The following is a 72,089-nucleotide window of genomic DNA, read 5'->3' on the forward strand; positions in this document are numbered from 1 at the left end:
GGAGTAACACTGGGGAGATCTCTAGGAAACTAAAGGCAGCTTCCAAATCCTCTGGAGAGCGTACAGCAAATGATTGCCCCTGGCGGCGGAGAATTACGTGGAAAGGATGGCCCCATCTATAGGAAGAGCCCGCTCTTTTGGTAGCCTCCAGCAAGGGGCGTATCACCCTACGCATGTGTAGGGTCAGTCTGGAGACGTCCGGCAAGATGGTCACCTCAGCACCCTGGAAAGGAATGGCCCCCCGCGCAATGTCCTCTTTTTGTTTGTAAAAGTGCACCCTGCAGATGACATCTCGCGGGCGGTTACTTTCCCTGTTCCATGGGCCTGCTAAGCGATGCACCCTATCCATTTCAATGGCCGAGTCGCGTGGTCTGTCCATGAGCTTATTAAAGATATTGGTGACAGCATCATATAGCTCCTCGGGCGGCACAGATTCCAAGATGCCCCTCAGCTTAAGGCTGGGTTCACACGACCTATTTTCAGACGTAAACGAGGCGTATTATGCCTCGTTTTACGTCTGAAAATAGGGCTACAATACGTCGGCAAACATCTGCCCATTCATTTGAATGGGTTTGCCGACGTACTGTGCAGACGACCTGTTATTTACGCGTTGTCGTTTGACAGCTGTCAAACGACGACGCGTAAAAATACAGCCTCGTCAAAAGAAGTGCAGGACACTTCTTTGGACGTTTTTGGAGCTGTTTTCTCATAGACTCCAATGAAAACAGCTCCAAAAACGGACGTAAAAAACGCCGCGAAAAATGCGAGTTGGTCAAAAAACGTCTGAAAAGCAGGGTCTGTTTTCCCTTGAAAACAGCTCTGGATTTTCAGACGTTTTTGGTCACTACGTGTGCACATACCCTTAGGTTATTCCGCCTCCCCCTGTTCTCCACATCATCCAGGTGCAACGAGAAGTCCCTCATTTGGGTAGAATGAGCGTCCAAAGACTGAGAGAGGACCGAGATGTCCGTTGTGTGAACAGAGTTCTGGCGCTCCAATGCGACTACCCGTGCGGTTAATGATCGTAAATCTTGGGACACCACCCCTATGGCCCGGTCATGTTTCTCTTCCAGCCGGGAGTGGCGAGCATCTAAATCAGATTTTGTGGGCAATGCCCTCACCATTTCCCACAACTCTGCCAGGGTCCGTTCCATGGAAGGGGGGGGGGGCTGTAGATGAAACAGGGTGGGGGTCCCCCTGGACAGTAGATGGGGTGAGAGGGCCCCTCAATATGGCCGGTGTGCCCTGGCTTAGGAGTGGCCAGTCCTCTGGAGGAGAGTGCAGGGGGACAGTGGAGGAAAATGGCGCCTGATCCGCCGCGCCTTTGAATGCCCGGCGGCCATGTTCCTGCCCGGACACATGTGGATGCAGCGAGGGGAGCGTCTCTCCCCGGAGGAACCGACTGCCACGGCCCCTTCACCTGGACCTACCTCCGGGGACGGAGCAACAGGGGAGCGGTCCTGCAGTCCTCTGGAGGTTCCAGCCGGAGCCACGGTGCCAGGAGGAGAATCCCCACGCGACGTCGGAGACCGACTGCGACCTACAGCTGGGATGGAGGAGGGCCTCGGAGAAGTCCCGTCGCGGCCGGATCGGAGGAACCTGTCCATTGATGTGGGGCCGGAAGTGACCGACTGCGACTTGCGGTGTCGACCTTTGGTCATCCCGCCGCTGGAGCAGGTAAGTGAGCCCGTGGTAGTGTAACGAAGGTGATGTGGGTCCGGAGCTCCGGGTACACGCGTCCTCACACCGCCATCGCGAAGCCACGCCCCTTGCTGTAATTGTTTAATATATTTATTCTTCTGTAAATGTAGGTTTATTGAAATATGTAATTGTTTTGAAGTTTTTACAACAAACGATTGTACCTTTGTTGCATACGTTATTGTGGAAAGAAAAGCCAAATATAAAACATATTTGAAAGAAAAGTGTCACGTTCATTCCTCAAGCCTTTCTGCGTTAACCCCGCTTCCTTACTTTTGATTGACAGCTCCTTGCCTCCCCCCCAGTAGACACGAAATCCCACGCTTGCGCATCGATGTCCCATTCTGGTGCGTGCACACAACAGGACACCATAGCGGCACATGCGCAGTATCTAGATTTGGGGCATGCGCGAAGCAGGGAATGGTGTCGGACCATACATGACCGGCATTAGATCTCAGATGACATTTTTCAGCATTCAGGGCAGGCCAGTTGTTAGCGGTAGGCAGGCATAAGAACGAACGAGACTGCCAAATTGTTAAAATAAAATGCGCAGTTTGTGAGAACCGATAACGTTAATGAACTTGAGTTCGGAGGCTAGCAAGGGGCGAGTAGGTGCTCAATAGGTGAAATGCTGGTGACAGGTTCCCTTTAAGGCCCGTAGCACATCACATTTTGGCAACCCCGTTCTCCCAATAATTTTTGGTTTAAAAGATCCCATATTGGCAGAACAGACTCAAAACATTGCCTAAGAAACTGTTAGGGAATGTATCCCCCCCCCCCCCCCCCCCTCTCGTTCGGAGATCAGATCCTATTTCTGAACAGAACAGATGTACAGAAGAGCTGAACTTCGTAACACGCTTCCTAAACGAATCGACCAGAGCGGGGAAAAGTTTTTTGCAGAGGTTAGGCAATGGTTACATTTATTCCACTAACACTGGTCACACACATTAGAAAGAAAAAAAAAAAAAAGACCCCTTATTTTCATGTTAAAGGGGGTTGTCCACTACCAAACAACAGATGACCTATCCACCGAATAGGTCCTCAGTATATGATCTGTGAGGGTCCGACAACCGGAGTCTGTACAGATCAGCCGCTCGCTGTCCATGCCGGAAGCAGATGGCTCCGGTCACGGAATAGCGGCCAAGCTGCAGCGCTGCTTCTACTATTCAACCACTTCATGCATTGCATACTGTGCAATGACATCCAATGCCACCAGGACAGCTGAGTGGTGCAGGGTCCAGGTGTCAAACCCCCACAGATCATATACTGATGACCTATTCAGTGGATAGGTCATCAGTTGTCCGGTAGATGACAACCCCTTTAAGGCTCTGTGTACATCATGTTCTAAAGGAATTATCCCATGAATCTATTTCATTCCAAGAGTACAATATGTTGTTTTAGAGTTATTTGTCGTGACTCTGTCTCCTACTTCCTCTGGCAGCTAACAAAATAGTCCCATTTTTTTTCCCAAAACCAGCTGAACAATCCTAACAGGTATACTTCCAGGCTCTGCTCCTTCCCTGCCAAGTAGAAAGCAAATTCTTTTGTATAGCATGACTAAAAGGAATATAGGATATAATTTTAATAGACTATGGTCTTTCATGGAATTACACTATAGAGCTCTGCAATCTATATTTACATTGATGGATAGTGACCTGGGGCTGCACATGCGCTATGGATCCGAGCTGCAGAGATTTCCATCGGGGCATCAGCTTAGGAGTTCCACAGCATCTCCTTGGTGACGGCACATGTGCAGAGACGTTTGATAGCCTGAGGTGGTGTCCTTTTGACCCCTCGATAGATCTCACGCATACGCCGCTGACCATGTATACTATGGTCTGGATTCTTACCACATGATCTATGCATTGTTCTATTTATATCGGACATGAACCTTTTGTTAGTAACCCTTGAAAAGGCTATCTATGCTTAAAGAGGCTCTGTCACCAGATTTTGCAACCCCTATATGCTATTGCAGCAGATCGGCGCTGCAATGTAGATTACAGTAACGTTTTTATTTTTTTTTTAAAACGAGCATTTTTGGCTAAGTTATGACCATTTTTGTAGTTATGCAAATGAGGCTTGCAAAAGTCCAAGTGGGCGTGTATTATGTGCGTACATCGGGGCGTTTTAAATACTTTTACTAGCTGGGCGCTCTGAAGAGAAGTATCATCCACTTCTCTTCAGAATGCCCAGCTTCTGACAGTGCAGATCTGTGACGTCACTCACAGGTCCTGCATCGTGTCGGCCACAGTTGATTCTGCAGCAGCATCAGCGTTTGCAGGTAAGATCGACTTACCTGCAAACGCTGATGCTGCTGCAGAATCAACTGTAGCCTCTGGTGCCGACACGATGCAGGACCTGTGAGTGACGTCACAGATCTGCACTGTCAGAAGCTGGGCGTTCTGAAGAGAAGTGGATGATACTTCTCTTCAGAGCGCCCAGCTAGTAAATGTATTAAAAACGCCCCAATGTACGCACATAATACACGCCCACTTGGACTTTTACTTTTAAACACACCCACTTGGACTTTTGCGAGCCTCATTTGCATAACTACAAAAATGGTCATAACTTGGCCAAAAATCCTCGTTTTTTAAAAATAAAAACGTTACTGTAATCTACATTGCAGCGCCGATCTGCTGCAATAGCAGATCGGGGTTGCAAAATCTGGTGACAGAGCCTCTTTAACACACACAGGAGCGCTACCTTGGGCATACTGACCTAGTGTTACTAATGGGTAAGATACGCACTTCAGATACCTACTTAGGATTTACTTTCACTACAATGTGTGATTTTCATTACAATGTGTGATTTTCATTGCTCAAGATAGACAGTATAGTTTAGCAGCTGTGCACAGGCTGGAGAGAGAGGTGTACACACACACACACACACACACACACACACACACACACACACACACACACACACACACTTTATTCATAGCCATACGCTTTGTGCTCCACCTTTTTTTAGATTAGAGTAATTTTTTCTACAACTACATTGCAGTGATCACGCACTTGTTTTTGTAATGATTTAACACGCTCATATTGTGTAATCTATACCCCAATGTATGTATAAGAAATGTACGGTTATGAAATTTTAATATTAGTCTTTTTTGTAGCCCATTTACATCAATCTGTTGGTATCTCCTTTGTATTCCATGTCTAATTTTATGATGTTTAATAAAACTTTATATGGTCAACAATGAGTAGTGTAGGACTCCTTGCTCTTTTTGTATTTATACACACTTGTAAACAATTATTAGATGTGTAATACTATGTTTGGAAATACCTAGCCATTATCTTATTTGTCCCGTGAGATATGTGTTTAGAGTAGAACTAGGCAGAGACCTTACTGGGGTAAGTGACTGAGCATGCTCAACCAGCAGCACTCCGCTCATTAGGTGGAGACGAACACTGCTATACACTTTGAACACCAGGTGGCACTATACTATCGAAGTAAATGTAATAATTCTTCACTGGATCATTCTTTTTATTTATTTTTTTAGGAGTTTAAATACAAAAAAAACTGTTTATAATTTGGTGCTTCATTTAATTATACATACTATTTTTGGGGGATAACACCTTTAATGAGTTCAAACTGAACTAAAAAAACTGAATGTTTATATTTAACTTTTTAACTCCTAAACTTTACATAGCTTTTAGATAAATTCAGGTGAGATGAAGTGTTTGCTATACAGAAAGTTATACAACTTTAGGAACTTAGGCAACAACCCACCCCTTAAAAAAAAAAACCTTTAATAAAACAAAAGTGAAATTCCAGTGTTCCAAGTTAGCGTCTATTTAACAAAACGTATCCACGACAGGAGTGGAGAACAGAATGTGTGTAGAATATAGCAGATTTTGAGGTAAACTTGTTTTAACGGCCTCACATACAGATCTAGAAAATGATGGTCGTATTACAATATGATCATCAAAGAGGCTTTCCAGAGAAACAATTATTACTGGTCAATTAGTTGTCTTGGCTAACCAGTGAGCGAAGGGATCCTAAGTAATAAGTGAGAGCACTCAGAATAATTCTGTAACTCTCATGCATTGTTGTAAAGAGAGAATAAATGTGTACAGCCACCTCTACATCAAGAGTGGGGGCCCCCTTGGCCATAGGATCAGTAGAGTTGCCCGTCTGCTTGACCTAACCAATAACACTTTTAGAGCATGCCTTATTGACACATCACAATTTATTTTTTTTCTGGAAAATCTCTTTAATGGTTTAACAGAATTGCAACCAAACACAGGAGCCTTCTTCTGACATTTCATATTCTGTTCATGTAATGCAAATAAACGACAGTCTGTACAATTTATTAAATCTGGAAAACTTATGGTATGACAATGGAAATATTAAAAAGCAGAAAAAGGGAATACATTTTAACCAATCCAAATGTCAACCATGACAGCAGAGGATTGAGAAAGTACAACAAATGTTCAACAATAGCACGAACAGTTGACTTCTACTGCGTCGTAGCTGTAGGTGCTAAACCTCTCCCATCACTTTATGAAATGATTAGGTATATGTAATAAACCTCAACCTAATAATTGGAATAGTCTAACCTTCCAAATGCATTAAGCCATCTGAAAAAAAAAAAAAAAAAAAAAGAGGAAAAATACAAAGCAAAATACAATTTACACTTTAGCAAATGAGACATGAACAGAACTATAATTGAGGGGAAACCTGCGCTTTTCTCATGGAACGCAGAGCCTTCTCTCGTAAATGCTTCTCCAAATCGTCCAGATTTCCTTCTCCGTCACTTTCAGTCTCCTGGTGGGGGGGAAATGTATAGGATTTGTGTTTAGGGAGGTACACGCCCGGCATCAGTAGAATTTTTAATACGCTGCAGCAGAAAACAGAAAAGGAGGCAGAACAGTGATTGGTGACCAAAACTATTCAATGGGGCCCACTACACTACCCACCACCCAAGTTAACGCGTGCAAAGTAGAACGGATGCTTCTGTACAAAAACACAGGCTTGGAAAAGTGTCTTCTAAGCTAGATAAATGGATGCAGAAGGGGGGGGGGGGGGGGAATCTACACTGCTAGTACAGGGTTAAACAAGTACCTAACTCACCTTCTTAGCCTCAGTATCCACATCTGCTTCAGTGACCTCTGGAGAAGCAGCAGCGGCAGCCTTCTCTTTCTTATGTTTTTTGTGTTTCTTGTGCTTCTTTTCTTTTTTATGTTTCTTGTCCTTCTTCTTCTTCTTCTTCTTCCCTCCACCACCTTCCTGATCTGAAGTCTACATACCCCAAAAAAAAAAAGGGACCATTTGTCATAGCACATAAGGATTTCTGCACAGGACCTCCTCATTACTAAGACGTAGCAACGTTTTGCTTCCGTCTGTGGTTCATATCCTGTTTCTAGTCTTCATAAGTATTTGTGTAGGTGTCTCATCAAAGTTACAAATCAATGAAAATTGCCTATTCAAGGTATAGTGAATTTAAAACGCTATTTAACAGTACTAACTAGATAGCTCTGTAGAAGGAAACACCAAACAGCTGGTTACCTGAGCAGGAGATGGACTTGGTGTAGTGCTCTTGGCTTTTTTAGCTGGAGCTGGGGCAGGAGACCAGTTAGCAGACCGAGATCGGGACCTAGATGGTGAAACAGCTTGTTTTTTAGGAGCCGGCTCAGGGGATCCAGAAACGGATCTTGATGAAGAGCCTTTTCTAGGTGGTGGACTTGGAGACTCCCTTAAAAAGGAGGAAAAAAAAAAAAAGTATTAATATAGAAATAACCAGACAAAAAAACAAAACAACAAGTATGCAGGATACTTAAGGATCTTACTTTATCAGTTTCTTCGGTTCTGGTGTTCTGGATACTCGTCGAATAGGTCGTGTACTTGGAGAAGGAGACTGTTGCCTCCTAGGAGGAGAAGATGATGGTCCCCTCCTAAGTGCTGGAGGGCTCTCCGAGCCACGTGCAGCTCTTGGACGTGGAGAGGGTGATAAACGCTTCGGCTGCACAGGAGAGCGTACCTCCCTTCCAGATCTGCTTGGGGATGATACTTTTCTGTGCTTAGATGGTATAGATGGAGATTGCCTTTTTCCTCCAGGAGATCCTTTATGTTTTGGTGGAGGTGAACGTGATACTCTAGGTTTTGATGGAGGAGGTGACTGGGATATTCTGCGTTTTGAAGATTGCTGAGGTGGTGGTGAAGAAATTCTCCTCTTAGGAGGTGGAGAAGGAGAGTATCGTCTTTGAATTGGTGGTGAGTACCGTCTTTGTGGGGGAGACTGCCTGCGAGGAGAGGGAGACCTAAGTAAATTACAAGAGTAACTTATTCAGCTAAGCGCTTTAATAAGAATAATGTAAGATAATTTCAACATTTAACATGCAAAGGGGAACCAACGCTAGTGGAGATGAATGAATGTGTGTTTGCTTACACAAAAATCCACCCATGTGACTTGTCAGCTGTCAAAATAACGTGTATTGGAGGAGAAGATGCTTTCTCGCTGCCTGTTCAGTGACAGGATTTACAAATGTTGATATGGTCATTTACAGGGGTCCACTGCAGCACAATCATGCTGGGCCAAGTATATGATTGCATGTTTGGCGCACCGCTGAAACCAGAAGTAATGTCATTACAGCATTTTCCAGTTTCAGAGGGGCCTAGAAACAACCATTTATTTTTTTTAGAGGGAATAAAAGGAATTTAAGTTGTCTAACACTAATCGTTATGCAACTAATTTACTAGATAAGAATAATTACTACACAACACCTGCGCCTTTGTGGAGAAGGGGAACGTCGTCTCCTATGGGGTGGAGCAGGAGAAGGGCTTCGCCGACGTCTCAGTGGAAGTGGTGATGGGCTTCTCCTTCTTCGGCTGAGAAAAATAAAATAAAGTAAAATTCCAGTTCACATGCACCACAAAAGGAATGTTTACGATTTTAAAAAGTCTAAAGTTTAACTATTGAATGCTCCCTATGGTTTTATGCAGAACATACCACACAAACGATTAGTTACATGATACAGAAGCAAACCTTTGTTTCATCAGAGAAAGTATACATAACTAACTGCTTTAACTCCTTAACCACCGTATTTTGACGGCAGGTGCTTAGTCTACAGTGACGTCTTTTGGCGTCGCTGTAGAAGAGGCTGATGAGCGCTCCTGTGAGTGCTCATCCTCTAAGCAGGAGCTGTAACTAACAGCTCCTGATCTTAGAAAAGCCTGCTGAATACAGCTGGGGTCTGAAAACATTCAGACCCCAGCTGTTTAACCCTTTGATCGCTGCGATCCGTGACAAGATCAAAAGGGAACTTCCCTCTTTGATCGCGTCACTGGAAACCCGGTGACGTGATCAAAGAGCAGGGAATCCCTCTGCAGTCAGCCCTGGGGACCTAGAAAGTACCCCAGGGCTGTCTGTTCAGTTTGCCTGCTGTTAGGGCACACTATGAGCTGCCCTAACAGCAGCCTGTGTCATAGTGACACAGTATAATGTATTAGCATACAGGAGTATGCTAATACATAAGTAAAAAATTAATTTATAAATAAAAAAAGTTATCCCTTAATGGGATTTAAAAAAAAGTAACAAAGAAAAAAAAAAGAAAAAAGTCCAAATAAATATATTATTTTTTATAAAATATATTTTATTGCCCCTACACTAAATAAAAAACCTACTCATATTCGGTATCTAAACGACCATAATAACCTGAAATATTAATCTAACTGGTTACCGTATTTTTCGGACTATAAGACGCACTCAGGCTTTAGGCAACAGAGAATAGGAAAAAAATTATATGTTAAAAAAATAATTTATTCTGTTTCACCACATTCTGAGAGCCAAATTTTTTTTATATTTATTTAATCGATTGAGCGGTGAGAGGGCTTATTTTTCGCAGGACGAGCTGTAGTTTTATTGGCAAAATTTTTTGATCACTTTTTTATTTATTTAATATTTTAAGCACTAAGGTGACCAAAACTATTTTGATGCTTTAAAGGGAAATCTGTCGCAAATGAAACTTTTTTTTTTTTTTTAAGTAAGTTACTTATTTCTATTATATTTTTACGGTTTTTGCTGTATTTTTATTTTTTTTCCACATGGTGGAAAGTATTAAAAATTAAATAATTTTACATGTTTTCCTATGTTGGCCACTAGAGGGAGCACTTCCCAGAATTACAGCAAGGTGAATAAGGCAAAGCAACCCGACTCACACACAGCTACCGTAAATGTGGGAGTGAATCTCACCCCCCCCCCCCTCCTATAAGCCAGGAAAAGGTTTCTTGAAATTGCTAAGCAGTGTCTGTCTGCCATTTTGGGTGTGATTCTGCAGCTGGCAGAAGCTATAGGACACACCAAAAGGCTAAGGGTATGTTCACACGCTTACTAAACAAAGGGAAAACAGCTCCTGATTTTCAGCCATTTTTTAATCAAACTCGCGTTTTTGGTGTCGTTTTTTATGGCCGTTTTTGGAGCGGTTTTTCTATAGAGTCAATGTAAAACGGCTCCAAAAACGTCCCAAGAAGTGATATGCACTTCTTTTTGGCAGGCGTCTTTTTACGTGCCGTTTTTGAACAGAACAGAACGCCGTAATTCCCATTGAAACCAGAGGGCAGAGGTTTGTAGTTCAAATTGGAAGAAAATAAATACAGCAAAAATAATAAAAATAAGTAACGATACATACAGAGATGGAATACGGCACATACATCCCCATAGAGAATGCGAACGGGAGCAGTTCCATTCTCTGCAGCGTACACTGTCTGTGTGGGAACGGCACATGCGCCGCTCCCACAGACCAAAACTAAGCTAGTTAGCAGAGTGAAATCCGGCGCCATTTTCATGTGGACTGGAAGCCGCTGCCGGACAGTAAGATGAAGACTTCCAGCCGCGGCTTCCGGCCATATGTTCAAGGAAGCGAAGGCGCAAGGAATAGGAGCGGAGGCGGCAGCAGCAGGTAATTTATATTTGTGTATGTGATGTGTGTTATATGTTCGTGTTATACGGTCTGCTGAGCACTGTATCTAATCCTCCTACACTGTGCAGTCGCTCAGAAAATGGCGGCACAGTGTAGGAGGTTTGAAGATTCAAACAATAAGGGAGGGTGGATTGTGTGAGGACACTAGAGCAAGTGTGTCTACCCCAAATTTGCAGCATAAAGCAATGAGGTTGCTTTACCATATTGACCATGCTGCAATTTTGGGAACCGCTCCCTCTAGTGACCAGCACATGGAAATGTTATAAATTAGAATCGAATTTATAATATTTCCTGACTTGTGAAAAAATTCAAACAATGTGTAATCACTTAATTAATAATTGTTTAACTAAAAAAAAAATATATAATTTCTAGCGACGCATTCCCTTTAAGAGCAAACTACTGTCCAAAAATGAGGTTCACTGCAGCATCACATTGTAAATATTTGGAAACACACATGAAGAGCCTGTTTCCTATTAAGAACCGTTCACACAGAGTTTTTTGAAGGGTTTGATGCGGAAACCGCGCCGCAAAACGCACCGAAAAATTCCTCCCATTGATTTCAGTGGGAGGCAGAGGCGTTCCCGCGAGCGGGAAATAGAAGGTACATGCCTTATCTTCGGGCGTTTACGCCTTGGATCTCCCATTGACATCAATGGGAGGCAGAGAAAGCGTATTTCGCTGCGTTTTATGCCCGTGGCGCTTAATGGCCGCGAAAATCGGCGTGCAGGCAGAGGAAATTCTGCCTCAAAATTCCAAATGGAATTTTGAGGCAGATTTTCCTCCTGCAAAAAACTATGTGAACTCACCCTTAGGCCTCATTTACACGAGCGTATTATACGCGCGTGCGACGCGCGTGCTTTTCACGCGTGTCGTACGCACCTATATTAGTCAATGGGGCAGTTTAGACGATGCGTGAATTGCGCTCAGCGCGTGTGCGCAGAAAAAAACTCACGACATGTTCTATAATCGTGCGTTTTTCGCGCACTCACGCACCCATTGAAGTCAATGGGTGCGTGAAAACCACGCATGCCGCACGGAAGCACTTCCGTGCGAACTGCGTGATTCGCGCAAGAGCTGTCAAACTCCTGAATGTAAACAGAAAAGCACCACGTGCTTTTCTGTTTACAAACATCCAAACGGAGTGTCAAATTCGAGATGAGCGCACCGAACTTCACCGGGTTCGGCCAAACTCGTTTTGACCGAAACCGGTAAAAAATGTTCGGGTACGCGACGTCAGGAGACAGTCACTGTCCACGGTGCTGAAAGCGTTAAACTGGTTCAGCACCATGGACAGTGACTTCCGCTCCGAAAATCCATGAACCTGTAAAAAAAAAAAAGACGTTCTGACTTACCGATAACTCCGGTCCGACCTCCCGGGATGACAGTAAAGTCCAAGTGACAGCTGCAGCCAATCACAGGCCAAGCACAGGCTGCAGCCAATCACAGGCTGCAGCGGTCTCATGGACTGCGGCGTCATCCTGGGAGGTGGGGCCTGATGACAAGAGAGGGACGCGTCACCAAGGCAACGGCCGGGAGCCCGGACTGGGGGAAGCAGGAAGTTCTTGGTAAGTATGAAAGTCTTTTTTTATTCACAGGTTGGTGTATATTGTGTTCGGCATTCACTGTCGAGGGTGCTGAAAGAGTTACTGCCGATCAGTTAGCTCTTTCAGCACCTTGGACAGTGACGGGCGTCGACTAGCCTCATCTCTATGATGGCGGCTGCGCGAAAATCACGCAGCCGCGCATCATACACGGATGACACACGGAGCTGCCAAGTCCCTTTTGCGCGCGCAAAACGCACACGCTCGTGTAAATGAGGCCTTAGGCTATGTTCACACGGAGTATTTTGGGGGAGGAATATCTGCCTCAAAGTTCCAAACGGAATTTTGAGGCAGATATTCCTCCCCCAAAATACTCCGTGTGAACAGCAATTATCGCGCCGTTTTTCGCCCGCGGCCATTGAGCGCCACGGGCATAAAACACGCTTTCTCATGCCTCCCATTGAAGTCAATGGGAGGTCGGAGGCGGAAGCGCCCGAAGATAGGGCATGTCGCTTCTTTTTCCCGCGAGGCAGTTTTACTGCTCGCGGGAAAAAGACGCCGACGCCTCCCATTGAAATCAATGGGAGGCGTTCTCGGGCCGTTTCTGCCGAGTTTTGCGACGCGGTTTCCGCGTCAAAAAACTCGGCAAAAGACCCCGTGTGAACATAGCCTTAAAGTGAGCACCGTTTCCATTTAACCCCTTAATGACCAGCCTATTTTAAACCTTAATGACCAAGCCATTTTTTACGTTTTTCCGTCGTCGCATTCCAAGAGCTATAACTTTTTTATTTTTGCGTCGACATAGCCATATAAGGTCTTGCCTTTTGCGGGACAAGTTGTATTTTTTACTAGCACCATTTTGAGGTACATATTTATTGATGATGCGGGGGGTGGGGGGCGGGTTAGAAAAAATACGGAAATTTCGCCACCCTTTTTCGCTTCCTAAATCTACATCGTTTACCGTGTGGTATAAATAACACAATACCTTTATTCAGTGGGTTGTTGCGATTGCAACGATACCAAATTTGTATAGTTTTTGTATGTTTTACTACTTTTACACAGTGAAAACACTTGTATGAGGGCTTTTTTTTTTGCGGGACGACGTGTAGTTTTTATCGGTACCATTTTGGAGTAGATGTGACTTTTTGATCACATTTTTTTTTTTTTAATGCTGGATTCAAAGATTCTTATTTTATTTTTTACGACCTTCACCGTGTGGGTTAAATGATGTAATAAGTTTATAGTCGGGGTCGTTACGGACACGGCGATACCAAATATGTGTAACTTTTTTTACTTTATTTTGTTTGTTAATAATAAAGCAGTTTGTAAGGGGGAGAAGTGTGTTTTTCATTTTTTTTTCTTCACTTTTTTTTACTAGTCCCACTAGGGGACTTCACTATGCGATTATCCGATCGCATTTATAATACACTGCAATACTTCTGTATTGCAGTGTATTCTGCCAGTCCGTGTAAAACGGACAGGCATCTGCTAGGTCATAACCGAGGCATGATCTAGCAGGCATTCACTACAGGCAGACCTGGGGCCTTTATTAGGCCCCCGGCTGCCATCGGAGACACAGACACTCGGCGATTTTATCGCCGGGTGTCAGCGGGATGAGAGGGAGCTCCCTCCCGCTCTCCAAAACCACTTAGATGCGATGCACGCTATTCAGCACCGCATCTGAAGGGTTAAACGGGTGAGATCGATACTAATATCGATCTCACCCGGTCGAGCAGGGACGCCCCCAGCTACCTCCGGTAGCTGAGAGTAGGGAGATTTGACAGCTCCCTGCTCTGTTTACTTATTCCGATGCAGCGATGTAAAAAGTCTATTGCATCGGAATAAGGCCAGTTAGTGACCGACGTAAAAAAACACTATGGGCCGGTCACTAACGGGTTAAACAAGCATTCCACTTTATATTTTTATTTGTACATTGGTGTTTCAGTGGGGTGCGGTGTGCAAAAATACTTACCGATCCCTGCATCTTGTCGTTTTTAGAGTCCAGCGCCGCTCGTGTGATCTTCATTCTGACCTGGTCTGGAATTGCTGCTTTTCAGAAAACCGGAAGTAAGGCTCTCAATGCATTCCTATGGAGCCTCGTTCTGGCTCCCATAGGAATGCATTGAGAGCCTGAGTTTCGGTTTATTCAAAAGCACAGTGACTCCAGACAAGTCAGAATGATGATCACGTGAGCTGCGCTGGACCCGAAAAATACAAGATGCGGGGATCGGTAAGTATTTTTGCACACGGCACCCCACTGAAATACCAATGTAAAAATGGGGGGGGTGCAATAAAAAAAAAAAAAAAAAAAAGGAGTGCTTCTGTTTACCCAAGTAAATAGGACTGAGCTGCAGTACCAGGCACAGCCACAACCAAATGTGCAGCCCTGTATCTTGTTAAATGGTAAAGTGAGCGCTGTGGCCCCTTCATATGATCATTAGGAGTGCTAGGAGTTAGATAATAATGGTCTACCCAAAGGAAAGAGCAAAAATACCATTTAGAAAAGCTCCGTTAATAATGCCAAACAACAAGAAATCCCATAGGTAAAGACCTCAAAAAGTTAGGCGACATCAGCTAATTTGTAGGGGCATTAACGAATTAACATCTGAAACAAGTAAATCACTAGTATGTTATAGAAGATGGCTATGGGACAAGTACATCCCAGGTATGTGGAAAAGCTCAAAAGGAAGTGATTACAGGAGCACGAGAAAACTGTCAAAATGAAGACTAATCACCAGAAATTGACATTTATTACATTTAAATGAATAATGATCCAACTTCTTTAAATTCTTATTTAAAGAGGTACTCTGCTTTAGACATTTCTATCAGGGTATATGGATGTAAGAAGCGGCTTCTCCACTCAGAGACCTCTTCTATTAGGCAGAGTGGACAACAGTGGCAAATAACAGGGTCATGACCTAGGTTCAACTGATCGTTACACATATACATGAATTTCAATAGGTATCATTTCCGGCCGGAAAAAACTCAGCAATTCCGCAGTGTGGACGAGCCCTTACAATTGATATCAGAGCTTCGCACATGAATTTTGGCCACTTTAGCAGAGATGTTGCCGTATTACCCACAGTGCCAATGCTCAACAGAAGCAACAACCTTATTCAAAGATGACATAGGGCCTCCCTGACATGTGCCCCTCTTGCATGGTTTTTGAGAACAGGCAGCTTTTAGCAGATGTACAGAAATTAATTCAATCATGAAATGTTTTTAAAACTAAGTAACTAAACCACAAAGGACAGTGAGGGAATTGGTTACTAGGAAACGTGTGTCAGGGGGAAATAAAATAAAATAAACCACAACGAATTGACTAGGATAGTTTGACATTTGTCGCATGTGCACATTGTATGTCTTCAGACTGCATCCATCAATCTTCAAAAAGCCTGCACGCTCTAGACTTCGAGTAGGTTATAAGGAGGACGGCAAAACAGAGCAGCTAGCTTGGAAACCCTCGGGACGAAGGTTACCGTTACCAGGAACACAACCTTCCGGGCTAAAAGATCTCCAGTAGGGGCTCAAATTAAATGGATTGTAAAACCAAGTTGAGGTCTCATGGAGGAGTCCGGAATCTATATGGGGGAAACGTGAGCAACCCCCTGTAACATTGTTCGAACGTAAGATTTCGATGCCAATGGACGATTGAAGAGGAATGAAAGCACATGCACCTGTCCAATAAGGTAACTAAGGGCAAGACCCTGAACAGGGAAAAACAGTGACAAGCCTAGTCCGGCTCATCGAGAACGGTGGGATTCCCTATGCCTTGATGCCTCTGGGAAGCCTATGCAGAAGAGGCAGTGGAGGGAATAAGTACAAGATACTGAAGCAAACCCACCTGGATCAAATTTGGTCTAAAACCTCCTAGAGGAGACACCACTCCCCTGGGTCGACTGAGGAAGTCTACGGACAGATACATAACATCCAACGCCAAGGTATTCGAAAGTTTCTTTTCATGGCGATTCCACTGCTTGGAGACCAATTCCTCAAACTTGGAGTGAAAGGAAAAAACGGTTTGCGACCATTTAGGTCAGCGGAAGTAGATCACTTCTTGTGAAGGTGAACGCTCTGAGTCTGTCATCTGTAAGGTTTTGCAAACTGCCTAAATGAGACTGTCCACAGTAGAGGACAACTTAAAATAATGTTCCTCGTCCAATTCAGGTTGGGAATCTGAAAGCTCCCCATCTGACAGCGCCTCTTTCAAAAGGAGAGAAAACTGCAGATCAGACGCCTGGAGGGGAAACGGATGAGGTCAGAAAGACTGTTGGCTGTCATGCAGACCTGGCCCGCTTTTTGAAACATACCACATAAGGCAGACGTGGATGGAAAGTCCAGAGGGGACTGGTCAAAAAGGCAAACCAAAACGCCCATCATGGACTAGGTGATATCAATGAGATTACGGCCCTGGAAAACGAATGCGCCTACTCCAGTTCGGCCCATACTTCACTAGGCGAGGGCAACACTGGGGGTGGCAGAGTCAAAGAAGCTTGGCTACGGGGCCAGCATGTATTGCACAGAGAAGTAGGTTGACCACAGGAAAACTGTGCTGCATTTAGTTCAGGCATAAAAAAATAGTGATGGTCGCCTGGCAAGAGGACAGAGGGGCTGACATTGTAGAAATGGAGTCACAACACACTACCTTAATAAGGGGCGATGGTGACCAGAGGATTATTTAGATACTGCACAGCAAGATAATTACTCCACCTTAGAACCTAGGCATTTCTGACCAGTCATTACCCCCATTCCTGCTAGGATAATGGGCCCTACTACAGAAGAATTATGCTGAGGCTAGAAGAGGGATCCTGTAGAAAAGAAAAAGGGAGTATCTTGCGGTTTTAGGCCAATAAACAGCAACCCAGGAGGACATCCAGCGTCCCTACAGCTCATCTGCCCGACTGAGAAGACAGAGCCGGAGGAAGTAGTTACAACCCCCATGTGTCACGAATGGTCAGCAGCGGTCATGTGCCTCAAGAGGCCCAATCCAAGTTTAGACGCCAGGGCACACTAGCGCTTGACCGCTGCTAGGAGACACAGTCGCTGTAATAAAGCATCTCTCTACCAATGTCCCTGAAGCTAGACCCAGCCAGACATAGTAGGCTGTAAACGCTGCATAGCCACCAATACGGGGCCATACGATTGGCGAATCGATGCGAGCAGCGGGTGGCTGGGTTTTTGTAGAGGGACTTGACTTTTTCCTTACTTAGCCCCTTGTTCCAGGTCCATTTCTTGCTCTAGCCATTTTGGCGACCAGCAGGGGCAGCCCTTCAGTGAGCCAACCTCAGGTGAGTGGGGGACACTAGTGGGAAGAAGTAGAGGAAAAGTGCTCCTCCTGCTGGTGGGCTAAAGAGGAGCTTGTGCTCTTGTCCTCATTGGCAGGGGAACAACGAAGCAGTGGGGTTAATAACGTGCAGCAGCCAGGAAGGGAAACCAGGAAGACAGAGTCGCTCCCATTTGTCATCTATAGTGTAAAGTAAAAAAAAAAAAAGGAAAACTCTCAACCTGCTGAACCAGCAAGAGCATCTGCCCTCTACCGATACGGAGATAAGACTAAATTAGCTCAGCGTCCGTAGGTAGCGCCAGCACTTTTTTTTTTGGCAACAGCATATATTCATAGTCTGTGTCCCCCAATGATACCAAGAAAAAAATTTCATTAGGCAGTAATTAAGGTTGGCTTACATAAAACCCATTTCAATTGCTAAAGGAACTAAATTACAGCGTAAAGAAACAATGCAAAAAGTGTTATGGCCATATTTTACACTGGCATTAGAATAACCATACAAAATTCTAAATGATTACCTCTAGTAGTAGACTATTAGCAAAAGCCTAAACCAACCTTTTAAGTGGAGGTGATTGCCACCTTTTCAGAGTCTGCATCCTGAGAGCAAGGAGGAAACAAAGATTCAAGTTTTAAGCGAGTTTCCAGAGAAATTACAAAAAATGTGCATAATTCTGAACAGCAAGAAGGTTGTGGATTCTCTCACAAACTGCCACAGAGACCCTTCGAAGGGTAGTTGGCCTCTGGGTGTCAGAGGAATTAGCCTCATGAAAGCTTAACTGGCTGCTAACAGCTACTGCCTGATGCAGAAATGTAAGCTATGCAGCCTATTAGAAGCCATTATTTGTGCTCCATAAAGTAAAGCTACGTTTACACTGGAACTTCTCTGTTATTCAATTTTCAGTCACACAGAAAAATGTAGCGGAGACTCCAGCGACCACCCACTTTTATTTTAATTGTGTTTTTCTGATGGTTGATTCCATTAGCTGCCGTCAGCTATTTTAGAATAGAATCGATTTTTCTATTTTCGATCTTAAAAAATGGACGTTAGAAACTGAAATCTGATGCTAGTGTGGGCAGAGATGAACATCTAAAAGATTTAGGAGCACTGACATTATTTGCATTATTTGGCTGTAGGTAGTGAGAAAGAAAGGATTGTTGGCTGGGAGAAATGCAATACTACAATATTCACAGGAGCAAGTACTAACTGTGGAGAAGGTTCCTTGGGTCTTTTCCGTGAAAGGGATGGACTTCTTGATGTAGAATGTCTACGTCTTCTTCCGACTTCCCCATTCTTAACTCCTGAGCGCTTTGGCCGTTCATCTTCTGAAGAGGAGGATGATCCAGAATCTAGAATTCAATAGTAAAGTTATGTAACAATGGTTTTAACGGGATTTATTCAGTCTCTATGAGGCAAGACCAAAAATCCTAGAAAACACTAACTTCTACAACTAGGACTGATGGCTTATTTGATTGATCAATAGAGAGACAGACACACACACAGGGACAGACACTATCATCAACGTCAAATAATATTTACTCAAAAAAAAAATACCATAAAAGAAAACCTGCTTTAAACTGGAATGTCTGATGCAAAACTCCAATATTAATAAACATAATTACCTGAGGAGGATTGCTGATTTTGTCTTCTATACTGACGACGTTGCTGCACAGAATCGGACGTTCCCATTTTGCCTCCCTTATCATCATCTGCGAAATTACAGTGGGTCTTCAAAATTATATTATATATACACACACACTGCTGAGGGAAATGTGCATGCAACTAATGCTAGGAAAGAAGCGGTAGCATGACGACTAGATAACCCCTTTTCACGTGTGCCCTATTAGGCTCTGCCTATGGCACTCAAACTACATAGTCACTTATGCATTGAAAACAGATCTATCAGCTCAATACGCTGTCCATGTAAGGACTCCTTCACACACAGAATTTTTCTGGGACTATAAACTGCATCAAAAAACGCTAGCGTTATTAAAAATGTAACATGCATATATAGCGTTTTTTTATTTAGTATAATATTGTACATACTTTTCTGTTTTTAAAGTCCCATAGGGAAGCCTATGGGAAAAACACCATACCCCGAGCATGTTTGTAGAAACACACCAATGACCACAAAATGGACTAAAAAACGCTACAAAACCAAAACACAGTAGTACGTAGTGCATTTTATATTTTACTATAAAAACTTTAATGTAACATCTGGCCGCACTAAAAAAAAATGCATCAAGTGTATCGAAAAATGCAGCAAAATGCTGTGAATCCTGCCTGAGGTCAGCATATGAAAGCAACAGACTCCTAGTAGCCAAAACACAAACGGTTGGCCGTTTGGGAAATAAAAGCACTGAAAGAATTAAGCGACTCCAGTTAGACGTCCGCTGTATTCATTAGGGGATTGCGCCCCTGCCCTATCTTCAGTGACTACAGGCTGCTGGGTATAAACGTATACACGGCGGCCTGTCAATCACCGGCCTGAAAGGCAGGGAGAGCGCTCCGCTCATGAACGCAACAGACTCATAATTTTGAGTCCACTGTATTTTATCAAAACCGCACAAATTATTTTGTGCCATTTTTGTTACTAAGAGTACGGACCAGTAGCCATAATATGCTACTCTTACATAGGGCAGCATATTAAGCGGACAGAGATTTACTTTAATAAGAGTCTGTCATGAAATGTAAGGTCAACGGACGGCTGCCATTGCTAGTTAACAATAGGGCAAAGGAGTAGAAACATAGCTACACTTTGAAGATTGTAGGACTTGCATAAGGGTAAAGTTTTACTCCTCCGTGCGCTATAAGCCAATTAGCTTTGCTGAGCTCCAACCACTCCCCATCCCCAGTTGATTGACAGCTTTGATGGTCTACAACCAAAGCCCTGCAGCAATTGTGGAGGGGGAGGGGTTGGAGCTCTAGATGCCGGAAACTTCCTGGTTTGGCAGACATGAAAGCCTAATTGAATAAGGCACGCAGTAGAATCAACTTTTTTACCCTGATGCAAGCTCTGAGCTTAAGCACTGGCATGTTCCTACTCCTTTACCCTATTACTTACTAGCAGTGTCAGACGTTTGGTTAGAAACAAATCTCATGACTGACTTGCTTAAGTCCAACCCCCCCCAGTGTTTATAATTATATGATCAATCAAGGAGCTCCAAGCAAAGAGCTCTCCTGCTTAAAACAGAATATATTGTTAGAACAATTCAAACTAAAAATGCATTAAAGGCGTATTCCCAACTCACACATTTATGGCATATCCATAGGATATGCCATAAATGTGTAATAGATGCAGGTCCCTCAACCCACCAACTAATGCGGCAGGGGGCAGATGCATGGGTCTTTCAATTCAGTTCTATGGGAAACAGCCGAGCTAGCCCTACGTAAATTACTGGTGCACAATTTACAATATAGGTGCGATGGATGAAGTCATGTGGCCCTCTCAGCATTCAGGCAAGGGGGCATCAGTAATTGACATAAAACACATGCGCAAAAGTCTCATGACCTACCAGATTCTGATATTTCCCTTTTGCGTGGTTTCGAGGGAGGTGAAGGAGTTTTCCGTTTCTCTATAATTTTGTGTTTTGATGCTGCAACGAAATACACCAAAATCGAAATGTAAACGAAGATAGCAGAAAAGCTTTGTCTACAGCACACAGAAGGGTGAATTACTTTTTATATTAAGTATACCAAAATTTTCCAACTACCTGAAGCCCGAGCAGGTGAAACAGATCCTATAGCCTTTCTTGAACGCGATGACTGTTGTGGCGATGGAGAACGCCTTTTCTGTGGTGGGCTTGGAGGTGGAGACGGTCTATATCGTCTTCGTGGAGGACTGGCTGATGGAGGTGAGCGGCGTGGCTTGCGTGGTGGGCTGGAGGAAATTCTTTTGGGCTGCTTCTTAGGAGGAGGTGGTGGTGGTGGTGACCGAGATGAGGACGATGAGCTACTACTTCCAGATAAAGATGCTGAAGAACGTCTCCTACTGAGTGTTTTAGAATAAAAATATGGCAAATATTTAGGATAGATATATATACAGTGAAGGAAGTAAGTATTTGATCCCTTGCTGATTTTGTAAGTTTGCCCACTGTCAATGACATGAACAGTCTAGAATTTTTAGGCTAGGTTAATTTTACCAGTGAGAGATAGATTATATATATATATATAAAAAAAAGAAAATCAGTCAAAATTATATATATTTATTTGCATTGTGCACAGAGAAATAAGTATTTGATCCCTTTGGCAAACAAGACTTAATACTTGGTGGCAAAACCCTTGTTGGCAAGCACAACAGTCAGACGTTTTTTCTAGTTGATGATGAGGTTTGCACACATGTTAGATGGAATTTTGGCCCACTCCTCTTTGCAGATCATTTGTAAATCATTAAGATTTCGAGGCTGTCGCTTGGCAACTCGGATCTTCAGCTCCCTCCATAAGTTTTAGATGGGATTAAGGTCTGGAGACTGGCTAGGCCACTCCATGACCTTAATGTGCTTCTTTTTGAGCCACTCCTTTGTTGCCTTGGCTGTATGTTTCGGGTCATTGTCGTGCTGGAAGACCCAGCCACCAGCCATTTTTAATGTCCTGGTGGAGGGAAAGAGGTTGTCACTCAGGATTTGACGGTACATGGCTCCATCCATTCTCCCATTGATGCAGTGAAGTAGTCCTGTGCCCTTAGCAGAGAAACACCCCCAAAACATAATGTTTCCACCTCCATGCTTGACAGTGGGGACGGTGTTCTTTGGGTCATAGGCAGCATTTCTCTTCCTCCAAACACGGCGAGTAGAGTTAATGCCAAAGAGCTCAATTTTAGTCTCATCTGATCACAGCACCTTCTCCCAATCACTCTCAGAATCATCCAGATGTTAATTTGCAAACTTCAGACGGGCCTGTACATGTGCCTTCTTGAGCAGGGGGACCTTGCGGGATTTTAATCCATTACGGCGTAATGTGTTACCAATGGTTTTCTTGGTGACTGTGGTCCCGGCTGCCTTGAGATCATTAACAAGTTCCCCCCGTGTAGTTTTTGGCTGAGCTCTCACCTTCCTCAGGATCAAGGATACCCCACGAGGTGAGATTTTGCATGGAGCCCCAGATCGATGTCGATTGACAGTCATTTTGTATGTCTTCCATTTTCTTACTATTGCACCAACAGTCGTCTCCTTCTCACCCAGCGTCTTACTTATGGTTTTGTAGCCCATTCCAGCCTTGTGCAGGTCTATGATCTTGTCCCTGACATCCTTAGAAAGCTCTTTGGTCTTGCACATGTTGTAGAGGTTAGAGTCAGACTGATTAATTGAGTCTGTGGACAGGAGTCTTTTATACAGGTGACCATGTAAGACCGCTGTCTTTAATGCAGGCACCAAGTTGATTTGGAGCGTGTAACTGGTCTGGAGGAAGCTGAACTCTTAATGGTTGGTAGGGGATCAAATACTTATTTCTCTGTGCACAATGCAAATAAATATATATCATTTTTGACTGTGATTTTCGTGTTTTTTTTTTTAATATAATCTATCTCTCACTGGTAAAATTAACCTAGCCTAAAAATTCTAGACTGTTCATGACTTTGACAGTGGGCAAACTTACAAAATCAGCAAGGGATCAAATACTTATTTCCTTCACTGTATATATTTAAACTAAATTTATATAATGAGAACTCTTAGGCTGGGTTCACACGACCACATTAACGTCCGTAATGGACGGACGTATTTCGGCCGGAAGTCCCGGACCGAACTCAGTGCAGGGAGCCGGGCTCCTAGCATCATAGTTATGTACGATGCTAGGAGTCCCTGCCTCTCCGTGGAACTACTGTCCTGTACTGAAAACATGATTACAGTACAGGACAGTTGTCCTGCAGAGAGGCAGGGACTCCTAGGATCGTACATAACTATGATGCTAGGAGCCCGGCTCCCTGCACAGAGTTCGGTCCGGTACTTCCGGCCGAAATACGTCCGTCCATTACGGACGTTAATGTGGTCGTGTGAACCCAGCCTTAGGTTATCAAATACTTACCGTCTAACCGGACTTCTGCTTCTCTTGTGCCTAGGTGGGGGAGGCATTCGACGAGGCGGACTTCTCCTTCGAGGAGATAGTCTACGTCGGGGGCTAGGACGCCTTCTGGGGCTGTAGGACCTATTACATAATCATTGCATTAATATCCTCGATGAGATCAAAATTAAAAGGACCTTTTTGAAACTACTCAAACAAAAAAAAAAAAAGATAAAAATGTTAAGAGGTTATAATCTAAAAGGTCTAAAATCTACCTGGATCTTGAACGATGCCGTCTCCGTGGTCTAGAATGAGAAGGGGAACGTGATTTCGACTTTGATTTTGAACGTGAACGAGACCTGTGACGATGCCTCTCTTTCTCTTTTATTTTCCGCACAATTGGCTCTGGTGATGCATCCTTGGTATCTGGTGCAGAATCAGGTTTGGAGATCTTAACTATATCACTGGAAAAGAAGAAAACCCTCAATATAGATCTTTTGAAAACCATAGATCCCAAGTTTAACGATGCAAACAAAGAATGGTTTTCTTGGAAAAACTGCGTCCTGAACATAAGGTCGACAAGTACATGATGGATGATAGAAAGGCAGGGGGGCCAGATACATAAAAACTAATGCAGACAAAGGCCCCATGCACATGACCGTAGCTGTACGCACGGCCCGTGATTACTGCACGGACAGCCCGAGGATTGTCATCCGCAGGCCATCCGCAATCACGGACCGTGCACACATAAGATGTGCATTCAGTTTAATGAGCCCGGACCGCAAATGCGGCCTGTAAACATTTTTGTGCAATACACAGACCGTGGAAACAACCATCGTGTGCATTGGCCCATAGGATATAACGTGCTCTATACTATCCGCAATTGCAGCTCCGCAATTGGATAGTATGCGGACGCAAGTGCATGTGGCCAAATAGTCAGCACTGCCCATAGCATCCAGTCACTGAATTATCTTAACATTACGGATAAAATAAAAAACACACTTGAAATCAAGGATCACAAATTTTTGCTTATATTGCATTCATAGCAATTACCTAAAATAAGTCTGTTAAGAGGACTATCAGTAATAGGGATGAGCAGGGAAATTCAAGTACCCGCACATAAACCAAATCCTTTTTTTCTGATCCCGCCCTTGGGGACTGCTTTAGGAATTCCCAAGGTCTGTCCCCCAATGCAATGAACAAGAAAACAGGATTTTTTGAGTACTCACCGTAAAATCCTTTTCTCATCCAGTTCATTGGCAGACACAAACCGTGGGTGTATGCTGTTGCCGCTAGGAGGCTGGATACTAAAGAATTAAAATTGTAGCCCCTCCTACAGGATATGCCCAACCTACAGAAACTGAGCTAATACAGTCGGTTTATAAGCAGTATGAGAAGCAGAAACAAGGTAAACGGTAGTCAAGACGATAGATGAGCATCCCTCCTACTGACAACCTTGAAAACATTGAACAAACAAAAAAATCGGTGGTAACCGTGTCCCCAATGGACTGGACGAGAAATTTATTTTACGGCGAGTACTGTTTTCTCATTCGTTGCATTGGGGGACAGACTGTGGGAATTCCTAAACCAGTCCCCAAGGGCAGGAAGAGAAAAAAAAAAACCAAGGAAACGGTCACCAACTCCACTGATGCTTGCAAGACCTTGCGTCCATGAGAAGCATTTGCAGAAGCAAAAAAGTGTGCACCTGATAGAATTTGACAATAGTGTGCAAGGAAGACCACATAGCCATCTTGAAAAAAGGAATAGCAGAAGTCTGATTGCGCACAGCCCAGGAAGCCGCAAGCGCTCTGGTAGAGTAGACCATAATCCGAAAAGAGGTTTCCTTACCCCAGACCCAGTAAGCCTTGCGAATAGCCTCCCAAATCCATTGGGTGATAGTAGCCTTAACGGCCGCCAACCCCTTCCTGGAACCCTTCGGGAGGCTAAACAAGGAATCAGACTTCCGAAAAGGAAGCAGTGAGAGAAATGCAAGTCCGCAGAGCGCAGACAACATCCATGTTGTTGAGAGAACACTCCCTTTGGATGACAGGGAGACAGGCAAACAAAGAAAAACAATGTCCTCATTCAGGTCAAGGACTAAAGACCCTGGGTAAAAAAGGAAAGCACCGGACGGAGCCCCGGCTTATCCTGATGAAGAGTCAGTAATGGAAAGCGGTACAGCAAAGCTGCCAGTTTGGAGACCATCCAGATGGAAATTACAGCCAACAGGAAAACCACCTTCCATGAGAGAAGGTGAAGGGAGACTTTTTGCAAAGATTCAAATGGAGAGGATTTCAGAACCACCAAATCCAAGTTCAGACCCCACGAAGGAATCGAAGGATGATAAGGGTGAGCCGCGTAAGCAACCCCCCTGTAGAAAGGTCCTAATATCTGACTTAGGTCAATGGGCAACTGAACAGGACAGAAAGTGCCACCTAGCTCTTAAAGAGGCTCTGTCACCACATTATAAGTGCCCTATCTTGTACATTATGTGATCGGCGCTGTAATGTAGGTGACAGCAGTGTTTTTTTATTTAGAAAAACGATCATTTTTGACAGAGTTATGACCTATATTAGCTTTATGCTAATGAGTTTCTCAATGGACAACTGGGCGTGTTTTACTATATGACCAAGTGGGCGTTGTACAGAGGAGTGCATGACGCTGACCAATCGGCGTCATACACTTCTCTCCATTCATTTACACTGCAGATAGCGATATAGATATATCGCTATGTGCAGCCACATAAACACACTATAACGCTACTCATGTGTCATGACAATGAATATACATTACCTCCAGCCAGGACGTGACGTGTCTTCACTCTCCTGACCACTTCTGCTGCGTCTGTGTGATTTACAGCACAGCCCAGCGAGATCTCGCTGTGAATGACAGTTTACATCGTAATCTCGCGTGGACTACGCCTGCTGCGCTGTAAATCCCAGAGACGTTACAGAAGTGGTCAGGAGAATGAATACACATGACATCCTGGCTGGAGGTAACGTATATTCATCGTCATGACACATGAGTAGCGTTATAGTGTGTTTATGTGACTGCAAATAGCGACATAGCTATATCGCTAGTTGCAGTGTAAATGAATGGAGAGAAGTGTATGACGCCGATTGGTCACTGATAGGTCAGCGTCATACACTTCTCTTCACAACGCCCACTTGGTCATATAGTAAAACAAGACCAGTTGTCCACTGAGAAACTCATTAGCATAAAGCGAATATAGGTCATAACTCCGTAAAAAATGATCGTTTTTCTAAATAAAAAACACTGCTGTAATCTACATTACAGCGCCTATCACATCATGTACAAGATAGGCCACTTATAATGTGGTGACAGAGCCTCTTTAAGTGAGCTAAGGGCTAAACCCTGATCTAGGGAACCATGGAAGAAGGAAAGAACTCACATTAACGAAAGTTAGTCTTCCAGGTGCGATGATAAATGCTTCCAAGCCTTCAGCATGGCGTGAACAACATATTCTGACAAAACACGTGCCCTCAGGTCGACAGCTTCAACAGCCATGCCATTGAATGTAGCAACCTTAAATACTGGGGAAAGAGGTCCCAAAGAGAGGACATTGAGACGGAGAAGTGCCATAGGGCATTGGCTAGTGGGATCACCACGTCTCAACAATGAAGCGGACAATCTGGCGCCACAAGGATGGCTGGAACCTTCAGCCTTGAGCTGTCAGAGGAGCTAAGGCAGAGGGGGAAATAAATAGAGGAGACTGAAGAAATTCCACGGATCCATGAGAGCATCCACTGCGTAGGCCCCTGGATCCCGGGCTCTGACGAAGTAGGGAACCTTGCGATTGAACCTGGACGCCATCAGGTTCATATTCAGCCTGCCCCCTGGTGCAGATCTGAGCAATGTTCTACTGGTGAAGAGACCACTCCTGGGGATTCACCGGTTCTTCATGGAGGACGTCCGCGACCCAGTTGTTGACACCTGGGATGTGCACCGCCAAGAGCACAGATGAGAATCTTTGCGGCCTCCGCAATTTCGGCCGTGATATTTTCCATTTGGACTCGAACCAGATGGCCGGACAGAAGTGATGTCCAGACAAAGGCCATCAACTCCAGCAATAATGGAGAGAGATTAAAACTGTGGGGACCACAGTCCAAGCCGGGAGGTTACTGGAAAGTTCCTTCTCAACCCAGAGCATCTGACAGTTCAGCAGAAGGAGGGGGGGTGGATGGGGGAAGAGATCCACCACTAGAGGGTCTGACACACAGCCATCAGGAGGAGGAGGATCCGCTGAGCCAAGGAGTCTAGAGAAAGGTTTCACCAGGAGAGAGGATCGCTTGCTGAAGGGGCGAGTGTGGAACTCCATGAAGGGAATGGCTTTGATCGAATCTACCATGGTGCTCATGCATAGGGGGAGAAAAGTCGGTGAAGCCATCCTACAGGTCGAGGTTTGCTCCTTATGAACAGATGTTTCCTGGGGAAGGAACATTCTCGCTGACGGAGTGTTGAAGGCCATGGCCAGGAAGACAGGCAAGATTTAGATCAGTTGACAATGGAGTCGGCATAAGGTATTTAGAGTGATCTGGAAAGCAGCCATGTAAGCCTCCCTGGTAGGGGACTTAATCAAGATGTCATCCAAATACAGGGTGACCGACAACCCCCTTGTCCGAAGGAGCGCCATCACTGATAGGATTGTAGTGAAAACTCTCGAGACCTTAGCCAGACCAAACAAGAGCCACAAGCTGGTAATAGTGAGGAGGCACTGCAAAGCGCTGGTGGGACTGGAAAATAGGAACGTGTAAATATGTGTCCTTAAAGTCCAGTGAGGAAAGAAACTCTTATTCCATGGAAGATTTCAGACTGGACCTTGACATACTAGTTGGGAACCTGAAAAAGGGAAGTTCAGTCAGACCACTTAGGAGCTAGAGATAGTAGAAGGTGAGCCACCAGACGAGCAGAGTCAAGAGATTCCTCTTGCTCGCATTAGACAGGTGATGGGAAAGGTCTACAAATTCATTCGAAGGAGCTGAATATAGGGCAAAAATAGAATGTGTGGTGTAACCAGTAGCCTCAAAGGCTAACTTGGCAAAGGTCTACACTCGGCGGTCCTGAGTATGTCTGAATGAAGTTGCTTCTGCCATAGGTAAAGTAGTAGCCTTGGCCAGGCGGGAGACCAGAGGGTCCACCACCGGAAGCTTATTCCACTTGGAGGAAACACCTTCCTGAAAAAGAGATGCATAACATCCAACCGGCTATAGTGAGTGAACTTCTTGTCTGGGTGTTTCCATTCTTTAAAAACTACTTCCTCAAGTTCAGAAAGCGCAGGAAAAACTTACTGGGACCACGGAGGTTGAAGGAAGAAAACCGAATTAGGTGAAAGTACCTTGTCAGTTAACCTGTAAGGTTTCATGGACTACCTTAATTAGAGCTTCAACAGAAGTGGACAGTTTTGAGGGACTATTTGTCATACAAATCAGAGTCGGATTCAGAAAGCTCCCCTTCTGAAAATGCCTCCCTGGGACAGTAGAAAGCACCGGAACGTGCTTCAGGGGAGGAGGAGAGACAGAAGAGAACGGGGAAATTTAAGTTCGTCGTCTAGATCTAGCACACTTTTGGGGTCTGCCACATGAGGAAGGCATTGACAAAGATTGCAGAGGTAGCTGATCAGAAAGGACTTGGTGATGTTAGCAAGGTCACCAGCGTTCCTAGAAAGGGAGTAAAAGGTTCAGTCCTCACACAGCAGGCATGAGCAATTCTGGGGGTGGTGGAGGTGCAAGTACCACAGATGCTTGACCAGGAGATGCATGCATCACATCGGAAGGTAGGTTGACCACACAAAAATTTAGTGCTGTATTTAGAGCAGGTATAATGGAAAGAGATTGTTGTCTGGCAAGAAGGCTCTTCCCATAGAGCCAGATATTGCAGTAGAGGTGAGTCACCGCAAACCATCTGAAAAGATAGGGGGTGAGATGACCAGAGTCAAACGGGCAGTAACATACAAGCGGAAGGAAGATCAGCACCCTTTGAATAATTCTAACATACAGGAGATTTGTTAACCCACACATCGGTTTTCATCCAAAGGGAACAAGGGAAGCATTTCTGTAGTTAGAGTTGAGAGGTGGCTAGGGTTGTCACGATATCAGAATTTGGACTTTGTGTAGTATTGCGATTCGATACCAAAACGATACTTTTCCAACAGTAAACAAAAGAATAAAAAGTTCTTCTATTTTCTGATGTGAGGCACGTGGTGTGATGAATTTTGAACCTCCCTGTACCTCACATTAATAGTAATTAACCCCATCATGTTTCTCAGTCATAATGGACAACATTGGGTTAATGTGTGAGGCACATGATAGGGTTAACTACTATTAATATGAGGCACATGGGAGGTTCAAAATTCATAATACCTCGTGCCTCACATTAATAAGTGATAGAACGCAGTTTATTTTAGATTTGTTGTGCATGTTTTTAAGGTCGCGACAATACTTAATGGCTATATTTCTTGTATTGAAAGTTTTAGGCCTTGTTCACACCGTGTATTCGACGCGTGTTAAGGGCCTAATTCCCATAGTCAATTGGAGTCCTAATTACGCGCCCTCAAAACGCTGTGAAAAACGCCTGTACTTTAAAAAGCTCTTTGCAAAACCGCTAGCGTTTGACGCGTTTACACTTTTTTTGGAGCGCCGTGTGAACAAGGCCTTATTTTAAAAACAAAACCTTTTGTTACAGGTTTTTTTTTTAATTTAAATTTTAGTGTACTGGCATATCTATATGCCAGTACATTAGCCTGTGCACTGATCGTAAACACGCAGTTGCTAGATCATACCAAAGTATAACCTAACAGGAAATATGGTCAGACAGCCCTGGGGTCCTTCAATCTACCCCAGGGCTGCCTGCCCATATATGCCATATCCTGTGATGCAATCAAAGGGGTATCCCTCCCCCCTAGAATGCCTCGGTCAGCTTTGATCGCAGCATTCAAGGGGATAACGGCAGGGGTTCCTTGGATCTCTGCCGTTAGAGCGAGCTGCGGCTGTGTAATACAGCTATTGCCCTGCTCCTGATCGCACACACTTGCTATACCTGCACGTCCAGCATGATGCGATGTGGCCGGCGCTGCACTAACGAACTGCACTGAAGACAGAACATAGGTTTTTTTTCTTCAGTGCCGTCGCTCATTAGTGTAGCGTCGGCCACATTACGCTGACCGTGCGGGCTTAGCAAGTCTGTGCGCGATCAGGTGCAGGGCAATGTATTACACAGCCAAAGCCCCCCTCTAATGGCAGAGATCTCAGGAACCTCTGATCTCCGCCGTTATCCCCATCATTATAATGCACAGCTTAGTATTGAAATACATGAATTAGCGGTATTGAACCGTTTGAGGGTGCACGGCATCTAAATAGTATTGATATTTCAATGCATTGTGCAACTCTTGATGTGGCCAATATTTTCCACAGCGGATTTCACCCTTTGCATTGCAAACCGTGAAATCTACGGCAGAAATTCACAGCATGCCGTTAATTTTTAAATCAAACACAGCTGAACATGGCCTTTTCACTATGGAAAACAGTGTCATTGCTGCTTATCCTAACCACAAGCTCACCAGGAAGTCAGTGCATGGATTGCTAATGTTTATTACAGGAAGGATATAAGGGTATGTGCACACACAAAATCCAAAAGTCTGAAAATACGGAGCTGTTGTCAAGGGAAAACCGCGCCTGATTTTCAGCCGTTCTATAAGCAAACTCGCGTTTTTGAGCGGTTTTTCTATAGTCAATGAAAAACGCCTCCAAAAACTGCACTTTTTTTGCGGGTGCCTTTTTACGTGCCGTTTTTTTGAAAATGAGGCGTAAAAAAACGCCCCGTCAGTACAGAACGCCGTATTACCCATTGAAATCAATGGGCAGATGTTGGTAGGCATTCTGCTTCCGTTTTTTGAGGCGTAAATGCCCCGAAATACGCCTGAAAACACTGTGTGCACATATCCTTATAGATGAACATCTAAATGATCAAAGCAATCCCTGGCAAGCCACTTTAAATCTGTACTTCCATCTCTACAAATAATGGTCATGATAAAAAAAAAAAAAAAAGTGCTGTTACCTAGATGATGTGGCCTCTTGTACAGATGGCTCCTTCACTTTAAGTGATGGCTCAGGTTCTTGTACCTCAGGCTCACTTTTGTCAAGAACCGGAGGAGGGCTAGGACTTTTCGTCTTGTGCCGTGGCGAATGAGAGTGGCTTCTCTTCCTCTCTCTTCTGCTTGGAGACCTCCGCCGTGGTGAGGATGACCTTCTCCTTGGTGAAGAGGATCTAGATTTTCGCCTACGTGGGGTTAAGGCGATTTTATATCAGGTTAACATTTTAAGTCAAACAGGCAACAAACAAGGTTTGCTTACAAAGAACAAAAAATCACCTTCGTGGACTTCTAGATCGATCTCTTTTATCCCGGTCATCTTTATCTCTTCTATCTTTATCATCATCTTGCTTCTTCAGAGATGCCAACTTCTCCTGCTCAATCTAGAAGACACACTCAAGATCAGTGATTTCTTTATGGTATAGAGCAATTTTTATAAAATTGAATTCTTAGAGGACTTTCAAATAAATCTTTATTTGGTGCCCGATATGTAAATAAGCCCCTGAACGGTCAATAGTTTCTATCTAGCTAAATGGCAAGGGAGCTTGCGTTGTGTTCCCTCCCGTGAGAACACACACATGCTGGTGGTTCTGCGCACATAGACAGAGCTCTGCAGAACCACCAGCCTTTGTGTGTGTTCTCGCGGGAGGGAACACAACGCAAGCCGCCCTGACACGGTCCGTAGCGGATTGGGGGGGGGGGGGGGGGCACGAGAGCGGGGGTCTGTGAGAGAGACACAGACACACCTCACCTGCAGTGCGGCCGGTCTTCATAATTGCACCTGCTTTCTCCCTACAAACCAGTTTCTCTGCTGTGTGGCTCTGAACTGCGTCTGCGCAGTACAGAGCCAGAAGGCAGAAGCAATGAACGGCTCCCATGCATTGTGCCCTATAGCTGCCGTATTCCATCTGTGTATGTGTCGTTAAGAGACGCATACACAGATGAAATAAAACATGGCAGCCCCCAGTACAGTAAGAAAGTGTCAATAAAAACGGTGTGTGTGAAAAATTAAATAAAGTCAATATAATATTTGATTAAATAAAAACAAACGAATTAAAAAAAAAAAAAATCAATCATGATACTGTCCCTTTAAAGAGGCTCTGTCACCAGATTATAAGTGCCCTCTCCTACATAATCTGATCAGTGCTGTAATGCAGATATTAGTGGTTTTTATTTTGAAAAACGGTCATTTTTGAGCAAGTTATGAGCAATTTTAGATTTATGCTAATTAGTTTCTTAATAGACAACTGGGCGTGTTTATACTTTTTATCAACTGGTTGTTGTACAGAGGAGTGTATGAGGCTGACCACTCAGTGACCAATCAGCATCATACACTTCTCATTGTTCCAGCCCAGCTTCTTTCACTGCACAATCACACTGTAACAATGGGCTGGAACAATGAGAAGTGTATAAGTCTGATTGGTCACTGATTGGTCAGCTTCATACACTCCTCTGTACAACAACCAGTTGGTAAAAAGTATAAACACGCCCAGTTGTCTATTAAGAAACTAATTAGCATAAATCTAAAATTGCTCATAACTTGCTCAAAAATGACCGTTTTTCAAAATAAAAACCACTAATATCTGCATTACAGCACTGATCAGATTATGTAGGAGAGGGCACTTATAATCTGGTGACAGAGCCTATTTAAAGGGACAGTATCATGATTGATTTTTTTTTTTTAATTCGTTTGTTTTTATTTAATAAAATATTATATTGACTTTATTTAATTTTTCACACACACCCCGTTTTTATTGACACTTTCTTACTGTACTGGGGGCTGCCATGTTTTATTTCATCTGTGTATGCGTCTCTTAACGACACATACACAGATGGAATACGGCAGCTACAGTGCAGCCCAGTTGGTGAAAAGTATAAACACCCACCAGTTGTCTATTAAAGGGAAGGTGTCACGGGAAAAATAATTTTTATGTTTTTGCTTTTAGTATGTTATTAAAATAAATTTTATTTGCGTTTTACTTTTTTCTTTTTTTTACTTCTCTATGGGGGCTGCCATTTTTTTTTTTTCATCTCTGTATGTGTCGATTAACGACACAAAGATGGAATACGGCACATACATCCCCATAGTGAATGCGAACGGGAGCCGTTCCATTCACTATAGCGTACGCCGTCTGTGTGGGAACGGCGCATGCGCCGCTCCCACACAGTTCAAAAGGAAGGACATCCGGCGCCATTTTCATGTGGACCGAAAGTCGCGGCCGGACAGTAAGAGGACTACTTCCGGTCGCGGCTTCCGTCCATATGTTCAGAAGCAAGGACTAGGAGTGGACGGGGCGGCGGCAGGTAAGTTATGATTGTGTATGTTCGTGTTATACTGTGTATTTACCACTGTATCTAATCCTTCTACACTGTGAATTCGCTCAAAAAATGGCGACACACAGTGTAGGAGGTTTGAACATTCAACCCCCTCTTTTCTCCTGGCACTAACCAGGATAAAGGAGGGGGGATTGTTTGAGGACGCTAGAGCTAGTGTGTCTTCTCCAATTTTGCAGCAAAAAGCAATGAGGTTACCACATGCCAATGCTGCAATTTTGGGAATTGCTCCCTCTAGTGACCAACACATGTAAATGTTATAAATTAGAATCTAATTTATAATATTTCCTGACTTGTGAAAAAATAAAAAAAATTAGAACAATGTCTAATCATGTATATAATAACGGTTTAACTAGCGACACATTCCCTTTAATTTATACACTTTTAGAGAGGTCTACAATTTAGCAGCCTGATGAAGGGTATGACCTGAAAAGTTGCTTTAAAAAAGTAATTTGTTTCACAAGCAGTGTTTTCATGGTTCTGAGTAAAAAGTGTGTAAATAAAATCACTTGAAGAATTACCCGAACTTGAGAGCTGTTCCTTTCTTCTGTAAATTAAACATACCTGTCTCTGCTTTATTTCTTCCTTCTTTAACTCAAGAAATGCTGTAGGAATACCAGCAATATTTTCTTGTGCACTCAAAAGAAGCGGCCACAGCTCACCCATAAATTCCCGAGCATTTTTGCCATTTAGAAAGCCAGTTAGGTTAATCTGCATCATTTTGGAGTCTGGGTTCTGAAAAAGAAACAGGAAGATTCACAGGTGAGAACTGAAAAGCATTCCTGTTACAGAGGGTGGTGTGATTTTTATATGCAACCCGTTGTACAGTAGCTAGAAGCAATTTGACTCTCCCTAGGCCTCTGCGGGTTATATTCTACCAAAGATCAAATATTTTGCCTAATCAAATGGCCTGTTAATCCTTTGTGGATGTTGCCAAGAAAAATGCAAAAAACTATTTAGACTCTATCCTACATACTCACTAAGAAGTGGTACTCTGCTGAAATAACTTACTATAATATTAGTAGGCTAGATTGATTTCATGCATTCCCCTGCAATGTATACAGTCCATAGACTACACTGGTGGGTGACATGTTGAGAACAGGTATAGTCCACAAAGGCTTAAAAGGTTTATCAACAACACTGGACAAGTTGACCCATTATTTGCCTAGTCAAACAATATTGGTCCTCGTGACAAGCACAGCACAAGTACAGATTCCCGCAGTCTTCAGCCTCTTCTCAGAACCTTGGGGAGATTTTGGGTATCTCCAAGTTCCCCTGGAGAGAAAGGTGTTCGCTTGGCTTGCTTCCGACTGCCTACAGCAACTCAACCACCTTGAGTTTAATGTTATATCATTTATCTAAATTGCAAAAAATGAACAAGCAATAATGAGTACACAGCCACAAATATAAAGGTTATCAAAAGATCTACTCTTTAAACTCATGCTTCAAAATACAAAAGCAATAGCATTAACCCCTTAATGACCGGGCCTGAAAAGATCTTAAAGGGAATGTGTTGCCAGAAAAACATGTTTTTTTTTTAAAAATTAAACATTTAGTGTGTGGGTGATTAAACATTGTTCAAATTTTTTTTATTTTTTTGCACGAGTCCATGTAATATTATAAATTATTTCTAATTTATAATACTACCCATTTTTGGTCACTAGATGGAGCTGTTCCCAAAATTGCAGCATTGCAACATTGGGTTAAAAGCCCTCGCTCTAGTGAGCTCTCAGCATCCCCCCCTCCTTTATCCTGGCTAGTGCCGGGATAAACGAGGGGTTTGAAAGGTTTAACCTCCTACACTGTGTGTCGCCATTTTTTGAGGTAACCCACAGTGTAGTAGGTTTACATACAGTAGTAAACACACACAAACACGAACATACATTGAAATCTCTTACCTGCTCCTGCCGCCGCGGCTCCCTCCGGCCCGTCCGCTCCCTTTGCTGCCGCTGTTCCATGTGCACAAGTCCGGAAGCCGCGACCGGAAGTAGTAATATTACTGTCCGGCCGCGACTTCCGGTCCACAGGAAAATGGCGCCGGACGGCGCCAATTTCGAATAGGACTGTGTGGGAGCGGCGCATGCGCAGTTCCCACACAGACGCCGTACACGGCAGTCAATGGGACGGGAGCCGTTCGCAGTCCCTATGGGACTGTGGCTGCCGTGTTCCATGTCTGTGTGTGTCGTTAATCGACACACACAGAAATGGAACAAAAAATGGCAGCCCCCATAGGGAAGAAAAAGTGTAAAAATAAGAAACAGTAAAACACAAACACACAAATGAAAATAAACGTTTTTATTAAAGCACTAACATCTTTAACATATAAAAAAATTATTTGTGATGACACTGTTCCTTTAAAGAGGCTCTGTCACCAGATTTTGCAACCCCTATCTCCTATTGCAGCAGATAGGCGCTGCAATGTAGATTACAGTAACGTTTTTATTTTTAAAAAACGAGCATTTTTGGCCAAGTTATGACCTTTTTTTTGTATTTATGCAAATGAGGCTTGCAAAAGTCCAACTGGGCGTGTTTACAGTAAAAGTCTAAGTGGGCGTGTATTATGTGCGTACATCGGGGCGTTTTTACTACTTTTACTAGCTGGGCGTTCTGACGAGAAGTATCATCCACTTCTCTTCACAACGCCCAGCTTCTGGCAGTGCAGACACTAGAGATGTCACGATACCAGAATTTGGACTTCGAGAACCGATACTTCGTTTAGTATTGCGATTTCGATACCAATTTCGATACTTTTGGCAACAGTAATAAAAAAAAAAATTCTTAAGTTTTCTGATGTGAGGCGCGATGTGTGATGAATTTTGAACGCGCCTCACATTAATAGTAATTAATCCCATCATGTTTCTCAGTAATAATGGGTTAATGTGCGAGGTACATGATGGGGTTAATTACTATTAATGTGAGGAACATGGAGGTTAAATTCATCGCACCTCACATTAATAAGTGATAGAAAGCCGTGTTTATTTCATTTTTTTACAGCGTACACATAAATGATGCAAAAAAATTGTTGTGCGCGCCATTACTGAATGTGTATATTTTATGTATTGAGACTTATTTTAATGTTTATTGTAAAAAAAGGTGAATGTGTATTTTTTTTAAATTTAACATTACTTTGTTTTTACTTTATTTTTAAACTTTAATGTACTGACATATCAGATATGTGCCAGTACATTAGCCTGTGGACGGATAGCACACAGGCAGTTGTTAGGACATGCTTTGGTATGTCCTAACAACATGAAATATGGTAAGACAGCCCTGGGGTCCGTCAATAGACCCTGGGCTGTCTGCCCATATATGGTATGGCCCTCGATCGCGTCACAGGAATTCCCTGTGACGAGATACAGGGACATGCCCCCTTCTCATTTTCTCCTGAATGCTGCAGTCAGCTTTGATCGCAGCATTCAGGGGAATAACGGCGGAGATGAGAGGTTTCTCTGATCTCCACCGTTATCGAGCGGGGCTGCGGCTGTGTAATACAGCCATTGCCCCGCTCCTGACAGGAAGTGCGTGCGCGGTCAGCATGAGGAGATGCGGCCAGCGCTGCACTAATGAGCGGCAGTTCAGGCACTGGAGACAGAACATGGGGGTGCCGCCGCTCATTAGTGCAGCGCCGGCCGCATCGCATCATCCTGACCCCGCGAACTTATCATGACTCAGGAGCGGGGCTGTGGTTGAATTACACAGCCGCGCTCCCATACATTCATGTATTACTATACTGAGCTGTGCGGCTGCGCAGCTCAGTATCGAAATACAGGAAATAGCGGTATCGAACCGTTTAGGGATGCACAGTATCGAAGTTTCGATGCACCGTGCATCCCTAGCAGACACACAGCGTGTTCTCGAGAGATCACGCTGTGACGTAACTCACTTCCTGCCACAGGTCCTGCATCGTGTCGGCCACATCGGCACCAGAGGCTACAGTTGATTCTGCAGCAGCATCAGCGTTTGCAGGTAAGTAGCTACATCGACTTACCTGCAAACGCCGATGCTGCTGCAGAATCAACTGTAGCCTCTGGTGCCGATGTGTCCTCGCTCGTCCGACACGATGCAGGACCTGTGAGTGACGTCACAGCGTGATCTCTCGAGAACACGCTGTGTGTCTGCACTGCCAGAAGCTGGGCGTTCTGAAGAGAAGTGGATAATACTTCTATACACAACGCCCAGCTAGTAAAAGAAGTAAACACGCCCCGATGTAACACACATAATACACGCCCAGTTGTACTTTTACTGTAAACACGCCCACTTGGACTTTTGCAAGCCTCATTTGCATAAATACAAAAATGGTCATAACTTGGCCAAAAATGCTCGTTTTTTTAAAAATAAAAACGTTACTGTAATCTACATTGCAGCGCCGATCTGCTGCAATAGCAGATAGGGGGTTGCAAAATCTGGTGACAGAGCCTCTTTAATGACCAGCTCCATTTTTAAGTTTTTACCTCTGCATTTCCGCAGCCATAACTTTTTTCTTTTTTCATTGACTCGGCCGTATGAGGCCTAGTTTTATGCGGGAGAAATTGTATTATTTACGAGGTAGAAAAAATATATTTTTACGGCGAGAAGAAAAAGCGATTCTCGTCATCGTTTTTCTTGTTTATTTTTTATCCCATTCACGTTTCATGCTAAATAACCCATTAGATTAATTCTTCAGGTTATTACAGTCGTTTAGATACCTAATGTGTAGGTTTTTTGTTTTTATTTAGTGTAGGGGCAGAAAAATATATTTTATGCAAAAAAATGATATTTTTTTTTGGACTTATTTATTTTTGTTACTTTTTATTTTAATCCCATTAAGGGATAACTATATTTATAACTTCATTTTTTACTTGTAATGTATTAGCATACTCGTGTATGCTTATACATCATACGGTGTCACTATGACACAGGCTGCTGTTAGGGCAGCACATAGTGTGCCCTAACAGCAGGCAAACTGAGCAGACAGCCCTGGGGTCCTTTGTAGGTCGCCCAGTGCTGACTGCAGAGGGATTCACCGGTGTTTGATTACATTACCTCGTTTCTGATGAGGATATCAAAGCGGGGAGTTCCCTTTGATCTTTCCCCGGTCACAGACCGCAGAGCTCAAAGGGTTAAACAGTTGGGGTCCGAATGTTTTCAGATCCCAGCGGTATTCAGCAGGCTCCTCTAATATCAGGAGCGGTTAATTAAAGCTCCTGCTTAGAGGATGAGCGCTCACAGGAGCGCTCATCAGACTCTTCGACAGCGACGACAAGACACGTTGTTGTAGACTGGGGACCTGCACCACCTGACGTCAAAAGACGGTGGGCGGTCATTAAGAAGTTAAACTGTTATACTATCCAATAAAATGTTATCTAAAACACCCAAAATTATTGCAGTATATAACTGCTGTTTACGTAGCGTAGAATGAGTGCACCACAAAATAAAATAAAAAAAAGCAATTCACAATTAAAACACACAAGTTGCAATGTACAAGCACATATGTACATAGATAGCAAGTATCCAAACAACATCTGAACCAACTACTTTTTGGGGTTAACAGTGGACTGGTTATACAAGATAATGGGAGGCATCATAATAAGAACTAAATAAAAGCCCATATTAATTTATTAAAAAAACAAAACAAAAAAAAAAACCTTCACGAACAAGCCTATTTTGGTCTCAATGAACAAGAATTATTTTTAATTTTTTCATCATCGCATTCCATGAGCCATAACTTTTTAATTTTCTGTTGACAGTCATATGAGGGCTATATTTTTTGCAGTGCATTTTTGAATTGCACCATTTTGGGGGTATATCATTTATTGATTATTTTTTTTTTCTCCTTAAACAAGTTAATAAAAGTTAGCTATTCTGGCAAATATTTGATATTTTAAAATTAATGTAATTCACCATGAGGTATAAATAACAGGTTACCTATAGGCCTCATTCACACTACAGTGATTAACGGCCATGTGACGGCTGTTCATTTTCAGAACAGGACATGTACTATTTTTGGCCGTTTTAACGGCCTAATGGCCCCCATAGAGGTCAATGGATCCGTTTTTAACGGCGGTCAATACATGTAACAACTGTTAAAAACGGATCTGTGCCATGGGGATTTGCAAGGGAACTACTACTTCCCCTGCTGGCTATCAGCAGCTCGATGACACACACTCAGCGATTCAGCGCAGACTTCTCCTGGTCTGGTCGCTAGTCTCGCGGGTTCTAGACTAGCCTAGCGACCAGACCAGAAGACAACGCTGCATCGGTGAGTATGTAGGGCATTCATGTTGGGCTGGGTGGCATCATATGCAGGAGAGCTGGGTGGCATCATATACAGAGAGGCTGTAAATAGTGTATAGGTGAACATATGACCTTTCTTTGGGTGTTTTCAGGGGGTTGGGACAAAAAAAAAAAAGCCTGACCAATGAAATTCTTCAGGTTTTTTTTTTTTTTTTAACGGCCATGAAAAACTGATGCAAAACGGCCATTAAAAACGGACAGACGGACTGGAAATGGATGAAAACTTAGAGACACACTGATGCAAAACGGCCATGAAAAACTGACTTTTTCACGGTCGTGTGAATATAGCCTTACTCTACGGGTTGTTACGATTACAGAAATCCCAAATATATAGTTTTTTTTAATGTTTTACTACTTTTGCTTAATAACCCTTTTAAACTAAAATTATTTTTGAATGCCGTATTCCAAGAATCATAACTTTTGTATTTGTTGGTCGATTTAGCCATATGTAGGCTTTTGCGGGACGAGATGTAGTTTTTATTGGTCATTATGGAGTACATGGTACTTGACTAACGTTTTTGTGGTGAGAATAGAAAAAAAAAAAAAAACAAGTCTGCCTTTTTTTGTATGGGTTGAAAAAAAAAAAAAAAAAAAAAAAAAATCACTTCTGGGGAAAAAAAACAAACAAGCAAAAAACACACCTTCTATGGGGATAAACACTTTTTTTTTATTATTATACCAAAGCATGATCACAGATAGGCTTAGGTATACTTCATATATCAAAGCATTACTGAATGTCAGTGTAAAACTAGTACGGTCCAACAAGCATATAGCCAAGGCAGCTCTAACCAAACCCCCCCTGCCATGGCAACCCATCAACAGCTGGCGGTCACGGGCTGCTTATTGGTGAGAGGGAGCTAGCTCGCACTGTCAAACCACTTAAATGCTGCATCAATATCGACCGCTGCATTTATGGCAATGATGAGTTTCTCAATCTCAGCCGTTGCCCAGCTGTTAACTGGGCTCCCTCGGCCAGCACAGCTTTTGGCGAACACGTACACGCACATCAGAACGCTTGACATACATGTACGTGGCAACGCAGGGATGATCATCTCTATGTAGAATAGCCAGTATATATGTGAGTGATACTTCACCTTGTAATGCCACAAACTGTGTGAAAAAAAGAATCTATTTTTGAAAGGGGGGATACTAGTGCATCATAAACAAACCATGCAGATCCAAGAAGTCAGATGGCCAGCACTAAGTAACAAAAAACATATCCCATGCCAAACTATCCATTTCTCTTTACAATGTATCTTGGGAAAAGATCCAAAATGCTTTTAAAGGATATTACATGGTAATTAATAGGATGTATTCGTCATATTTATTCCTTCCCCTCTTTATAATTCGTACAGTTTTACTAAGCCTTTTTTTTTTTTGTTATTTTTTGCTCATCCACTGTGACACAACTCACCTCCAGAACACACACTGCATCATCAAGAGTTGGGTCAGAGCGACATTGGACACTCACTCTGCTGTGCCCTAAATAGTTGATGGTGCTATACTTCACACGAAAGGAATAACTTCCAATTTGGTTCAGGCCTTTTAAATCATAAATCACATCATCATTAGAAAACTGCCATCTAACCAATTTCACACAGCAAAACATAACTTTCCTGACTTGCAGTCTGAATACCACATACCAGCATCTAATCTTAATCCACCAACAATGGTTTTAAATGATTTGAATGATCACACAATGTAAAAGCTAAGTACAAATCTTTGCATCTCGCACAGATATGTTAACATCAAGGTCTGAAACCTTCAATGGGGGATACCTTCACTTCCAGCTGGTTGAAAATAAAGTCTATAACCACATCATCCTCGAAGCCCAATATTTCCGTTACACGCTTTGTTATCCAAGGCTTTATGACTTCCAGATTTACTTTGCTCATTTCCACCTGTAAACAGAAGATTTACCGATTAATACATTTGCCACTTACATAAAGACAGAATCAACAAGGAGCCATAGTTCATTTCAAAAACAGAAACCAGTTTGCACTGGACACCTTTGGTGCCTTTTTTTATGAAATGCATGTATTTTTGCATAAAAATCACTCTTGTAATATGCTTATTTAAATTTTAGGTCTGTGTCCCTCCTATTTTTTCATTCTGGTACTTATGTTTGTTCGACGTAGCTGTACGAGACTTTTTTTTTTCGAGGCAAGTTGTGCCTTAGAGCCTGTTCACATCACCGTTCGCTTTCCGTCGGGTGAACCCCGCAACGGAAAGTCAAACTGAAACTACAGCTTACGTTTCAGTCACCATAGATATCAATGGTGATGGAAACATTGCTCATTAATGGTTTCCGTTCGTCACCATTCCGGCAGGTTTCCGTTTTAACGACGGAATCAATAGCGCAGTCGACTGCATTATTTTCTAAATTTAAATCTATCTGCTTGTAAAACAGATAGTAATACCACACAAAATACTTACTAGTTTATATTTCCCATATGTCTACTTTATGTTTGCATCGTTTTTTGAACATTCTTTTATTTTTCTAGGACGTTACAAGGCTTAGAACTTTAGCAGCAATTTCTCACATTTTCAAGAAAATTTCAAAAGGCTATTTTTTCAGGGACCAGTTCAGTTCTGAAGTGGCTTTGAGGGCCTTATATATTAGAAAGTCCCCAGAAGTCACCCCATTTTGAAAACTGCACCCATCAAAGTATTCAAAACAGCATTCAGCATTCAAAACAGCATGTTTTAACCCTTTAGGCTTTTCACAGGAATTAAAGCAAAAGTAGAGGTGAAATTTACAAATTTCATTTTTTTTCTTTGAAAATTCATTTGTAATACATTTTTTCTGTACCACAGAAGGTTTTACCAGAGAAATGCAACTCAATTCTTATTGCAGATTCTGCAATTTTTAGAAATATCCCACATGTGGCTCTAGTGCGGTAATGGACTGAAACACAGGCCTCAGAAGCAAAGGAGCACCTAGTGGATTTTGGGGCCTCCTTTTTTTAGAATATATTTTAGGCACCATGTCGGGTTTGAAGAGGTCTTGTGGTACCAAAACAATAAAGACCCCCAAAAAGTGACCCCATTTTGGAAACTATACCCCTCAATGAATTTATCTATGGGTATAATTAGCATTTTGAACCCACAGTTTTTTTGCTAAATTTATTTGAATTAGTATGTGAAGATGAAAATCTACTTTTTTTGTGAAAAACGTAGAGATTTTAAATTTTTACAAGGAATAAAGTAGAAAAAACACCCCAACATATGTAAAGCAATTTCTTCCGATTATAGCAATACCCCATATGTGGTAATAAACTGCTGTTTGGACCCACAGCAGGGCTTAGAAGGGAAGGGGCACCATTTGGCTTTTGGAGCTCAAATTTAGCTGGAATAGTTTTTGGGTGTCATGTCGAATTTGCAAAGCCCCTGAGAGACCAAAACAGTGGAAGCCCCCCAAAAGTAACCCCATTTGGGAAACTACACCACTTAAGGAATCTATCTAGGGGTATAGTGAGCATTTAGACCCCACACGTCTTTTGCAGAATTTATTAGAATTAGGCCGTGAAAATTAATATCAACATTATTTCCACTAAAATGTTGAATTTTTTCAATTTCACGAAGGATAAAGGAGAAAAAGCACCCCAATATTTGTAAAGCAATTTCTCCCGAGTACGGCAATACCCCACATGTGGTCATAAATGTTCTTTTATTAGAAAGTAGTTAACCCTTTACGAACTGATTCATGTTTTGCTTTTTGCTTTTTCGTTTTTCCTCCCCGCTTTCCGAGAGCCACAACTTATTAATTTTTCCGTCAATATAGCGGTGTGAGGGCATATTTTTTGCGGGACGAGCTGTAGTTTTTATTGGTAGCATTTTTTGGTACATAAGACTTTTTGAGCACTTTTTATTACATTTTTTGGTAGAGCCAGGGTGACCAAAAAACAGCGATTTTGCAGTTTAAAATTCTTTATTTTTCACGCCGTTCACCGTGTGAGTTAAATAATGGTATATTGTAATAGCTTGGACTTTTACGGACGCAGCAATACCAATTTTGTGTATTTTTTTACATTACTTTAGAGAAAAAATGTGAAAAGGGTTTCTTTTTGGACTTTAAATATTTATTTAATTTTTCCACTAATAATAACTATTTACTTTTGTTTTTACATATTTTATTAGTCCCCCTGGGAGACTTGAACCAGCGATCGTTAGATCACTGGTAGAATACACTGCAATACTAATGTATTGCAGTATATTGTCATTTTTACATGCTTCTGTAACAGCGTGATCGCTGTTTCTGTCCGTTAGTCCCGGGTATCAGCTGTAATACACAGCTGACACCCGCAGCGTATGGCGCGGGCTCAGCGAGTGAGATGCTCCATATATCACCCCCCACACCACGACATGCTATTAAGTCATGGTGCGCGAAGGGTTTAGTGCGCAGCGGATGGTGCAGAGTGAAAATTAAAATTTTCCACTGATGTGTCATTTTAGTGCACTATATGTTGTGCCCAGTTTGTGCCACAAATACCACATAAAATATTAACAGGGTTCTCCCGGGTATGGCGATGCCATATCGGTGGACGTAAACTGCTGTTTGGGCACGCTGTAGGGCTCAGAAGGGAGGGACGCCATTTGGAGCGCAGATTTTGCTTGGTAGTAGCTCTGGCGTTTTGCTGGTATTTCAGTTTATAATGTGGGGGCATATGTAGGCTGGGCAGGGTACATCAGGGGCATAATAAGAGGGTATAATAATGCGGTAAATAAATAATCCGCAGATATGTGGCCAGTGTCGCACTTAGAAATGGCACCCGATCCTATCCGCTTTTGGAACGCTCTGTACATTTTGCATCGCCATAATCTGGGAGCCGGAACTTTTTTTATTTTTTCACCACTGGAGCCGTGTGAGGGCTTATTTGTTGCGGGACAATCTGTAATTTTCATTGGTACCATTTTGGGGTACATGCGATTTTGTTGATCACTTTTTATTCAATTTTTCGACAAGCCAGGTGACCAAAAACCATAAATTCTGACAATGATTTTTATTTATTTTTGACGGCGTTTACCCTGGGCTATAAATGACCATTATACTTTATTCTGCGGGTCGGTACGATTATGGCGATACCATATGTATATACGTTTTTTTATGTTTTGCAGCGTTTGCGCAAGAAAATCACTTATTTAGAAAATAAATTATTTTTTGTGTCACCATATTCTGAGAGCCATAACTTTTTTATTTTTCAGTCAAAAAAGCTGTGTAAGGGCTTGTTTTTTGCGGGACGGGTTGTAGTTTTTATCGGTACTATTTTGGCGTACATGTGACTTTTTGATCACTTTTTATTACATATTTTGTGAGGGATGGTGACCAAAAAAATAGTGATTCTGGTATTATTTTTCGTTTATTTTTTTTGCGGTGTTCACCGTGCAGGAAAAATAATATTATCGTTTTATAGTTGGGATCGTTACGAATGCGGTGATAACAAATGTGTGTAATTTTTTTTTACGTATTCATTTTTTTTCCTATAATAAAAGACTTAATAGGAAAAAAAAGCAGTTCTTGTTTATATCACTTATAACTTTTATTTTTACACTTTTTTTTAAAACATTTTTATTCTTTTTTTTTACTTGTCCCACTAGGGGACACTTAGACTTGCAGCCCTGATCGCTGCTGGAATACATTACACTACACACGTAGTGTAATGCATTCCAACTGTCAGTGTGACGTCACAGTCACACTGACAGGAAGCCTACGACGACCACCCTCGGGGTGGCCGTCATAGGCATCTGTACATGGCAACCCGGAAGCCATTATCTGGCGTCCGGTTGCCATGGGTACGATCGCCAGCCCCCGTGATTTCACGTGGCGGCTGCCGATCGGCGCTAAACACCTTAATTGTCGCGTTCAAAATCGAGCGCCGCAATTAAGGGGTTAACTGCCGATATCAGCGGCGATGGGCCGCTGATCGGCAACGGGGAATGCAGGGCAGACACCCTGCACAGTTAACCGCCGCTGCGGTGTAGCGCCGCGCGGTGGTTAACTGTCAAAGCACTGACGTAACTGTATGTCAAGGTGCGCGAACTTACTGCTCACCTTGACGTACAGTTACGTCATGGTGCGTTAAGGGGTTAATAGAAGTGTTTGTCAGCATCATACACAACGCCCAGCTAGTAAAACAAGTAAACACGCCAAGATGTTACAAACACAATACACGCCCAGTTGGAAATAAGAGAAAACACGCCCAGTTGTCCATTAGAAAGGCTCATTTGCATAAATATAAAACTGCTCATAACTTGACCAAAAATGATCGTTTAAAAAAAAAACACAAAAAACTTTACTGTTCTCTACATTGCAGCGCCGATCACATGCAATAGGAGATAGGGATTTGATAATCTGGTGACAGAGCCTCTTTAACCCACAACTTTCAGAGCTCTGCCACTAAGAACTCCCCCAATATAAAAGAATACAGCACCATTATAATACTTTTGACAAGGGACTATGAGGTGAGGTTGAACTAAACAGAAGCCATCACCTTTAATAGATTCTTTGGGGCGATGTCATTTTTGGTGGACAAAATAGTCATGTACACTGCGCTATTTTGTCCGACAAAAAACTATGGAATCTGCGACGGAAGCCCCTAACAGAGCCTTAAACACAGATGTGAACAGAGCCTAAGCCTTGATACAACAAACCATTTGAGAAGATATTGTATATACTGCTTGGCATGGGCATCCAGCTCAATGTAAAACACATTATTTAATACTATATACCATCAAGGACGTTTACCTTCTTTTCCAGGCATTCTGCAAACTTGAGCTGCTTCAAAAGCTTCTTTTGCTTGTTGCTAAAACGATTATCCTGCTCCGCACTCGTGCCCTGTGAATCAGAGGAGAAGAATGAAAATGGGCACATGCAGACACTTAAAAGAATCAAATTGTTTTCGCAAGCAATTAGTTGCAATATAATACTTTTGGGCGGACTTAGAAAGGTGTAATTCTCATGTATGCTTCCTTGCTTAAATGGGTTGTCCGCTTTGGACAATTCCTTTTTGTTTAACCCCTTGCCGCTGTAGCCACTTTTGACCTTCCGGACAGCCTTATTTTTCAAATCTGACATGCGTTCCTTTATGTAGTAATAACTTTGGAATGCTTTTACCTATCCAAGCGATTCTGAGACGGTTTACTCGTGACACCTTGGACTTTATCCCCTTCCCGACATATGCCGTATATATACACGGTGCTGTCAGGCAGGGCTTCCCGCCAAGCGCAGTACCATTACGTCACGGTAATAGTGCAGGCTCAGGAGCTGAGCCCGCACCATCACCGGCGGGTGTCAGCTGTATGTTACAGTTGGCACCCTAATGAAAGGGCCAGGACCGGAGCTAGCCACTGATCCGGCCGATTAACCCCTCAGACAGATGCTGCGTTCAATGGAGATCCCCGCATCTGAGGGGTTTTCAGCCACCGTCACCCAGTAACGTGTAATTGCTGAGTTGCCAGCGACTGCAATGGCAAACGGAGGCCTAATACTGGCAACAGAAGCCTCCTATGCACTGGCAAGATGTCGGCCACTCAGCTTCCTGCTCAGAAGCTGAGCCGGTGTCATCAGCAGTGGGTGTCCGCTGTATGTTAGAGCGGACACTCCGCTGCAACGGCAGGAACCGGAGCTAGCACCGATCCCTGCCATTAACTCCTTAGATGAAACGATCAAAAAAGATCGCTGCATCTTAGTGGTTTGTAGCAAATCGCCAGCTCTGCCATGCGATGGCAGGGCTGCCGACTGCTACTATGGCAACAGGAGGCCTAACAATGGCCTCCTGACTGCCATTAGAGAAGCAGATTAGGCCGCGTCCAGAGGCAGAGCCTGATCGGCTTGCTGTCAGTGAACAACTGACAGTTCTAATACATTGCACTACATAGGTAGTGCAATGTATTAGAACATCAAACAGTTGAACCTTCAAGTCCCCTAGATGGACTAAAAAAAAAAAAAAAAGTACAAATAAAAGTTTAAAGTAATAAAACAATACACAATAGACCCTATTCCCTTATCAAGTCATTTATTATTGAAAAAACATTATAAACCATACATATTTGGGATCGCCGCACCGTAACGAACTATAAAAACTTGTTATTTGTCCCGCCCAGTGAATGCCGTAAAAAAACAAAAAAACTGCCAGAATTGCTTTTTATGGTCACACGGTCAAAAAGTCACATATATCCAAAAATAGTACGTATAAAAACTATAGCTCAGCTGGCAAAAAACAAGCCCTCATACAGCTCCGTATACGAAAAAATTTAAGTTATGTTTTTCACAACATGGCGACAAGTCCAAATTCTGGTATCGAGACAACCCTTGACATACATCACTGGCTTTCCATGTCGTATACTTACGACAAATGTCGGGAAGGGGTTAAACTTTAATGTACTGGCATATATCTATATTGAATCCTGCGGTCAGCTTTGATCACCGCAGTCAGAGGAATAGCAGTGGCGATGAGAGATTTCTCTGATCTCCACCGTCACAGCGGGGCTACGGCTGTATAATACAGTGATTGCCCCGCTCCTGACAACAAGTGCACACGCAGTCAGCATGAGATGATGCGGCCGGCACTGGACTAATGAGTGGCCGCACAGGCACCGAAGACAGAACATGGGGGTGTTTTGCAGTGCGCCCGCCGTGATCTGTCTTCAGTGCCGGTGCTCTTTTATGCAGCGCCGGACGCATCACATAATGCTGACCACGTGCGCACTTGTTGTCAGGACTCAGGAGCGGGACAATAGCTGTATCACATAGCCGCAGCCCCGCTCTCATACATTCACGTGTTACAATACGGAGATGTGTGACCGCACGGCTTAATATCGAAATACATGAAATAACGGTATAGAACCGTTTGAGGGTGCACAGTATCTAAACAATATAGAAGTTTCGATGCATCGTGCATCCATAGTTGTGAGAAACATAACTTTAATTTTTTCGTCGACTGATCTGTATGAGGGATTGTTTTTGCAAGACGAGCTATCGTTTTTATAGGTAACATTTTTGGATACATGCGACTTTTTGATCACTTTTCATTCCAATTTTTGTAGGGCAAAATGACGAGAAAAAAAAGAAATTCTGGCATTGCTTTTTACGTTTTTTTTTCACGCCGCTAACCGCATGGAATATAGAACATTTTTATAGTTCAGGTCATTATGGTTGCAGCGATACCAAATATGTATGGTTTATTCCCTTGATAAGGGAAAAAGGGCAATTGTGTTATTTTATTACTTGAAACTTTTGTAAAAAGTAAAAACTTTTATTATTACTTTTTTTCACGTCCCACCATGGGACTTGAAGGTCCAACTGTCTGTTTTTTGTTCCCCAATGAATTGCACTACCTATGTAGTGCAATGTATTTGATCTGTCAGTCGTCCACTGACAGCAAGCCGATTAGACCCCGTCTCTGGACGGGGCATAATCGGCTGCCGTAATAGTAGAGCAGGAGGCCATTGCGAGGCCTCCCAATCTGCTACCAACCTCTAAGATGCGGCGATCGCTGCATCTAAGAGGTTAATGGCAGAAATCGGAGCTAGCTCCAGTTCCTGCCGTTACAGGTGGATGTCCACTGTAACATACAACGGACATCCACCGCTGATTACGCCAGATCAGCTCCTGAGTGAGCACCATTTTGCCCGGCAGCTGCAGAAGCCTTTTAGGCCCCGCCTCCAGGCGGGGCCTGAACGGCTTCTGTACTAGGCAGACCAGGAGGCCAGTATTAGGCCTTCGGTTGCCATTGCAGCCACCGCCAATTTAGCTTCTGGGGTGCCGATAAGCTGCAAACCCCTTAAAATGCACCAATCGCTCTCGACCGCTGCATTTAAGGGGTTAATGGCGGGGATCGGAGCCAACTTCTGTCCCCGCCATTACCCCAGGGTATCAGCTGTAACATGCAACTGACACCAGAGAATGATGACATGGACTCAGCTTCTGAGCCCGTGTCATCCATTTATCGTATGGATATGGCAAAATGCGGGAAGCACTCGTATTCCAGGACTTATCCATACGATAAATGTCGGGAAGGGATTAAAAGTTCCCCAACAATTAGGTAATCACATTGTTCCACTCCTGGATCCCCCATGAATCAGAAGTGATCTGTGTAGGATTTTGGTAGCACAGGGAAAATTAAGAATTAAACACTTTTCATTGAAATTAATTGGCTGTTTGTGTCCATGTTGTGATCTCCACAGGGAGGGACTCTTTGTAAACACACCCTGCTCTAGCTAAAACAGGGGGGCACAAAGCGAGGTCCCCTCTTATAGTACAATTACATGCCTTAGAAAAAACCTATGAACAGGGGATGCCAAAAGCAGACAACACCTTTAACCCCTTAGTGACCACCAATACGCCTTTTCACGTGAGTCACTAATGGGCTTTAGGCTAGGCTGACGCCTTTTCACGTCAGCCTAGTCTAAGTCCTGCACGGGTCTCCCGTGCAGGCAGGAGCCGGGGGTCTGCTGTCTGATGACAGCTGAGCTCCTGCTCCAACGCCCGCGATCGAAGTTTACTTCGATCGCGGCCGTTTAACCCGTTAAATGCCGCCGTCAATAGCGACCGCGGCATTTAACTTTGTTTACAAAGGGAGTGCGCTCCCTGTGTCACCCATCGGCGGCCCGCGAATGCAATCACGGGTCTCCGATGGGGTGTCATGGCAGCCGGGGGCTTGATAAAAGCCTCCAGGTCTGCCCTGGACATATGCCTGTTAGGACGCGCCGGAGGCACGTCCTAACAGATTGCCTGTCAGATTTACACTGACAGGCAATAATGCTCTGGTATACGAAGTATACCAAAGCATTATAGCAGCGATCGGAACATCGCACAGTAAAGTCCCCTAGTGGGACTAATAAAATAAGTCATCAAAGTGAAATAAAGATTATTAATAAAAAGTACAGTAAAAAAAATAAAATCATTTCTTTCCATAAAAAGTGGTTTTATTTAGTAAAAGTGTAAAAAAAAAAGTACACATATGTGGTATCGCCGCGACCGTAATGACTCCATTAATAAAGTTAATATGTAATTTAAACCGCAAAGTGAACACCGTAAAAAAAAAACGCAAAAAACCATGGCGAAATTGCAAATTTTTTCCATTGCCCCCCAAAAAAGTCATAATAAAAATGAATCTAAGTCCCATGTACCCCAAAACAGTACCATTCAAAACTACGTCTTGTCCCGCAGAAAGCGAGCCCAAAAAATCACTACATTGATGGAAAAATAAAACAATTACGGCTCTTGGAAAGCGACGATGCAAAAACAAATAATTTTAGTTCAAAAGTGTTTTTATTGTGCAAAAGTTGTAAAACATAAAAAAACCTCTACATATGTGGTATCGCCGTAATCGTACCGACCCATAGAATAAAGGTAACATGTTAATTACGTCGCACAGTGAACGGCGCCAATTTAAAAACGCATAGAACAATGGCGGAATTTCAGGTTTTTGTTATAATCCCCCCCAAAAAGGTTAATAAAAGTTAATATAAAAATTATATGTACCCAAAAATGGTGCTATTAAAAAGCACAACTAATCCCGCAAAAAACAAGTCCTCATACAGCTATGTAGACGAAAAAATAAAAACGTTATAGCTCTTTGAATGCGACTATAGAAAAACGAATAAAATAGCTTGGTCATTAAGGCCTAAAATGGGCTGGTCACTAAGGGGTTAAGCCAACCATAACTGCAGATATGAATGTCAACACAACTAAGAGTATTTACACAGAAATGTTCTAAATCTGTTCCGAAAGTCAAAACAAATTCTCAGAGCTTTTCTTTAGGCTGGGTTCACACTGAGTTCTTTGACGCGAAAACCGCGCCGCAAAACTCGCCAAAAAACGTCCCAAAATGCCTCCCATGGATTTCAATGGGAGGCGGTTATCTCCCTCGAGATGTAAAATCGGCTCGCGGGAGAACGACGGGACATGCCCTATCTTCGCGCGATTACGCCTCTGACCTCCCATTGACATCAATGGGAGGCAGAGATAGCGTATTTCGCGGCGTTTTAGGCCCGCGCCACTCAACGGCCGCGAAAATCGGCGTGCAGGCAGAGGAAAATCTGCCTCAAACTTCCAAATGGAATTTTGAGTCAGAATTTCCTCCTGCAAAAAACTCTGTGTGAACCCAGCCTTAGTTATTGCTCTCTATACACAATGTTCACTGAGAACCAACTGATGAGGGATTTTTCCTGGCACATCATATTCTTTTTGACAACATAGGTTACAACAAAACTTTATCGATAAAACAGGGAGCTAAAATGGGTGTGTCAATGGGCAACATAGAAGTCGCCCATGAGTGGCAGTAATGAGGTAATTTTGCCACAATTTACAAGCTAATCCTTGTTGCTTTGAAGTCGTAGCCTTGGGGTCAGTTCAGACAGAGGTTTTCGTGTGAACATGGAATTAGTGTTTCAAAACTACAAAATCAGGGATGCAACGAAAGCAGAGAACCCAACGTCACCCTGCCTTCTACACAGCACAGTAGACACTTCAGGTAAGTCAGTGCTGAACAAGTCTTAGCGGCTAGGTGGCCAATGCGCCTACAAATCTGCTCATGGCGTCGAACTTAAAACATACAGTACCAGTCAAAAGTTGACACCTTTTTATTCCAAGTTTTTTTTCTACCTTGTAGATTCATATTGAAGACATAACTGAAGTAACACATGAACTTAAAGGCTAAGTAAACCTTTGAAAGTAAATTATATATATATATATATATATACACACACACACACGCACGCACACACGCACGCACACACACGCACGCACACACACGCACGCACACGCACACGTTTGGCGCCACTTTGTAATTACGTTTTTATTAAAAATTATTTTTACTTTGAGATACAGCTGCTTTGTATTCTGTATACAGAGCAGCTGCATCTTTCGCCAGTCCCGCAAACCTGACGGGTTCAGTGTCAGCAAGTCCAAGAGCGTAGAAAGCGATCAAAGCAGAAATGGGCTACTTTGAAAATCTAAAATTGAAAACATTCTGGTTTGTTTAACACGGTTATTGTTTACTAAGGCCTCATGCACACGACCGTAAAAACTCCCGTTATTACGGGTCGTAATTACGACCCGTAATAACGGGCTCATAGACTTCTATTGGCGACGGGTGCCTTCCCGTTTTCTCACGGGAAGGTGCCCGTGCCGTTGAAAAAGATAGAACATGTCCTATTTCAGGCCGTAATAACGGCACGGACAGTCCATAGAAGTCTATGGAGCTCTCGTAATGACGGGTGGCTACGTGTGCACCCGTCATTACGGCAGCGTTGCTAAGCGACGTCAGTAAATAGTCACTGTCCAGGGAGCTGAAAGAGTTAACTGATCGGCAGTAACTCTTTCAGCACCCTGGACAGTGACTACCGATCAGTATAAACCTGTAAAAAATAAAAATAAAAGACGTTCATACTTACCGACAACTTCCTGCTTCCTCCAGTCCGGTCTCCCGCCCGTTGCCTTGGTGACGCGTCCCTCTCGACATCCGGCCCGACGTCCTGGATGACGTTTCAGGCCATGTGACCGCTGCAGCCAATCACAGGTCAATCACAGGCTGCAGCGGTCACATGGACTGCCGCGTCATCCAGGGATGTCGGGCTGGATGTGAAGAGGGACGCGTCACCAAGACAACGGCCGGGTAAGTATGAATTTCTTTAACTTTTATTACAGAAAAGGCCGTCCCTTCTCTCTATCCTGCACTGATAGAGAGAAGGGGCTGCCGATTAGTGCAGTGCTATTTTTGCCGCCAAAAACGTGCTCGTAAATACGGGTGGAATACGTGTGACACCGGACCCATATTTACGGGCACGGGTTCGTAAATACTGGTGCAAAACGGGTGGAATACATGTGACACCGGACCCGTATTTACGGGTGGGAAAAAATACGGTCGTGTGCATGAGGCCTAAGGCTTCGTTCACATCTGCGCCAGAGTCCCGTTCTGACATAGCTTTCTGTCGGAACAGGACCCTGACTGACAAACGGAAACCAAAATTTTTCGTTTCCATCACTATCGATTTCAATGGTGATGGATCCGGTGCAAATGGTTTCCGTTTGTCTCAGTTATTCAGGAGTTCGTTTTGATGGGATCAATAGCGTAGTCGACTACAGTATTCATCCTGTTAAAACAACGGAACCCTTGCGGAATCCATTGGCGCCGAATCCATCACCATTGAAATCAATGGTGATGGAAACGGAAACCTTTGGTTTCCGTTTGTGTCAGTCAGGGTCCCATTCAGACGGAACGGGACCCTGGCGCAGATGTGAACAATGCCTTAGGCCTCATGCACACGACCGTATTTTTTCCCACCCGTAAATACTGGCGTAAATACGTTTTCCCACAATACGTTTTCCCACAAATCATGTCATACTAAGCATGTACTAAAGTCACAGGACATTATACACAAGTCACTAGGACATTATACACAAGTCACAGGACATTATACACAAGTCACTAGGACATTTATAGCATATCCTGTGGAGATTCGATAAACGTCCGATAAGTGCGGACATCTATAGAACCGTGTCCCCTAGCTCCTAAGTTTCAGAAACAGCATAGCTCGCAGTGCTACACTTTTTTCCATAACTTCTAAGGCAGCGCCGGGAACAGAATAGCAAAACGAGCTCGGCTGTTTAAAAAAAAAACCCGGCCACCTTAGACAGTGACCAAGCACCAGCAACATAAGCAAAGACGACGGTCAGGGGGCCACATAGCGAACAGACATTTATACCAAAAAATGTCACAAGTTCCCAATGATAAATAGGCTGGAAAGGGAGCTACCACCATAGAAAACTAGTAAGGCTTCTGTCACATCTGCAGTGGGGTCCCGTTCTGACCCCAATGCAGATGTGAACGAAGCCCAAGATGCACAGTGAAACCAGATGTGCCTTATAAACAAAACAAAAGGTTCTGACTTCTGTTGACAATGATTGGCAGAGTAGCCTGCTGACTTGTGCATACATTAGAATAAAATGGAAACCGGTCATGTCACTGGGATTCGTTAGGATCTGTTACATAACAGATCAGTTAGTAGAGGAAACACGACACCTGCGTTCAGACCTGTAAATAAATAGACGATCTACACATGGTGAGGACTGAAGCCATTTCAGCGCCTCTGATAGATCCACTACCCATTTATTTGGTCAGCAAGCTGCTAGGATCATGTCTTTACAGACAGATCATAGTGATAAAGATGTGGTAAGGATAGAACACCAGGATTCCCGCTCTTTGGCTGGCCTATTTCCCCATCTAACACAGAACAGCTCGGTTGAAGCAGTCAGTGCTGCAGAGCGCAGATACGGCAGGAAACGCCATCACCCGGGACCTCTACGACACAGAACTAACGTTATAATACTATTATTATTAGCTCGTATACGAGTACGGCGATACACGCGGCTTAGCGCATCTACGTCCACCTCCAACCGCGCCGTAACAGGGGTAGGCCTCTGCTAACAAGCCTCTAGCCGGGCCCCTCAGGATGACACGACTGCCTCTAAAACCCCCGCGTCTTATCCACACCACATAAGCTACCACATGCTACGCCATAATGTTCTCTGCACAGTCCTCCCTGCTTATAAGGCCCCAATACTCACGCGGAAGAAGCCCGCGTCCATCTTGCCTCGTTCTCGCCTCCTCACGCAGCTAAGATTCCCGTTACCCACAAGGCAATGCGAGTGGAGTAGGCGGGACCTTTTAGTCACGTGATGATGCGGGGAGTAACGTCAGCAGTAGTAAGTGTGTCTGCTCTGGTCATTTGTGGAACGCTCCTAGATACAGTATGTTATCAATAGTACATGTTAGGGTATGTGCACACACACTAATTACTAATTATTTCGGCCGCAAGTCCCGGACCGAACACAGTGCAGGGAGCCGGGCTCCTAGCATCATACTTATGTACGATGCTAGGAGTCCCTGCCTCGCTGCAGGACAACTGTCCCGTACTGTATTTCAGTACGGGACAGTTGTCCTGCAGCGAGGCAGGGACTCCTAGCATCGTACATAACTATGATGCTAGGAGCCCGGCTCCCTGCACTGTGTTCGGTCCGGTACTTGCGGCCGAAATACGTCCGTCAATTACGGACGTAATTAGTGTGTGTGCACATACCCTTATAGCTGCGACCACAGTTACCCATGTCTGTGTTGGCCTCTCTTTGTTGCTGTTTAGGCGATGTTCACACGCTTAGCAAAAAAACGTCTGAAAATACGGAGCTGTTTTGAAGGGAAAACAGCTCCTGATTTTCAGAGTTTTTTTTTTTAGCAACTTGCTTTTTTTCACAATGTTTTTTTATGGCTTTTTTTGGAGCTGTTTTTCTATAGAGTCAATGAAAATCGGCTCCAAAAACGGATTAAGAAGTGACATGCACTTCTTTTTGGTGGCCGTTTTTTTTATGTGGCCGTTTTTCAAAAAGTTTTTCGGCCGTTTACGCCCAGAAAAATGGCCGAGTGCACATACCCTTATAGGAGTGAGTACACGAGACCCTCCCCAGACAGGGACATTATTGGCCAGGACTTATAGATCCCAACCAGTGGAGTAACTAGAAAAGACTGGGCCCCATAGCAAACGCTTGACTTGGGCCTCCCCAGGTGGCACACGCAGCCCCCCTTATAGATAGTGCCCCCTGTAGATTGTGCTATACAGCCCCCTCTGTAGACAGTGTCACACTACACTAGTAGATAGCGCCCCCCACCTCCCCCTTGTAGATAGTGTCACACACAGACCCCTGTAGATTGCGCGACACACAGCCCCCCTGTAGGTAGAGCCATAGCTCTCCTGTAAAGAGTGCCATATAGCCCCCCTAGTAGATAGTCACACAGCCTCCCCTTAGTAGTGCCACACAGCCCCTTGTATTTAGTGCCACACAGCCTCCCCTTAGTAGTGCCACACAGCCCCTTGTATATAGTGCCACACAGCTTCCCCATGTGTATAGTGCCACATAGCCCCCCTTAGTAGTGCCACACAGACCCTTGTATATAGTGCCACACAGCTCCCCCATGTGTATAATGCCACATATCCCTCCCTTAGTAGTGCCACACAGCCCCTTGTATATAGTGACACACAGCTCCCCCATGTGTATAGTGACACACAGCTCCCCCTTGTGTATGGTGCCACACAGCCCCACAAGTAGTACAAGGCAATGGCGCTTTCGAGAAAGTTGTATCAGCCAGGGGGATGTCAATCAAACATGGAAAGGTGGGTTTGGAGGCAGGACTATGCAACTCTTCAGGATAGCGGCACCGCCCCATGACCCTTTAACCCCTTAAGGACGCAGCCTAGTTTGGGCCTTAAGGCTCAGAGCCCATTTTTCAAATCTGACATATTTCACTTTATGTGGTAATAACGTCGGAATGCTTAAACCTATCCAAGCGATTCTGAGATTGTTTTCTCGTGACACATTGGGCTTCATGTTCGTGGTAAAATTTGGTCGATATATTCAGTGTTTATTGGTAGGAGCATTGAGGTTCTCCTCTGGCTCCCAGGACCTCTCTTCAGGACCAAACCCCTTCTAATCCACCAAATAAAAATCTTACCCTCTTGGTGTCCAAGATCTACTTAACCTCGAAGGTGTTTGAAGGACCGCTGGAGGCAACCGCAGGGCTATTAGTCTTAGTACACCGCATTCCAAATGATAGGTTGTAGTTTTTATTTGTACTATTTTCGGGTACATGCGACTTTTTGATCACTTTTTATTCTATATTTTGGGAGGGGGGGTGACCAAAAAATAGTGATTCTGGATTTGTTTTTAGTTTGTTTTTTTTTGCGGCGTTCACCGTGCGGTAAAAATAACATTATAGTTTTATAGATTGGGTCGTTACGAACGCGGTGATACCAAATACGTGTACTGTTTTTTAACGGTTTCCTTTTTTTCCTATAATAAGAGACTTATAGGAAAAAAAAAATCTTTTATTTTTACACCTTTGTAAAACATTTTTATTAACTTTTTTTAATTTTTTCTTTACTTTTTACACTTTCTTTTTTCCCTGCAGCTCTGATCGCTGCTATAATACATTACACTACCTAGGTAGTATAACGTATTCCAACTGTCAGTGTGACATCACAGTCACTCTGACAGTTAGTCTATGAGGACCAGCCAGAGGCTGATCCTCATAGGCTTGCATACATGGCAGACCCGGGGGCCGTTGTCTGCCCCCCGGGTGCCATCACAAGCATCAGCAGCCCCCACAATTGCATGGGGGCTGCTGATGGGCTACAAACCCTGTACATGCGGAGATCGCAATCGAGCCCCGCATGTAACGGGTTAATTGCCGAAATCAGAGGCAATGAGCCGCTGATCGGCAATGAGCCGCTGATTTGGCAACTAGTGGAGTGTCAGCTGTCAGGGACAGCTGACCTCCCGGTTTCCGATGCACACTGTCGCCGACACTGTCACAGACACTGTCATCGACAGTGTGCATCGTGAACGGCAGTGACGTCCTGTCACTCTGACAGGAAGTCTATCGGGAGGCTGATCCTGATAGGCTTCCGTACATGGCAGACACGGAGGCCATTACTTGGCCTCCGATCGCCATGCTAGCCATCTACAAACATCACGATTTCATTGTGAGGTCTGCCGATGAGCTAGAAACCCCTGAATGCGGTGATTGCAATCAATCACCGCAATCAAGGGGTTAATTGCCGGAATCAGCGGAAATAAGCCGCTGATCGGCATACAGTGGAGTGTCAGCTGTCAGGGACAGCTGGCCTCCTGGTTCCCGGTGCACACTGTCGCCGACAGTGTGCACCGGGAACCACGCAGTAACTGTACGTCCCTGTGCCTTAAGACACTGGCCACATGGACGTACAGTTGCGTCCTGGTGCACCTACGGGTTAAGGGCCTGTCATTATTATTGTATGTACTTAAAACAGCGTTTATAGTGTATGTGGATGATGTTATCACCAGATTAGCATTTATTTTAACAATTGACAAGGGTTGGGGTCCCCGGCAAGTGCCAGTAAACATGAACTAGAAGATTTTTAATATGATGAACTCCATCACTGAGATGCGGCAGGCGCAGCTGGAGCCAGTACAACGCGTTTATCATGAACTGACGGCAGTGTCCCAATTCTAAGCAGCCGCCCAGACAAGTAACTTACCGAAGGAAGAGGACAGATGCGGAGGGTTTGTGGTAATAACTACTCCGTCTACTTGGGATCTCACCCCAGGCTCACAGCCTGAGGTGCTGTGTACAGCCCGATGATGTATACTAAAAGAGACGGTATCTGAAAGATGAGAAGGACCAAACCAAGTCCTGATGACATCATTAAAGATCAAAGTAAAGACCAAAGACCTGAGTGAATCCGTCAGCAGTATCAAGTGTTTTAATAAGTAAGTGACCAGGTGGAGGATAATAATAAATCCCCCATTGGACACCACTGTGCAGTCTGACTCCACAACTGTGTGGGTTACCCTGAGGGCGACAGTCAGTGAAGAGCAGAAGACAGAAAAACAAGAGGACGATGATGTACAGGACTAGCAATGAACTGATGGGACCTAAAACCTGAGGGTGATAGCATGAGATTGGTGATAGCATTATATTATTAGTTGAGGCCCTATTGTTTATATTGTCTGAGGTTTATAATTATAATGTGTGTAAATATGCCGCGGCACTGCATATTACAATCGGAGGAGTTTTATGTGGAGGTGTGAGGTGAAGGTCACTGGTTGTTGTCACTCATATGTAAGAAGTACATGGCAGCAATGACAGCCCGGAGGTTATGTTATCTGGGTGTCTTTAGGTTTGGGGAAGATGCTGCCCATGACCTGTTGTGTCTGCAGGGGTAAAAGTCCCATTAGGACAGTAAGTGACAGTGCGACAATTATTACCATTAATAAAAATGTAGACTGGATTAATTATATATATTACAACCAGCAGCGGTTTGTAGATTATACCAAGACAACCATCCTGTATCCTGAGGAGAATAGGGAAAGTTAGGACCACTCCGAAACCTTGGAAGTCCAGGTAAAAAAGGGGGGTTACTCATAAGGAGTAGCTCGTCTCAAGCTGGTGAAGAAATCCAAAACCCCTACTCGCCTGGTTCGAGTGGTCAGTGGTAGGTTGATAGTCAAGACTCAGGGATAGCGTAATAATGTTTTTAGGGGGGACTGTCAGGGATCATTAGCCTGTATATTGTTTGCAAAAACATTATTGCTTTATATCAGTATATTCCACAAAGATTTGTAAATGAAACAAGATGGAGGCTGTATCAGGAACACACCTATGGAGACACCGCCCCTGGAATGCAAGAGGAGTGTACAGATGGACTTACAGCTGAATAAAGCCAATAGGGCTTAAAGGGAATGTGTTGCTAGCAAAAAATGTTTTGTTTTTTTTAGTTAAACAATTAGTGTGTAGGTGATTAAACTTTGTTCTAATTTTTTTTATTTTTTTCACGAGTCAGGAAATATTATAAATTAGATTCTAATTTATAATATTTCCCAGCACTGGTCACTAGATGGAGCAATTCCCAAAATTGCAGCATTGCATGTGGTAAAGCAACCACATTGCTTTATGCTGCAAAATTGGAAAAAAATCCCTCGCTCTAGTGAGCTCTCAGAATCCCCCCCTCCTTTATCCTGGCTAGTGCCGGGAGAAACGAGGGGATTGAACGGTCAAACCTCCTACACTGTGTGTCGCCATTTTTTGAGCTAACACACAGTGTAGTAGGTTTACATACACTAGTAAACACACACTGAAACACGAACATACATAGAAATCACTTACCTGCTCCTGCCGCCGCCGCTCCCTCCGGTCCGTCCGCTCCGTCTGCTGCCGCTGCTCCAAGTGCACAAGTCCGGAAGCCGCGACCGGAAGTAGTAATCTTACTGCACGGCCGCGACTTCCGGTCCACAGGAAAATGGCGCCGGACGGTGCTCAGTTCAACTTGGACTGTGTGGGAGCGGCGCATGCGCCGTTCCCACACAGACGGCGTACACCATGGTGGATGGAACGGGCCCCGTTCGCATTCACTATGGGACTGTAGCTGCCGTATTCCATGTCTGTATGTGTCGTTAATCGACACATACAGAAATGGAAAAAAAAATGGCAGCCCCCATAGGGAAGAAAAAGTAAAAAAATAAAAAAAAGTAACACACAAACACACAAATAAATATAAACGTTTTTAATAAAACACTAACATCAAACTGATTCTGTTCCTTTAAAGAGGCTCTGTCACCAGATTTTGCAACCCCTATCTGCTATTGCAGCAGATAGGCGCTGCAATGTAGATTACAGTAACGTTTTTATTTTTAAAAAACGAGCATTTTTGGCCAAGTTATGACCATTTTTGTATTTATGCAAATGAGGCTTGCAAAAGTACAACTGGGCGTGTTGAAAAGTAAAAGTACAACTGGGCGTGTATTATGTGCGTACATCGGGGCGTGTTTACTTCTTTTACTAGCTGGGCGTTCTGATGAGAAGTATCATCCACTTCTCTTCAGAACGCCCAGCTTATGGCAGTGCAGACACAGCCGTGTTCTCGAGAGATCACGCTGTGACGTCACTCACAGGTCCTGCATCGTGTCAGACGAGCGAGGACACATCGGCACCAGAGGCTACAGATGATTCTGCAGCAGCATCGGCGTTTGCAGGTAAATCGATGTAGCTACGTACCTGCAAACGCTGATGCTGCTGCAGAATCAACTGTAGCCTCTGGTGCCGATGTGGCCGACACGATGCAGGACCTGTGAGTGACGTCACAGATCTGCACTGCCAGAAGCTGGGCGTTCTGAAGAGAAGTGGATGATACTTCTCATCAGAACGCCCAGCTAGTAAAAGTAGTAAACACGCCCCGATGTACGCACATAATACACGCCCAGTTGTACTTTTACTTTTCAACACGCCCAGTTGTACTTTTGCAAGCCTCATTTGCATTAATACAAAAATGGCCATAACTTGGCCAAAAATGCTTGTTTTTTAAAAATAAAAACGTTACTGTAATCTACATTGCAGCGCCGATCTGCTGCAATAGCAGATAGGGGTTGCAAAATCTGGTGACAGAGCCTCTTTAAGCACATCCCACATCTCTAGGGAGGAAACTTTTCTGTTTCTTTGTTCAATAAAAATTTAGTCTTCACTTCCTACTTCACTGAGGGAGGATCTGTACCAACTTGTCTCCTGGTATATTTCTTCCACGCATGCACTCAAATTCCAACTTACGGAGGTGGTTATTCGGTGGGAAATAACAGGGAAAAGGAAGTTTTGCCCTGACAGTAGTGTTGCTTGGGTATTGCTGGTGTTTTCATTCATAATGTGGGGGAATATGTAAGCTGTGCAGAGTGCATCACAGCATAATAAGAGGGTATAATAATGGGGTAAAAAAAACAATAAAATAATCCATAGATGTGTGTTACGCTGTGAAGCAATCCTTTCTGCACAGGCCAGTGTCACTCTGATAAATGGTGTCCTTTCTTCTCTCCCTTTTGGTCCACATTCTGCACCTTTTGCAGTTTGGGGATTTTTGCTGGGAAAGTTAGTGTTGTCCTGGTATTATACGGGCACCCTCGCTTCCAGAAGATATGTTTGAGTCCTACCCTTCCTAGTTCCCTAATTTTGGGGCCTTGATAAATCACCTTTTGAAACGGTAGAAATGTTCCCCTCTGGCTTGCACAGCTGCATATTTTTTATTTCCTGACTTATTGGAGCCTTAACTAATTAAATTTTTTCATAGACGTAGTTGTATACTAGTTTCTAGAGTAAGTCTAGTTTCTTAGATTTTTTTATACAGCGTTCACTATGCGTTATAAATTACATGTTAACTTTATTCTGCGGGTCAGAACGATTCCGGCGATACCAAATTTATAGCACTTTTTTATGTTTTACAACTTTTTGCACAATAAAATTACTTTTGTAAAAAGAATGTATTTTTTCTGTCGCCAAGTTGTGAGAACCATAACTTTTTCATTTTTCCATCGACGGAGCTGTATGAGGGTTTGTTTTTTGCAAGACGGGCTATAGTTTTTATAGGTAGCATTTTTGGATGCATGCAACTTTTTTATCACTTTTTATTCCAATTTTTGTAGGACAAAGAAAACAGAAATTCTGGCATTGGTTTTCAGTGTTTTTTTTTTTTTACGGCGTTCACTGCGTAGAATAAATAACATAATATTTTTTTTAGTTCAGGCCGTTACGGAGTTACCAAATATGTATTATTTATTGTTTTCAATAATAAAGGACTTGATAAGGAAACAAGGGCGATTGTGATTTATTTTATTACTTTAAACTTTTATTATATTATTTGCAGCTCTTTTTAAACGTTTTTTTTACACTATTTTTTAGTCCCACTAGGGGACTTTAAGGTACAACAGTCTGATTTATTTTCTAATACATTGCACTGCCTATGTAGTGCAATGTATTAGATCTGTTAGTCGTTCACTGACAGCAAGCCGACTAGGCTCCGCCTCCATGCGGGGCCTAATCGGCTTCCGTAATTGCAGACCAGGAGGCCATTGTTAGGCCTCCTGTTGCCATAGCAGCATTCGGCAGCCCTGCTATCGTATGCAGGACTGCCAATTTGCTACCAACCGCTAAGATGCAGCAATCACTTTTGATCGCTGTATCTAAGGGGTCAATGGCAGGGATCGCTAGGGGTCAATGCTGTTACAGGAGGTTGTCAGCTGAAACATACAGCTGACACCCACAGCTGATGAGAGGGGCTCAGCTTCTATCTTGTGGATAGGTCATCCGTATGAAAAACCACCCCATCCCGGTCATCCCCTTTAATTCATTATTATTGCATAAATTTCAACAAAAATAAATTTTAAAAACTGTGCTTTTGTTTTCTCTTCCACTTCATGTGTTTCCTGTTTGACCTGTTATCTATAAATATATTGAGTTATGAAGCTGGGGAGTTTGGGAAAGCCCCGGAGGAGCTCTCCTGATAGCAATAATGGCTGTCACTCAGCTTTTTAATAATTTTCCTGGAGGAAATTAATTCTCATCAAGATAACTATATTTTCATGTATTTTCCTTTCCTTATGTATGGGTTCACTTGTCGGAATCAAGGCCAAGTTGTCTTGTATATTTACCGCTGAAGATTTTCTTATCGGGAGATCTGTGTTGGTCTTTCCCCCACGGTTACCTGATGTTCATGTTCTGTCAGCACAGATGAGCAATAAGAATGGTGGGGAGCACATTAAATTGACGAGGGGGAGGGCTGGAATGGAATCGGTAAGGTAGGTATATTACACAGCGTGATATTTTTTCAATTTTGAGCATAAATGCAGAGATTTTAAAATCCTGCAAAACCCCTTTAAGGAGTCACTCTGTCTTTCATTCTTTCCCCCTCTTGTTTTTGATACCAAAGAAAGACATGAAGGAAGAGATCTACTGATGGATATAGATTTTTCAATTGAATTAATAACGAATGCTGAAATCTACTAAGGAATTGTGCTCATTTATATGAATTATATTCGGGTCATATTTTAAAATATTGTATTAAATCATGAATTTCAAATTTGGATAACATTTCTATTCATAAAAGTTTTTTTCTATTTTTGTACTTTACGGTTTTGTGTTTGTGCATTTTTTTTAATAGTTGAGACAGACGTAGATGTCGGGTGTACATAGGAAGCAGACTTGTACATGCATAAATACTACGCTTTCCAACCACAGACCCCATAACATTCCCAGCAATAGTCATTGGCCCAAAAACATTGCCTGCTCTATTGATATCTATTTAAACCCAAGCAGGAGGAGAAGCTAGCTAATTCACCCCACATTAATGTCACTACTGAACTACACTTTCTATTCTGTGTTTTTCAACTTGTTTAAAAGCCTTGTAAACATAGACACCTTAAGGCCGGATTCACACGAGCGTGTGCGTTTTGCGCACACAAAAGTTCAGTGTGGCATCTGTATATGGTGCGTGGCTGCGTGATTTTCGCTCAGCCGGCATTATTATGACACTCTGTTTTTATGTTACGAAACAGTAAAGAAGGAGGGGCTTTTATGTTTCCCTTCACTTCTTTAACAACTGTAGCGTGTATCACGCGCTTCACCTGGAAGTGCCGTGCGCGATTTGCACGCACCTATTGACTTCAATGGGTGCGTGCTGCGAGAATCACAGGCAAGTATAGGACATGTCGTGAGTTTTACGCAGCGGACAGACGCTACGTGAAAATCACTGACAGTCTGAACGTCCCCATAGCCTAACATAGGTCCGTGTGACGCACGTGAAAATCAGTAGTATCACAGTCGTAATATACGTTCCTGTGAATAAGGCCTAAGAGAGAGTGAAGGCTCTAGTTGATCTGACTGATCCCTGGTGGAGAAATAAAATTTGGTCATTGATATCTATTGGCAGAGAAGTATGTCTCTTGAGAGGGATTGTAGGGCCTTCTCACTGTGATTGACTGCTAGGGAGAACTGAGACCGGAATGGGGGTCCTGTAAGTGACCGGATGACAGAGAAGTTAGACCCCCAAGAATCAATATGGCTGACAATGGTAAGTTTTAGACAACTACTTCCTGTCCCAGAAACAGGAGTAGTCTGGAGCACAAAGAACTGAGCTTGAAAGAGAAAGAGACAGGACAAAGTCACAGGCAGGTTACACTTTAATTTTTGATTATGGAATTGTACAAATATCCTGCAGTTTCAGCTTTTGAATTTCATTTCTAAATTTCCAGTATGAATTATATGAACACAATGTTGACCTGGGAGTGAGAGAACAAGATTGTGTCCGTAGACAGTTCCTCTAACTGCAGTAATTTATCGCACTGCTTGTAATTACAATGAGATGTATTCACTCATATATGTTAATGACATAGTTTGTTGCTACCTCCGAACCTTCAAAATTACATAAAGAGCAGAGGTACAACATCCTAATTAATCATTCTGTATCTTTTGTTTAGGGAGTCAGTGGTCAGTCATATTATAAATAAAATGAAGACGCCCATTCTATTTTTATGTAATAACCCTTATCACTGCTTGCAGTCAGTGAATGGAAATATTTTATATATCCAGAAGCTGAAAGCCCAACCTAATCATGTCCTCTTCATTACAAAAGAGATCTATGATAAACTTTCCCAACCCACATAATGAAATCCTATCCATCAATGCTATTTCTTAGAATACCTCTTTAATAACTTACTTACAGCGGCCTAATATTAACAGCTGTATTTTCAGCTCCTCTCACATATATACAATAGATGTCGCCAATTTTAATTCATTATAGGGGTTGTCTGAGATAAAGTGTTTTATGACCTTAACCCCTTAAGGACACAGCCTAGTTTTGGCCTTAAGGCTCAGAGGCCATTTTTCAAATCTGACATATTTCACTTTATGTGGTAATAACGTCGGAATGCTTAAACCTATCCAAGCGATACTGAGATTGTTTTCTCGTGACACATTGGGCTTCATGTTCGTGGTAAAATTTGTTCGATATATTCAGTGTTTATTGGTGAAAAATTGCAAAATTTAGAGAAAATTTTGAAAAAATAGCATTTTTCAGAATTTAAATGCATCTGCTTGTAAAACAGACGGTTATACCACCCAAAATAGTTACTAGTTCACATTTCCCATATGTCTACTTTAGATTGGCAGAGTTTTTTGAACATTCTTTTATTTTTCTTGGACGTTACAAGGCTTAGAACATAAACAGCAATTTCTCATATTTTTAAGAAAATTTCAAAAGCCTTTTTTTTAAGGTACCTCTTCAATTCTGAAGTGGCTTTGAGGGGCCTATGTATTAGAAACCCCGATAAAACACCCCATTTTAAAAACTAGACCCCTCAAAGTATTCAAAACAGCATTTAGAAAGTTGTTTTTAACCCTTCAGGCATTTCACACGAATTAAAGCAAAGTGGAGGTGAAATGTGCAAATTTTATTTTTCTTCATTTTTCTTGCTGAATTTCAATTTTATTCAATTTTTTTATGTAACACAGAAGGTTTTGCCAGAGAAATACTCTAGTGTGCTCGTGGAATAAAACACAAGCCATAGAAGCAAATAAGCACCTAGTGCATTTTGAGGCCTCTTTTTCTATTATAATATATTTTAGGCAGCATGCCAGGTTTGAAGAGGTGTTGAGGTGCCAAAACAGTAGGAATCCCCCAATAGTGACCCCATTTCGGAAACTACACCCCTCAAGGAATTCATTTATGGTTGTTGTTATCAATACATGTACATGTATTTTGACCAATTTATATATCGTGTATCTTTTATATATATATATATATATATATATATATATATATATATATGGATACATTTCTCTAATTGAAAATATTTTCATCTAGCGGTACACAGCAGGGAATTTCCTTATTTCTATGTGATTTTGGACTTATATTACCTTCTAGGTTATTCTATATAATTAATTGTCTATATTTTCACATATTATTAGCATTCATATATAACTGTACGTTATTTTGTGTCCTAATAATATATTACCTGGCCAGGTAGTTTTTAAATTGTATTATCTTTATTGTTTAGGTATAATATTATGGGAATTGGTTTGCCAATTCCCCCGTTTTTTTCTATAAATAAATAAATTATGTTTTTATACTACAATTTCATACCCTTTTGAGTGCTTGATATGTCCTGGATAGTTTTTGGGTTTCTTGTTTATAGGTAATTTGCTAGGACAGCACCGTGTGGAATTTGTGCTACATTTCTTTGGGTTATTGGATATCTCTTTATCCTTTTTTTCGTTTACACTGTATAATACCCCTATAGCTGTCCACACACAGTATAATGCCCACATAGCTTCCCCCACACAGGATAATGCTCCTATGACTGCCCCCACACAGTATAATGCCCCTATAGTGCCTCAACAGTTTAATACCCCTAAAGCTGTCCCCTCACACAGAATAATGCCAACATAGCTGCCTCCACACAGAATAATGCCCCATAGCTGCCCACACACCGTATAATGCCCCCACAGCTGCCCCCATTCAGTATATTGCCTCATAGCATACCCCCATACCCTGTATAATGCCCCATTAGTACTCAATAAAAAAATAATTTCTCGTCTATCCTCGTTCCTACAAAGAGTGGAGGAGATCCTTCTGCTCCTCTGGTCTGTGCAGTGTGTGGCTCGGCTACATTGCAACTGTCTGCTTCGAGCCGCTCATGGCATAGTGAAAGCTGGAGCAACGAGCCGTCAGCTCCTTGCACCAGCATTGGATTCAACTGTATCTGCGACATAGATACAGTTGAAACTGGGATATCGGTGAGCGGCTCGCAACCCCCCGGTTGTCTTCACATGACCCCCCAGGGGGTCAACACCTAGAATTTGGAAAACGCTGCTATATAGCACCTGTGTATGTGTTGTGCAGACACATACACAGATGCTAACACAGATGGCTGCCCCCACAGGAAGACACAATTATTAATAAATAAAGTAACATTAGGGCAGATAGTAAAATAATTTGTTAAAATATGCCCATATATATCAAAACATATCAAATAAAAAGAAAAACTATTTCAGAACACCTTTCCTTTAAATACCAAATCATAGAATGGGTAACCCTGCTCGCAAACTCATCTACTCTTACTTGTATGGTCTAACAGACAATTTTACCTTGCAGGCTTGGGTTGAGAGGAGTATACAGAGGGGAGAGAGGTAACCCCTGGTCTTTACACTTTGCCCATACGATTCTGGTGGTTTTGTATGAACGTTTAGGACTTTGACAATATGCCCCATTTGCCTCTACCTACCTATGTTAGGACACGCCTGTGGTGACATACCTAATGCACTTTAGGACAAACCCCCCCAATTTTGTTGTGCTAATAAATCCTTTGACAAATTGATATTGGTATGTTTCCCTTTCATACACTACTGATTTGGGTTTATGGATCGAGCATCCTTATTTCGTACCTGTCCAGCTTTAACCATGAGAGACTGCTACTTTTATACATTTGTAATGCAATGTAATTGGGCCCATTACTTTCTCTAAACTAAATGCTGCTGGGGATAATTCCGATAGCGGCTTCTGGGACGCTTTTGTTTTTTTCATTTTCCTGGCCGGGCCTCATACGGCAGTACCACATTTAGTGATGATATATTTCTACCTGTACCACCATGTGGCTATTTATGTATAGACAACATGTTACTTTGGTCAAGCTTTCTGTAAATTTACCCAAGGTATAGATGTAACTGATGTATATATTTTTTATTCTTATGATTCCCAACCTGATGAAGTACACATGCCCGAAACGTTGTTTAAAAAAAAAAGTTTTTCACAGTGTGGTCACATAGAGAGACATAGAGTATTGAAATAAACTGATTGGATTGCACCAGCAATTTTGAGTGCGGACCTATTTCTTTGTTCTGTTGGAATCTTTAGGTGGTAGGGAGGTTTACACCGCCACCCATAAAGTATTATAAACAAATAGAGTGTTGCCTGAACTAGTCTGTAGTCACAGTTACAGGCTGTGACAATGTAACAGGCACTGCCCTATAAGAGAGTGCTTCCCTGTAGTGCATTGTTTATTAGACGCCAGAACCCTTACTACAAATATAAGCAGTCTGTCAGACACAACGCTGATTGGCTGCAGAGAAAGTGTAAACAAGTATTGGTAAATTGCATCCCCATATACCTTGAGTTGAATGGTCCCCTAGGTGGGTGCCGACCCTGCCTATGCCTTGTCCCGGCCCTGTCCTGGGGACTGGACACTCGTTTTAATTCTTTTACACTTAGTTCTATTTTAAAAATAGCCTAGTATTATTTTTCAAAATTCTATTTAGTAGCATAAACACTAAAATATATAATATTTTTTGTATAGCTTTAATATTTAACCCCTTCCCTCTTTAGCCACTTTTGACCTTCCTGACAGAGCCTCATTTTTCAAATCTGACATGTGTCACTTTATGTGGTAATAACTCCGGAATGCTTTCACCTATCCAAGCGATTCTGAGATTGTTTTCTCGTGACACATTGGACTTTATGTTACTGGCAAAATTTGCTCGATATGTTCAGTATTTAATTGTGAAAAACACCAAAAATTAGCGAAAAATTGCAAAAATTAGCATTTTTCTCAATTTAAATGTATCTGCTTGTAAGACAGGCAGTTATACCACACAAAATTGTTGCTAATTAACATCACCCATATGTCTACTTTAGATTGGCATCGTTTTTTGAACATCCTTTTATTTTTCTATGACCTCACAAGGCTTAGAACTTTAGCAGCAATTTCTCACATTTTCAAGAAAATTTCAAAAGGCTATTTTTACAGGGGCCAGTTCAGTTGTGAAGTGGTTTTGAGGGCCTTATATATTAGAAACCCCAAAAAAGTCACCCCATTTTAAAAACTTCACCCCTCAAAGTATTCAAAACAGCATTTAGAAAATGTCTTAACCCTTTACACATTTCACAGGAATTAAAGCAAAGTAGAGGTGAAATTTACAAATTTCATATTTTTCTGCAGAAATACATTTTTAATACAATTTTTTTTATAAAACAGAAGGTTTTACCAGAGAAATGCAACTCAATATTTGTTGCACAGTTTCTGCAGTTTTAGGAAATATCCCACATGTGGCCGTAGAGTGCTACTGGACTTAAGCACCGGCCTCAGAAGCAAAGGAGCACCTAGTGGATTTTGGGGTCTTATTTTTGTTAGAATATATTTTAGGCACCATGTCAGGTTTGAAGGGCTCTTGCGGTGCCAAAACAGTCAAAATCAACCAAAAGTGACCCCATCTGGGAAACTAGACACCTCAAGGAAATTATCTAGGGGTGTAGTGAGCATTTTGACCGCACAGGTTTTTTACAGAAATTATTGGAAGTAGGCCGTGAAAATTAAAATCAACATTTCTTCAAAGAAAATGTAGGTTTAGCGATTTTTTTTCTCATTTCCACAAGGACTAAAGGAGAAAAAGCACCGCAAAATTTGTAAAGCAATTTCTCCCGAGTAAAACAATACCTCACATGTGGTAATAAACGGTTGTTTGGAGACACGGCGTGGCTGAGAAGGGAAAGAGCGCTATTTGGCTTTTGGAGTTCACATTTAGCAGGAATGGTTTGCGGAGGCCATGTCACATTTACAAAGCCCCTGAGGTGACAAAACAGTGGAAACCCCAAACAAGTGACCCCATTTTGGAAACTATACCCCTTGAGGAAATTATCTAGGGGTATAGTGAGCATTTTGACCCCACAGGTTTTTTGCAGAAATTTTTGCAAGTAGGCTGTGAAAATGAAAATCTACATTTTTTCAAATAAAATGTAGGTTTAGCTAATTTTTTTTCATTTCCACAAGGACTAAAGGAGAAAAAGCACCATAAAATTTGTAAAGAAATTTCTCCCGAGTAAAACAATACCCCACATGTGGTAATAAACGGCTGTTTGGACACACGGCGAGGCTGAGAAGGGAAAGAGCGCTATTTGGCTTTTGGAGTTCACATTTAGCAGGAATGGTTTTCGGAGGCCATGTCACATTTACAAAGCCCCTGAGGGGATAAAACAGTGGAAACCCCCCACAAGTGACCCCATTTTGGAAACTACACCCATTGAGGAAATTATCTAGGGGTATAGTGAGCGATTTGACACCACAGTTTTTTTGCAGAAATTATTGGAAGTAGGCCCTGAAAATAATAATCTACATTTTTTCAAAGAAAATGTAGGTTTAGCTAATTTTTTCTCATTTCCAGAAGGACTAAAGGAGAAAAAGCACCACAAAATTTGTAAAGCAATTTCTCCCGAGTAAAACAATACCCCACATGTGGTAATAAACGGCTGTTTAGACACACGGCAGGGCTTAGAAGGGAAAGAGCACTATTTGGCTTTTTGAGATCACATTTAGCAGGAATGGTTTGCGGAGGCCAGGTCACATTTGCAAAGCCCCTGAGGGGACAAAACAATGAAAACGCCCAAAAAGGGACTCCATTTAGGAAACTACACCTCTTGAGGAATGCATCTAGGGGTGTAGTGAGCATTTTGACCCCACAGATGTTTCATAGAATTTATTAGAATTAGGCAGTGAAAATAAAAACAATCCTTTTTCTTCAATAAGACGTAGCTTTAGCGC

At 42.9% G+C, this 72,089-nt stretch overlaps 1 protein-coding gene across 7 annotated transcripts; it reads right to left on the bottom strand.

Annotated features, from left to right (window-relative positions):
• Positions 1-5,436: 5,436 nt before the first annotated feature.
• On the bottom strand, positions 5,437-55,809 carry SRRM1 (serine and arginine repetitive matrix 1). Of its 7 annotated transcripts, none has more exons than XM_075853222.1 (18): positions 55,725-55,809; positions 46,899-46,988; positions 41,932-42,054; positions 34,445-34,615; positions 31,826-31,929; positions 31,513-31,734; positions 23,715-23,903; positions 23,464-23,583; positions 21,159-21,433; positions 20,961-21,041; positions 19,068-19,154; positions 18,653-18,794; positions 18,003-18,044; positions 8,428-8,532; positions 7,494-7,964; positions 7,213-7,399; positions 6,778-6,945; positions 5,437-6,471 (listed from the first exon to the last, which is right to left on the bottom strand). In XM_075853222.1, exons 1-18 carry the CDS (start codon positions 55,743-55,745, stop codon positions 6,367-6,369), a joined length of 2,703 nt encoding a protein of 900 aa, XP_075709337.1. In that variant the 5' UTR covers positions 55,746-55,809; the 3' UTR covers positions 5,437-6,366. The 7 variants fall into 7 exon arrangements, with proteins under 7 accessions (XP_075709337.1, XP_075709338.1, XP_075709336.1 ...); XM_075853223.1 differs by having other exon boundaries at positions 7,494-7,946; positions 21,159-21,436; XM_075853221.1 differs by having other exon boundaries at positions 21,159-21,436.
• Between the last annotated feature and the right edge of the window lie 16,280 nt (positions 55,810-72,089).

Source organism: Rhinoderma darwinii, chromosome 2 (genome assembly GCF_050947455.1).
Source record: "Rhinoderma darwinii isolate aRhiDar2 chromosome 2, aRhiDar2.hap1, whole genome shotgun sequence".
Taxonomy (NCBI): Eukaryota; Metazoa; Chordata; class Amphibia; order Anura; family Rhinodermatidae; genus Rhinoderma; species Rhinoderma darwinii.

Coding starts and splice junctions, on each gene's coding strand:
- SRRM1 (XM_075853221.1), bottom strand. CDS start 55,745: ATGGACGCGGGCTTCTTCCGC. Junction 34,616..41,931: donor TCAACCAGCTGGAAGTGAAG/GTATCCCCCATT, acceptor TTTCTTTTTCAG/AACCCAGACTCCAAAATGAT. Junction 21,437..23,463: donor AGCAGAAGTCCGGTTAGACG/GTAAGTATTTGA, acceptor TAAAACACTCAG/TAGGAGACGTTCTTCAGCAT.